The sequence below is a fragment of the Pithys albifrons genome, chromosome 6 (genome assembly GCF_047495875.1).
Source record: "Pithys albifrons albifrons isolate INPA30051 chromosome 6, PitAlb_v1, whole genome shotgun sequence".
Lineage (NCBI taxonomy): Eukaryota > Metazoa > Chordata > Aves > Passeriformes > Thamnophilidae > Pithys > Pithys albifrons.
This window is the reverse complement of record NC_092463.1, coordinates 17,850-86,466: the sequence shown is the minus strand read 5'-3', so window position 1 is coordinate 86,466 and position 68,617 is coordinate 17,850. Positions and strand designations below refer to the sequence as shown.

Here is a 68,617-nt window from a genome sequence, read left to right as displayed (position 1 = left end):
TCATCCATCAGCTGTGCCCTTGTGCCATGTGTCTGAAAGGAGGAGGACTTGTTCTTTGCACCCTTCTCTTCCTGCATCCCAAATGTAGCATTCTTGTGCAGTCCTTTTTCAGCTTGTATCAGAGTGTAGTAAAATACTATTATTTTGGTGGATGTCTGGCCTTGCTGCCTGCTAAGTTACAGAAAATCATAAATATAAATGAAGTACTTTTCATTTAGATGATCAATAGGGCATAGAAGGGTGAGAAAGTAGTTAAAACATGCTGAGAAACCAGGTACAGTATGGTACAAGGTGACTGCGTAGCACAAGATGTTCTGTATTGTCAAGGCTGTGTTCCTCTCCCAGGTTGGCTGCAGGCCTCAAGGTAGATACAAATACCCTGGAAACCCAATGGTTAGGGTTGTACAGGGGGTGAGGGAGCTAATGCTGGGAGGAGGAAAATGTGGGCAGGGGTTGTACGACCACTCTGCAACAGGTGAGCATGTGCAGACTGTTGCCACTTATGTAATTAACAGGCGGTGTTTGGCTGCCCCCCCGGGCATCACCTTATACTGCGTCCTGGCCCCACGTAGTATAATGGATGGCTGATCAATAAGGACACCAGGAGTGGGGCAGCTGAGCGACACCCATCCTTTCACCGAGCCCACGTTGGCTCCGCGGGGACGCCCGCTAAGCATGGGGGCCGTGCAGCTGCTGCCCATCCTGGTAGTCCTGGCCTGTCTGCTCCAGTGAGCATCAGGGATAGGAATTGACCTGAAACATCAACCGTTTTGTATCCTTATGTATTCCTTTCTTAAGTTTGAAGTATTTTATTCTTTTTATTCTCTTTTGTATTAGGTGTTAGGTATTTTATCCTGTTTATTGTCTTTTGCTAGTTGGTCTTGCAAACAATGCTGTTTGTGGTATTTTATGACTGTGCTTATCTTGATTCTGGACATCTGTCTAAAACAAACTGGTACAGTGGCATTGATGGGCTCTTCTTGTGCAAGGTCCTTTTCTTTGAGCCTGTTGGGAGGCTTCCTCAGAGCATTCTCAGCTCACTAATATGTAGGTCGCACTGTTCAACAGGGTTTCGGTTCTTGCAGTTGCTCTTCTCCCTGAGAGCTTTCTCTCATCATCACTCCGCATGTTTGTAGTGTAATGTCTCTGGTGTGCCTTTGTTTGGCCTGGAGCTGTTCTGCCCTGCTGTGCAGGCTGGAGGGAGCAGGTGGAGTAGCTAGAACAGTCTCCCGTTAACACATGTTTGGTACATTTAGGTGGTTAAGATGCACTTGGAGCAGCCGTGGGCAGTGTGAGTGCAGTTCCAAGAGCAGGGTTTGTGGGGATGATGGGAGCTGCATAGCAGGGACTTGAATTTGGGTGGTTGTTCTAAGGTGTCCTAATGTGGGCTGTAGTTGAACTCTGGATTTCCTGAGGGGAAATGAGAACTTTGCAAAGTTGAAGTTACCAGTGGGCATCTGGGTGACCATATTAATCCTGGTTTTGCTCAGAGGCAGGTGGCCAAGATATCCAGCAGACTCAGAGGAAGCTGGAGCAGCAGATCAGGAGGGTGGATCAGCACTCAATGTGGCAGGTAAGATGTTACTTTTGGGTCTGTGAGTACTTTAATCTTTGGCCTTTTTCTTCTTCTTGGGAAGGTGTTGAGCGATGGGTGCGTGGCATGGTTGTCTTGCATGGTCTTTAAAGGTAAGAACAGGAAAGAAACTGAAGGGTCTTGAGCCCAGGGTTCTGTTTTATTTTCTTTGAGAGAGGAAAATTGGAAATAATTTATCATTATTATGGTTTTTCCATCTTTAAAAGGAGCTCATGATTGCTTTTGCTTTCTCTTCCTACAATTTCCAATCCTGCTCCCCTGGAACAGGTGCCTCTGGTGCTGCCCCAGTCACTGGTGTGGTTTCTGTGGCTGTGAGAGGTTTCCTGAGGACCCTTCCACCTGTTGCTTATTCCTGAGTGCAAAGTTAGGCTTTTTTGGGCAGCCAGGGCACCTCAGATCCTGGGGCTTGTTTAAACCCTGCTCTCTGCTTTAGAAGTTTCTGGGGCAGGTAAACTATTTGTCTTGATATTGTAGTACAGAAAGAAATCAAGGAGGTTAAAAAGTATTGGCATTGAATTGGGAATATTCAAAGATCTTGGTGTGACAGTTCTTAGGGGTGGATCTTAAGCACATAAGTCTGTGTTATTGTAGTGTAGGACAGAACAAAGTGGTGTCTGAGGGACAGGGACTGATGGAATTTGGAGCCATTCCTGCCCAGGACAGCTGTATGACCTGACTCGCTGTGTGACTTGGGGCTTCTGCCTCCTTCTAGCCTCACAAAACTGTTTGGTTCTGGAGTGAGATGCATTTTTGGGCCTTTGGGAAAAAGGGTTTGCAAGTCCCCCATGCAGTGAAGCCACGTGTGCAAAGGGGAGCTTTGACATGGTGTGTTTTTGACAACTCCAGGTGCCTTTTGGTGAAATGGCTCGTGGGGCTCTGAGTGTTGAAGTGTCTCATCTCCGAACACACAGCCCTTGCTCGTTCAGCATCTCACAAGGCAGGGGAGTCAGTGTGCAAGGTGGCACAGGGCTGTGTGTTAGTGCAGGGTGGCCCTGGAGCTGCTGAGAGAAGAGGCTGCTGGCCTGTGCTGAATGTTCCAGCCCTCTGAGCTCTGGGGGCCCCTGGGCTGTGCAGGTGTGATGCTGGGGCAGGGGAAGGAAGGCCTGGTTGGGAGGGATGTAGGAGCAGAGAGACACTTTGTGCTGCCTGGAAGATCTATGGAAAAAGCAAACAAACAGTAAGTTGCACTGTTTGCTACTCGTGGAAGGAGAGAGATTTTTAAGTCATGATGTATTTCTGTTGTCCTGGTTTTTTTTCCACTAGAACCTTGGGGTTTTTTCCCTCCTTTTTCCATGTCTGCTGTATTGGGTGTCACAAGGAGGGCTTCCTTCTTCCCGCGGGCTCTTGGGAGTTGGTGGCAGTTGTGCTTTTTCTGAAGGTGTATCCAAGTGTGCTACTGAAAGGGATATTTTCTCTTGTGAAAGTATTTGATCTGGATTGACAGTACAGGTATTTCTTTAATCATGTAGCCAGCTGTGGTAAGAATTTTATTTAAAAAGTGATTCTGTTTAGAGACTTTTAGTCTTGTTGCACACAGGGTACAAAGCTGCTGGGAAAATGAACAGAGAAGGGAGCTCTTCTGCCCCTCTTTTGGGGAGCTGAGGGCAGTGGGCTGTCCTGGGGAAGGGGCTCTGTGTTTGGGGATGCCGGGAGGTCTGGCTGCTGGCAGTGAGCAGGGGGCAGGAGTGGGATCAGCAGGATGGGGGGGCCTGTGTGCAAACCAGTGGCCTCTCTGGCAGTTGGAATCCTGGAGCAGGCAGAGCAGCACTGGGCTGAGCCTGGTGGTGGGTGGATTGCCAGGATGCAGGAGGGGATAACACAGGGGTATCAAGTTCTCTGTCCCAGGACTACAGTGTGGTGCCTCTGAGCTTGTTGTCAGCAAGGCTAAAAATGGCACTAATTACTCACTGTGGACCAATACCCCAAAGTCATCTTTTTTTTCTCTCTCATTTGCTTTCTGACTCCTCATGCAGGATTTGAGATATCCAGTCTCAGCTGTGGCTTAGGCAGAGCATGGTGGGGTCCACTGGAACCTCAGCTCACAGAGTGGTGGGAGCAGCGTTGGAGCAACCCCGGAGTGTCCTGGGAGCCCTGGACATGCTGTTTCCTCTGCAGAGCCGGTGTTGTACCCCAGCTGGGTGCCTTCAGCCTGTGCTCCCTGAGCTGCAGCTCCCCTGGGGGTAACCCTAAAGTGAGATTGGCAGCTGAGGAAGAAGCAAGGCCGTGTGTGGGGAGCAGCATGTTGAGAGGGGGTATGAGGCATGCTGGGAATTTTTGGGGTTTTTCCTTGGTTTTCTGATTTCCTGTTTGGAAACAAATCAAACTGAAGGGACTTTGTGAATTGCTTTGTAGAGAACTGCCACCCTCATAAAATGCACAAATACTGACTTGGCTGCAGGCCACAAGATAGATACAGATACCCTGGAACCACAAGGGTGAAGATTGTACAGGAGGGTGAGAGAGGTAACGAGGGGAGGAAGATAATGCAGGCAGGGGTAATACGGCCACTCCCTGACAGGCAACATGTGCAGACTGTTGCCACTTATGTAATTAACAGGCGGTGTTTGGCTGCCCCCCGGGCATCACCTTATACTGCGTCCTGGCCCCACGTAGTATAATGGATGGCTGATCAATAAGGACACCAGGAGTGGGGCAGCTGAGCGACACCCATCCTTTCACCGAGCCCACGTTGGCTCCGCGGGGACGCCCGCTAAGCATGGGGGCCGTGCAGCTGCTGCCCATCCTGGTAGTCCTGGCCTGTCTGCTCCAGTGAGCATCAGGGATAGTGAGTAAGCCCTGAACCATCAACTGTTTTGCATCCTTATGTATCCTTTTATTAAGTTTTAAGTATTTTATTATTTTTGTTCTCTCTTGTGTTAAGTGTTTAGGTATTTTATCCTGTTTATTCTCCTTTGTTTGTTGGTATTGCAATAAATGCTATTTCTCTGACTGTGCTGACCTTGATTCCAGATGGAACTGATACACCATGTCTTGGGAGTAACATTCTATTGCAGAAGAGAGGGGATGTGGGATGGAGCTGTGGACCTTGGGCACCTGAGAAAAAATCCCCATTCTCTTTGGTTCCCCCCTTCTTTGTCCACCTGCATCTATCCCTTCTCCCCTCTGTCTTATGACTCCATCTTGGTACCCACCCTCCCTCTTCTTTTTCATGTTTGGGGTTGAGTCAAAAGTGTTATGGGGGGAGTCTGGGGCTGATAAGGTGATGAGCAGCGTCCCAATGTCTCTGGAGTGTGAGGATGGGGTGCAGGTGCATGAGGGATGAAGGGGGGTCCTGTGGGGTCCAGCAAAAAAGGGAGGCTACAGCCCCAATGCTTGAAAACGCAGGGGGGAGTTGTGTGTGTAAAACTAATAAGAAAAATAATGTTTCTCCTTTTCCTGTATGTTCAATTTCCATATCAATTTACACCGAAATGGAATTCAAAATAGAGCCCTATATCTCGGTATTATATACAGGGTTTGGGAATATGAGAAATTGGAAAGGGGGGATGTTGAAAATAGGAGTTTTGTATTTACAAATGAAACAAACTGAAGGGCTTGTCCGTGCGATAAATTGCGCTCGCTGTGCCGGTGCCAGCAGCTCCCGCTCTGTGTATCGGGTGTTCTCCCTGTGCCCTGTGCCATGCAATGCGCTCGCTGGGCCGGCAGCAGCAGCAGCTCCAGCTCTGTGTGTCCGGAGCTCTCTGCGTGCTCTGTGCCATGCAATGCGCTCGCTGTGCCGGCAGCAGCAGCAGCTCCCGCTCTGTGTATCGGGTGTTCTCTGTGTGCCCTGTGCCATGCAATGCGCTCGCTGTGCCGGCAGCAGCAGCAGCTCCCGCTCTGTGTATCGGGTGTTCTCCCTGTGCCCTGTGCCATGCAATGCGCTCGCTGTGCCGGCAGCAGCAGCAGCTCCCGCTCTGTGTGTCCGGAGCTCTCTGTGTGCCCTGTGCCATGCAATGCGCTCGCTGTGCCGGCAGCAGCTCCCGCTCTGTGTGTCCGGAGCTCTCTCTGTGTGCCCTGTGCCATGCAATGCGCTCGCTGGGCCGGCAGCAGCAGCAGCTCCAGCTCTGTGTGGCCGGAGCTCTCTCTCTGTGCCCTGTGCCATGCAATGCGCTCGCTGTGCCGGCAGCAGCAGCAGCTCCCGCTCTGTGTATCGGGTGTTCTCTGTGTGCCCTGTGCCATGCAATGCGCTCGCTGTGCCGGCAGCAGCAGCAGCTCCCGCTCTGTGTGTCCGGAGCTCTCTGTGTGCCCTGTGCCATGCAATGCGCTCGCTGTGCCGGCAGCAGCAGCAGCTCCCGCTCTGTGTATCGGGTGTTCTCTGTGTGCCCTGTGCCATGCAATGCGCTCGCTGTGCCGGCAGCAGCAGCAGCTCCCGCTCTGTGTATCGGGTGTTCTCTGTGTGCCCTGTGCCATGCAATGCGCTCGCTGTGCCGGCAGCAGCAGCAGCTCCCGCTCTGTGTATCGGGTGTTCTCTGTGTGCCCTGTGCCATGCAATGCGCTCGCTGTGCCGGCAGCAGCAGCAGCTCCCGCTCTGTGTATCGGGTGTTCTCTGTGTGCCCTGTGCCATGCAATGCGCTCGCTGTGCCGGCAGCAGCAGCAGCTCCCGCTCTGTGTGTCCGGAGCTCTCCCTGTGCCCTGTGCCATGCAATGCGCTCGCTGTGCCGGCAGCAGCAGCAGCAGCAGCTCCCGCTCTGTGTGTCCGGAGCTCTCTGTGTGCCCTGTGCCATGCAATGCGCTCGCTGTGCCGGCAGCAGCAGCAGCTCCCGCTCTGTGTATCGGGTGTTCTCTCTGTGCCCTGTCCGGGCCCAGCGCTGGCGGCACCGCAACCGGACCTTCGCGCATGCGCAGCGCCTCGCCCGCAGTGCCGTGTCACGTGGTACTGAAGGGCGGAATGGAAGCAGAGGGAGCAGCTTGGCAGGGTGTGCTTTGCTTGATCAAGTCTTGCCTCTTTTTCCCTTTTCTTAGCAGGGCTTATCTGCCTTGCCTCGGAAGGAAGGGAATGTCCCGCAACTGTTTTCTTTTTCTGCGCTTCTCTGGCGCTGAGTCTGTGCCTGGGCCGTGCCACCTCTGTGGGTGTTGTCAGCGCTCGGGCGAGGCTTAAAATGTCCCGTAATTCGGGGGGCGGTTGTGCCACACTCAAGATGGCGGCGGGGGGGCTGCAACTCTATTGTTCCGCTTTGCACTCTATGGCCTTGGAGGTCTGGGCCGTCACCTCCGGCCTGCACTCAAGATGGCCGCCCGGACTACAATCAAGCTGGCGTCCGTAGGCCCCCTCGGCTCTGATCGGCGGTTACCCGCCTGTCTGATCCCGAGCCTGCCCCCGCTCGCCGCGCCATCTCCCCGCGGGCTTCCCGCCCTGGGCCGGGACCGGGGGGGCTCGGCGGCGGCGGAGGATCGCGGCCGGCAGGCAGTCACCGGCGCCGGCAGCCCCGATCGGCGCCGCGGCGGGCACCGCCAGGACCCCGCGCCGGGAGCGCGCAGCTTCCGTTCGGCCCGGCCTGGGCCGCCGTGCACCCGCTGTCGGCCCTGCATTGCCGCGGTGTCCCCGCGAGCGGCACATGGCGACAGAGCCGGTCCCCCGCCAGAGCGGCACAGAGGCCGGGCGGGCCCTCGAGGAGGTCCCGGCAGCGACGGCAGGGGCGGGACCCGAGAAACAGTTTTGCTGCTCCTGGGAAGAGTCAGGTCCCGGGGAAGTAAATCCTGAGTTGCCTGTTGAGCCTGGCAGAGACGCGGGGGCCGGGACAGTGCGGGGAGGCGGCGCTGACTGCGGGGTCTGGAGGGAGAAGCGGCTGAAGCTGCGCGGGCTGTGCTTGTTCCCCGCCGTCCCCTCCGGCTCCCCGGGACTGCAGGGAATCCCCTTGGCTTCATGTTTGCTTTCCTTGCAGCCTGGAGTGTTGGGGGGATTCCTGAAGCTGATTGCCTTGAAAGCCAGTGATCCCCAAGGCTTTGACCTGCTAAACAGCATCATGAAGCATATGCCCCCGTGAGTATGAGCTCAAATTGCATTCAAAACTGACTTCTGTGGGCTTTGGTTCTGCAGTGTGCAGTCATGCCAAAGGTTAACACTTCAGGAGCAAAAATGTCACATTTATCAGTTAAAGAGATGGGAACAACTTTATCTGTGTTTTCTGTAAAGTGACAGCACCAGTCAAAGCCCACTGTGAACTGAATAACTGTTCTTTTAAATTTCCAGTGAATCAGTTGACTGGTACAGGAAACAGGTCTTCATTCTGCTATTCCAAAGACTTCCAAGTTCCAAACCAACAAAACTTATCAAAAGTAAGCTCCTTGCTCTGAAAAGCTCCAGTGTGACACGAGTGGTTCAGAGTGTGCAGTTGCACAGATCAGGCATCCTGTACATGGGTGGGACTCTGGTGGCTCCAGGGACTTGCTCCAAATGCTCTGGAGTCAAGGGGACATAAAGGGCAGTGGCCACAGCAGGTGACACTCCATGAAAACTGAGGGAATGGAACTAAAGGACTTGTGTAGTTCTCCTCCTTTCCTGGTGTGTGTGATGTCGTTACTTGTCTGAAAGTGTCTCCATTTAATCTCCAGCTAATAGCAACACACTTGCCCTGTCACACAGCACAGCCATTCTGACCACTGCTCTCTGCAGTTTGTGTTCATGCTGGGAAACATTCCATGCTTTTGTGTCATTTTGGCCTTCATGGGAATAAAGTTCTGAGGAAGGGTTTACGTTCCTCTGTCAAAGCTGTGACACATTGTTGAAATCATCCCCAGGCAGATGGCCATGCTGATGAAATTCGTGATGTTATCTCTACACAGATCACACAAGGTCTGTTATTAATCCTTTAAAATCTGCTTGATGCCTCCTGTAGAGGAGCAAGAATTACAGGGTTCTTCCAATGGTGTTCCACCAACCAAATGGAAGTGGTGCTTCCAGCGTTCCACGTTTCAGTGTTGTGGTGCCCGAGAAGATGAGCAGTTTTTAGGCAAACTTTGGAGCAGCAAGTTAATGCCCTTCAGTAAAAGGGAACATTTATGAAGGCTGCCCTTTCTGTCTCCTTCTTAGAATGCATTTTGCTGCTGACTCTAAAGCAATTCTCTTGTTTTCATCTGGAGTTTTACTTCATCCTTTTTCTCGTTGCTTTCTCCTCTTCATTAACTAGTATGGCACAGGAAATGGGGCATGAGCTCTGCAGGAAATACTTGGCAGCATACAGCCAAAGGGAGTGTGTTCTGTTGGCTTGGGTTGTATTTCAGGCTGCTGTGCAGTTTTTGCCTTTGAAGCAGGAAAGAGTTGTCTCTCTGGCTGAAATGGCAAAGGAGGTTTGGCGCTAATCTGACTGCCCGGGTGCCTCTCCTTTTGGGGTTCATTTCTGATTTTCTGCCCACAGTTCCTCACTGATAGTTCAAGTTACTGATCTCCTGAGCGGGTCATAAAAGGGAAGGATTGCTGTCTCCGGTTTTTATCCTTTGTAAAAAGTTTGTATGTGCAAACATCTATGTAAGAGGGCAGCAATTGTTAAGAAACAAATTGTCTTGTGTTCTCTGTTTCCTGGTGCTTTGTGTGGTTTCTGCTTTTCTTTGGTCACCATAGGGTGATAAATCGTTCTGATACTTTTTCTCTAACTGTCATACTAGGATGTTTGAAACGGGCTTGGAGAAAATGATGATTCCTGAAATCCAGAAAGAGTCTGGGACAAGTTGAAAAGCAGATCCGTGCTGTTGGCATCACCAAGACATTAACAGAATGTCCTCCCGTGATGGACACTGAGTACCCCAAGCTGTGGTAGGTGCCACACTTCTTCAGGGTCTGCTGGTGATGCTGTTGGAGGTCTGGAAAGTAGGAGCTTTCACCAGAATAGGCCCCTCCAATAAACTCCTTTGGCATTTCTTCAGGCCCACTGTTGTGGTGAGACTCAGCTTGAGGCTTTTCATACCTTTTCATCCTTCACTGCACAAAGGGAAGTGTGTTTTCAAAGCAAATGGCAGAGCTGGTTTGAGATGTGTTTGAGCCTGGATTTGGCTGAGTAGAGCTCCACTGAAGGGAATTAGGCTACTGTCAGCTTGCATTCCTTCTGGAAAGCTGGGCCCACTTTTGACTTGTAACTGTCATAGTCAGGAGGCCTGAGAATACTCACAACCTGGCAGGCTGTAGTGTCTTAGCCTGAAAGTGGAATCTGGGGGAAAGCTCTGGAGACTGAAAGGCAGTCCAGCAGTCTGGGGGCTCAGGTAGCCCAAATTGAATGACAGTAACCGGATCCAGGACTAGAACTCTTTTTGAATGTACTTAGAGAAAAGCTGTAATCTGGAAAAGAATTGCTATTCTTGGGTTTGTATCACAGCAATTTGAGCTGCTAAAAAATGAGGGCATTGCTGATGCTGTTAATATGAGCAGCTGCATTGTGCCTGGAAAGGACCCAGACCCACAGTCCTAGTGCAGCTTCCCTGGGACAGGGACGGTGCCAGGAGTTAAGCAAGTCCCTGCAAAGGGGTTCCAGGTAATCTGAGTGTTCTTGTGAAGCACAGGCTGTCCTCACCTGTTCACTGTTCCCCTCCCCTCTCCCCCCAGGATTCCTTTGCTGCAGGCCCTCCCTCCTTGGCTTGTTTGAGCTGCCTGAGGATGGCATGACACAACCCCTGACAAGGAGCACTTCATTGACACAGAGGATACTCCAGGCTGTGAGACTGCATTCTCCCAGCTGGCCTTTGCTGGGAAGGAAGAACATGATCCTGTGGGGCAAATGGTGAACAATCCCAGGATCCAGCTGGCCCAGTCTCTGCACAAACTGTTCACAGCGTGCCCAGGCAGGGTAGGTGGCTTGGGCTCTGCATCCCTGGGCTGCATTCAGCAGAGAAGAAATGCCTCTGTGAGAATGGTCTCTTGCTAAGGTTTGATAATCAGCAAAATGAAGTGTGTTGTAGGCAGAAGGCAAGATCTTGCTGTGTCTTCTTGTTCATTGGAACTTGGCTTTTGTAAGGTTTTCCTGGTAACCTCAGAAAGGCCTTATTTTTCACAGCACTTAGTTTAGCAATCAGCTCAAATATATGCTATTTAAAAGATGAAGATTTATCCACTTGATGGCCTATAACTAATGGTTGTCTCCTGTTCAGTTGCATGGACGTGGGAGATTCAGGCAGCTCATATAAAATTAGACATTTTGAGTGCACAGCTAACTCTTACCCCAGATAGTGTTTGTTTTGTTCAAGATTTGGGTAAGTAAAGATTGTCTGAGAGATGAGCTGTTTCTCCCTCCATAACTGCTGCTCTCAGAGTGTCTGAGCTTGTGCCCTGTGCATGAAGAGCCATGGCAGTGGCTGAGTGTCCCTGAGCCCTCAGCTGTGTCTACGCTGCAGGTTCTGTGCCTGCTGAGTGTCCCTGAGCCCTCTGCTGTGTCTGTGCTGCAGGTTCTGTGCCTGCTGAGTGTCCCTGAGCCCTCTGCTGTGTCTGTGCTGCAGGTTCTGTGCCTGCTGAGTGTCCCTGAGCCCTCTGCTGTGTCTGTGCTGCAGGTTCTGTGCATGCTGAGTGTCCCTGAGCCCTCTGCTGATTCTGTGCTGCTCTGTCTGTGCCTGCTGAGTGTCCCTGAGCCCTCTGCTGTGTCTGTGCTGCAGGTTCTGTGCCTGCTGAGTGTCCCTGAGCCCTCTGCTGTGTCTGTGCTGCAGGTTCTGTGCATGCTGAGTGTCCCTGAGCCCTCTGCTGTGTCTGTGCTGCTCTGTCTGTGCCTGCTGAGTGTCCCTGAGCCCTCAGCTGTGTCTGTGCTGCTCTGTCTGTGCCTGCTGAGTGTCCCTGAGCCCTCAGCTGTGTCTGTGCTGCAGTTTCTGTGCCTGCTGAGTGTCCCTGAGCCCTCTGCTGTGTCTACGCTGCAGGTTCTGTGCCTGCTGAGTGTCCCTGAGCCCTCTGCTGTGTCTGTGCTGCAGGTTCTGTGCATGCTGAGTGTCCCTGAGCCCTCTGCTGTGTCTGTGCTGCTCTGTCTGTGCCTGCTGAGTGTCCCTGAGCCCTCTGCTGTGTCTGTGCTCCTCTGTCTGTGCCTGCTGAGTGTCCCTGAGCCCTCTGCTGTGTCTGTGCTGCAGCTTCTGTGGATGCTGAGTGTCCCTGAGCCCTCTGTTGTGTCTGTGCTGCTCTGTCTGTGCATGCTGAGTGTCCCTGAGCCCTCAGCTGTGTCTGTGCTGCTCTGTCTGTGCCTGCTGAGTGTCCCTGAGCCCTCAGCTGTGTCTGTGCTGCAGGTTCTGTGCCTGCAAACTCTCCAAAAAAGGAGAAAAATTAATGTAAGTACAAAAAAATCAATTTAAAAAATCAAAATTTAAAAAGATAAAGCTAACAAGTGTGACAAAAGAGCAACCAAAAATGACATAAAATAAAAAATAAAATAAGAGCTTTCGCTATTGGGCGACGGTGGGAGTGGAAGGCGCGGCTGCAGAGAAAGAGCCGCTCCCCGGCCCGTGCAGCGCCTTCGCCGCTCGGGTCCCGGCGGGCATTCGTGGTGGTGGGGGCTGGACTGCGGTGCAGTTCCCGGCCGTGTCCGCCAGGCGGCGCCGGCGAGGCAGACGGGGGCGGCCGAGGGAGGGATTCGAACCGGCGATTGGGGAGAGAGAGCCGCGTCCCAGGCGGGCGCCTTGACCGCTCGGCCAGCGGGGCGGGGGCGTGGCCAGCAAGGCGGGGGCGTGCCCGCCCTGCACGGCCCGTAATGGTAAAAACGGAATAAAAGAAATAAAATTAAAAATAAAATTAAAAATTTGAGGAAACCGACATGACAAAGGAATGAGTCCCGGAAGCGTCGGTGGAACCCAGAAGGCTTTGCGGCGCCTCGTTTTATTTTGCAGGCTTTGTAAAATAAAAAATACAGGAAAGTGTGCAAACCAAATCCATAAAAAAAAGGAAGTCCCGGTAGATCCCGGGGGGTGTTTGGCGTCTCTGGTGTTCCTTCTGTGTCCACGAGTGTCCCAGAAGGCTTCCGGGAGATGGTGGGAGTCCCTGGGGGGTCTCCTGGGGGCATTGGGGGTCCTTGGGGGTTCCTGTAGGACCATGGAGGTACCTGGAAGTCTCGGAGTGGGACGGGGGCGGTGGGGCGGGGAGCGTTTTAAGTCCCTGGGAGAATCGTGGCGGTCCCCGGGAGGTACTCGGGGTCTCCACTTCTCCCGGGGCAGCCAGAGTCCAGCTGTGTTCTGCAGAGAAGAAATGGAGAGCTGGGGGAGGCCCGAGCAACTTGCAATGTTAAGCTGCCCCGAGGGGCTCCTTGGCTGGGCCCGCCGCCCGCAGCCCCCTCGTTCCCCGGAGCGCCGGGCCAGGGCCGCGCCGCGGAGGCTTCGGGCCCGCTCGGGCCGCGTGTGGCGGGGGGGCGGAGGGGCGGGGGTCGTGCCGGGAGCGAGCAGAGAGGGCAGAGCGGCGAAGCCGGAGGCGGCACAGCCCCCAGCTAGCTCCGCCTTCCCGCCGGCAGAACGGCACCCACCGGCGGGCGCGCCTGTCAGTCTCGTCGGATCCAGCCCTCTGCTCGCTCCCCCTCCCCGCCGGCGGCGCGGCACCCCACCGGGGGGACTCTTAGATTTTTCATGTAGTTTTCGTCATATTTTTTGAATGTTAAAGGGCGCGAAGCGCGGTGCCGACCCCCCGTGGCCGCGCCCATCCCGCACCGGCTGGACACGCCCCACCGTGACCACGCCCCCGCCCCGCTGGCCGAGCGGTCAAGGCGCCCGCCTGGGACGCGGCTCTCTCTCCCCAAACGCCGGTTCGAATCCCGCCCTCGGCCGCCCCCCGTCTGCCTCGCCGGCGCCGCCTGGCGGACACGACCGAGAACTGCAGCTCAGCCGAGCGCCTTCGTTCCCCCCCCCGCATGCCGCCCGGGGCCCGAGCGGGAAGTCGGTGGATCGACGGGCGCGGGGGGAACGGCGCTTTTTCTACAGCCGCGGCTTCCACTCCCGCCGTCGGCCACCAACAAAACCTCCTATTTGATTTATTATTTTATGTTATTTGTATTGGTTTCTTCGTTACCATTTTTAGGTTGATTTCGGCTCTTCTCACCTGGTCTCCAGGTTCCCGTGCCAAAGCTCCCACAAGCAGTGCCAGTCAGGAGCCGCCCGGCCTTTACCTCCCCCACACAGACTGTTTGCTGCCAGCACCAGCAGCTTTTTGGGCTGACATGTGGAAAGTCGGCCGGCACCCACGGAATTGCCTTTGCTCCCTTCCTAAAGGAACAAAGCTTCCCGAGTTGCAGCCCCAACAACTCCTTCACCAGATGAGTTTATTGAAACAACTTTTCAGAGCAGGCATTTCTGAGCGTACTCCATCAATCCCAAGAGTTCAGAAAAAACACTGTCCGCTGTCCAAAGGAACTGTGCATGTTACAAAGGGGATGTTTTTACATCCTCATTTATACCACCCCACAAACATAAATGGCACTCATTATGCAAATTGCTATAACTACCCTAAAAAAAGTAGGGCACACGTGGAAACAGCTCTTTACCCGAGGCTGCTACAGCTGCCCCATGCCTTGGACCCCAAGATCAAGTCACTAGTGTAAAGATGAACGAATCAACAGATTTGCTACAGTTTTCTTCTTTATTGACCTTGAAATTCCATGCTTTTTTGAAAACAATATTCTTACACGGTATTTAGTGGAGAGTGCAGCCTTTGACTATTTACTACAATATAAATGCTTCAAGATTCTTTTCGCCCTCATTGTTCTTGACATCTGTAGCCACGCTAATGTAAGGCATGACAGCAGAAAACCAACCAAAAAAACCTCAAAAAAGAACCCAGCAGAAAACCCTCTAAACCAAATCCCTACACAGAGTGGATTTAATCAACTAACAAAAGAAAAGAAGATCCAGAGTTCAGGGGGAAACCATTACTAGAAAATCGCAGGTATTTGGAAATTAGGAAGTGCTGCCATGAACACGTGCACCATCAGCACACGTTGTCATTGTAAAGAATTCAGCATTGAGTTTGGAGTTCCCTTTTGAAAAACAGTCTTCTGAGTTGATATTCTGAACGCAAACCACTTTTTACCTGCTCCACTTGGAGTGCAGCCCAGCTGCTTCTTAAAGGTCAGGTTCCATTCCAATGTGCGTACTCTTGAGCTCACAAAATTTTCACACAGTTGAATGTTTTACCAGTCCTTTGGAGCGAGATGATCATTTTATTGTCAAAATAAGTAACCTTGATGAAAGCCAATTGCAACAGTACATCTTTATACCCAGTGTCAAAGCAACGTGATGTTATAAATAATTGCATACAATGTATTACACAGAAGAAGTTATACACATTCCAGGTAACCATGGAGCAATTGACAGCAGTAGAGGACTACTGAGCATGGGCACAAAGTATTTTTCAGAACAGGATTTGTGGAAACTTAAAGGAAAAAGTAGCCTCTGGAAAGATGACAATCTTTGCATAACATTTTTGTTTTAAATGAAGTCAATGATTTTTATTTTTCAGATGCTGTTTATAAGAATACAATTTCTATTTAAACAAACATAAAGGCTCTAAACTTAAGACACTCTACATATGTACATAATTTACACATCAGGAATGGTTTTCTTATTTGCTTGAGTCTCTCAGTGCTCCACTTCTTCTCTGCAGAGCACAGCTGCACTCTGCCAGCCCCAGAGACCCGGGGACCGCCAGGAACTTACAGTGTCCTAGAGAAACCCCCAAGAAGCCCCAACATCCTCAGGGACCCAGTGACACAGAACAGGAGTCCAAGAGAAACCAAGGGACCAAGGCTACAGGTGGGCCACCGAGAGGCTTTGCTGCCTCCTCGGAAAGAAGGGCTGAGGCTAGCCTCTGCTCTCTGGCCAGCCTCGAAGCCCCTCCACAAGCCAGGCCAAGTCTGAGAGCATTGCCTTCTGCTGCTGTGCAGTACGGATGGCACCCCACAGCTTGCTACACAGAGCCCCTCTTTCCCTCCTGGGAAGCCTAAGCTACGCTACCTGCTTTTCTAGGGGGACAAAGGGACACGCTCGCTCTCTCACTCACACCGACAAAGACAAGACAGAGACACAAAGGGGCAACGTCCCAGGAGAGGGAGCAAGCTCTGAGCAGCAACCTGCGGCGAGCCATTCCTGACGCCCAGCAGCGGGAGAACACGGCCTCAGACTTGCCCTGGCCTGCCCAGACACCTCAAGCCCCTGACTACGCAGGGCGGCTTCAAGGCTGGACAACGAACACAGGCTGTGACATGCCCAGGCTACAGGGGGGTCACCGTGGCCAGCAGCCGCCACCAGGCTCAAGGTGCCAAGGCAAAGAAAAAAAAGCCCTGTTGTTTACACGGTGGGCTGCGGTCCGGAGAACTGCATTCGCCTATCAGGTGAGGCCAAGCGGACTCTCACCCTCCTTCCAAGGTCGCCCCCTCTCTATGGGCAGCCAAAGGAGAACCGTGGCAAAAGGCCAATAACACCAAACCCCGTTTACATGGAGAGTTGCCCAGAACAAAGCCACCCTGAAGGTGCCCACCGCACTCCTACGTGTATGCCTGTCCCGGTGATGGCCGGGAGAGTTTGTCAGGACAGCCTTTCTTGTACCCTCTTGACCTCGACGCTGCTGATCCTCTTCTGAACTCTTCTGCCTCACCGTCCCGCACTCCTGGCTCTGCTTTCTTCTCGGATGGCTTCCGTCAAGCAAAGAGAATAACACAGTTGAGTCCGAGAAGCTCCAACTCCTTCAAGTCAGTGAAACGGGCACCCAGAGCGAGCTCCCCAAGCCACCATCACCTGCCCACTCCCACCACACCCCCCCACGGCTCCACACAACGCTCCAACTTCCACTGGTGTCACCTCCGCGTTTTCCCACGTCAGCACTGCCGTCCGCACGATGCCTCCGCTCTCTTCTCCCATGGTTTCTGCAAAGGAAGGAGGACACAGGCAGGTGTGAGAAACACCAGCTCCTCCGTAGGAAGCAGACAGGGACCCTACATCCCCAGAGGGAGACCTCCAAGTCACTCCAAACCCACCCACAGAGCCCCCCTCTGACACAAACCTCTCCAAACCTCACCTTGAGTGGTCACGGCGACGCCCCGTCTGCTGCTGGGAGCCAGGCCCTCTGGGCAAAGGAAGCTGGGCATACAAAGCACTGGCCAACGAGGCTGCACCTCTGACTACAGAGGGCTCGAGACGCTGCTAGTCTGCAAAGTGCCCGGGACTCCAGGGCACTGGCCCAGACTTACGGGCGGCCCTGGGCCCACAGGCCTGCGGAGGCTCCTTCTCTCCGCCTCGAGGGCACCCAGACCCGCTCCCCGCTAACGGGGCGGTCGCCCCGCACAGCCTGCCAGCTGAGGGAGCACCGAGGCTCCCAGACCCAGACCCCGATTACGGGCGGGTGCACACCCAGGGAGCCACAGGACTCGGCTTCCCCCTGCACTAATAGCAATAAGATTCCAGTACCAGGAAAAACAGCTAACGGCCTAAGGCCTGGGGGCCTTCCTCCACGGACAGGGAGCTGCACACCTCCCGGCCCTGGACCTCGGAACGGCCAGGGCCAGGAATACCCACCTGATTACAGGGGCTCCCTCCAACCGCCCGCCGAGCACTGGGGTCGTACAAAGCCCCGCTTACAAGGCTGCCCCTTCTAGGCTCGGCACCCCCAACAATGCCCTCCACGGCCTAAGGTCGCGAGGACAGGGCCCCAGCCCTGAAGACAGGGCGGGCACATGCTGGCACGTCACCAGCAGCACTGGCACAGACCCAGGCCCTGGCTACAGGCGGGTCACCGAGAGGCTTTGCTGCCTCCTCGGAAAGAAGGGCCGAGGCTGGGCCGTGTCTCCGTTTCTGGGTTTTGAGGGCACGCCCCGGTTGTTGCACACAGCTCCTCTTTCCCTCCTGGGAAGCCTAAGCTACGCTACCTGCTTTTCTAGGGGGACCAAGGGACACGCTCGCTCTCTCACTCACACCGACAAAGACAAGACAGAGACACAAAGGGGCAACGTCCCAGGAGAGGGAGCAAGCTCTGAGCAGCAACCTGCGGCGAGCCATCCCTACTGCCCACAAGCAGGAGACAACGGCCTCAGACTCGCCCTGGCCTGCACAGAGGCCTCAAGGGCCTGACTACGCTCAAGGGCTTCACGGCTGGCCAAAGAACAGCGGCTGTGACGCGGCCCAGCTACAGGGGGTCACAGTGGCCAGCAGCCGTCAGCAGGCACAAAGGTGCCAAGGCAAAAAAAAAAGCCCTGCCCTGTTTAAAGGGTGGGCTGGGGTCAGGAGACCTGCATTCTCCTATCGGGTGTGGCCAAGGGGACTCTCCCTCTTCCTTACAGGGTTGTCCCCCTCTTTCTGGGCAGCCAAAGGAGAACCGTGGCAAAAGGCCAACACTACCAAAGGAAAGACCCAGCCCTGTTTACAGGGGGGGTCACCCAGCGCAAAGCCAGCGGGGGCACCCTGAAGATGCCCTCCGCACTCCTACGTGTATGCCTGACCCCGTGATGGCAAAGTGGTTCATTTACCAAGAAGGCCTTTCTTGTGCTCCCTCTTGACCTCGACGCTGCTGATCCTCTTCTGAACTCTTTTGCCTCGCCGTCCCACGCTCCTGGCTCTGCTTTCTTCTCGGATGGCTTCCGTCAAGCAAAGAGAATAACACAGTTGAGTCCGAGAAGCTCCAACTCCTTCAAGTCAGTGAAACGGGCACCCAGAGCGAGCTCCCCAAGCCACCACCACCTGCCCCCACTCCCACCACCCCCCCCCACGGCTCCACACAACGCTCCAACTTCCACTGGTGCCACCTCCGCGTTTTCCCACGTCAGCACTGCCGTCCGCACGATGCCGCCGCTCTCTTCTCCCATGGTTTCTGCAAAGGAAGGAGGACACAGGCAGGTGTGAGAAACACCAGCTCCTCTGTAGGAAGTAAACCGGGACCCTACATCCCCAGAGGGAGACCTCCAAGTCACTCCAAACCCACCCACAGAGCCCCCCACTGACACAAACCTCTCCAAACCTCACCTTGAGTGGTCACGGCGACGCCCCGTCTGCTGCTGGGAGCCAGGCCCTCTGGGCAAAGGAAGCTGGGCATACAAAGCACTGGCCAACGAGGCTGCACCTCTGACTACAGAGGGCTCGAGACGCTGCTAGTCTGCAAAGTGCCCGGGACTCCAGGGCACTGGCCCAGACTTACGGGCGGCCCTGGGCCCAAAGGCCTGCGGAGGCTCCTTCTCTCCGCCTCAGGGGCACCCAGACCCGCTCCCCGCTAACGGGGCGGTCGCCCCGCACAGCCTGCCAGCCGAGGGAGCACCGAGGCTCCCAGACCCAGACCCCGATTACGGGCGGGTGCACACCCAGGGAGCCACAGGACTCGGCTTCCCCCTGCACTAATAGCAATAAGATTCCAGTACCAGGAAAAACAGCTAACGGCCTAAGGCCTGGGGGCCTTCCTCCACGGACAGGGAGCTGCACACCTCCCGGCCCTGGACCTCGGAACGGCCAGGGCCAGGAATACCCACCTGATTACAGGGGCTCCCTCCAACCGCCCGCCGAGCACTGGGGTCGTACAAAGCCCCGCTTACAAGGCTGCCCCTTCTAGGCTCGGCACCCCCAACAATGCCCTCCACGGCCTAAGGTCGCGAGGACAGGGCCCCAGCCCTGAAGACAGGGCGGGCACATGCTGGCACGTCACCAGCAGCACTGGCACAGACCCAGGCCCTGGCTACAGGCGGGTCACCGAGAGGCTTTGCTGCCTCCTCGGAAAGAAGGGCCGAGGCTGGGCCGTGTCTCCGTTTGTGGGTTTTGAGGGCACGCCCCGGTTGTTGCACACAGCTCCTCTTTCCCTCCTGGGAAGCCTAAGCTACGCTACCTGCTTTTCTAGGGGGACCAAGGGACACGCTCGCTCTCTCACTCACACCGACAAAGACAAGACAGAGACACAAAGGGGCAACGTCCCAGGAGAGGGAGCAAGCTCTGAGCAGCAACCTGCGGCGAGCCATCCCTACTGCCCACAAGCAGGAGACAACGGCCTCAGACTCGCCCTGGCCTGCACAGAGGCCTCAAGGGCCTGACTACGCTCAAGGGCTTCACGGCTGGCCAAAGAACAGCGGCTGTGACGCGGCCCAGCTACAGGGGGTCACAGTGGCCAGCAGCCGTCAGCAGGCACAAAGGTGCCAAGGCAAAAAAAAAAGCCCTGCCCTGTTTAAAGGGTGGGCTGGGGTCAGGAGACCTGCATTCTCCTATCGGGTGTGGCCAAGGGGACTCTCCCTCTTCCTTACAGGGTTGTCCCCCTCTTTCTGGGCAGCCAAAGGAGAACCGTGGCAAAAGGCCAACACTACCAAAGGAAAGACCCAGCCCTGTTTACAGGGGGGGTCACCCAGCGCAAAGCCAGCGGGGGCACCCTGAAGATGCCCTCCGCACTCCTACGTGTATGCCTGACCCCGTGATGGCAAAGAGGTTCATTTGCCCAGAAGGCCTTTCTTGTGCTCCCTCTTGACCTCGACGCTGCTGATCCTCTTCTGAACTCTTTTGCCTCGCCGTCCCACGCTCCTGGCTCTGCTTTCTTCTCGGATGGCTTCCGTCAAGCAAAGAGAATAACACAGTTGAGTCCGAGAAGCTCCAACTCCTTCAAGTCAGTGAAACGGGCACCCAGAGCGAGCTCCCCAAGCCACCACCACCTGCCCCCACTCCCACCACCCCCCCCCACGGCTCCACACAACGCTCCAACTTCCACTGGTGCCACCTCCGCGTTTTCCCACGTCAGCACTGCCGTCCGCACGATGCCGCCGCTCTCTTCTCCCATGGTTTCTGCAAAGGAAGGAGGACACAGGCAGGTGTGAGAAACACCAGCTCCTCTGTAGGAAGTAAACCGGGACCCTACATCCCCAGAGGGAGACCTCCAAGTCACTCCAAACCCACCCACAGAGCCCCCCACTGACACAAACCTCTCCAAACCTCACCTTGAGTGGTCACGGCGACGCCCCGTCTGCTGCTGGGAGCCAGGCCCTCTGGGCAAAGGAAGCTGGGCATACAAAGCACTGGCCAACGAGGCTGCACCTCTGACTACAGAGGGCTCGAGACGCTGCTAGTCTGCAAAGTGCCCGGGACTCCAGGGCACTGGCCCAGACTTACGGGCGGCCCTGGGCCCAAAGGCCTGCGGAGGCTCCTTCTCTCCGCCTCAGGGGCACCCAGACCCGCTCCCCGCTAACGGGGCGGTCGCCCCGCACAGCCTGCCAGCCGAGGGAGCACCGAGGCTCCCAGACCCAGACCCCGATTACGGGCGGGTGCACACCCAGGGAGCCACAGGACTCGGCTTCCCCCTGCACTAATAGCAATAAGATTCCAGTATCAGGAAAAACAGCTAACGGCCTAAGGCCTGGGGGCCTTCCTCCACGGACAGGGAGCTGCACACCTCCCGGCCCTGGACCTCGGAACGGCCAGGGCCAGGAATACCCACCTGATTACAGGGGCTCCCTCCAACCGCCCGCCGAGCACTGGGGTCGTACAAAGCCCCGCTTACAAGGCTGCCCCTTCTAGGCTCGGCACCCCCAACAATGCCCTCCACGGCCTAAGGTCGCGAGGACAGGGCCCCAGCCCTGAAGACAGGGCGGGCACATGCTGGCACGTCACCAGCAGCACTGGCACAGACCCAGGCCCTGGCTACAGGCGGGTCACCGAGAGGCTTTGCTGCCTCCTCGGAAAGAAGGGCCGAGGCTGGGCCGTGTCTCCGTTTCTGGGTTTTGAGGGCACGCCCCGGTTGTTGCACACAGCTCCTCTTTCCCTCCTGGGAAGCCTACGCTACGCTACCTGCTTTTCTAGGGGGACCAAGGGACACGCTCGCTCTCTCACTCACACCGACAAAGACAAGACAGAGACACAAAGGGGCAGCGTCCCAGGAGAGGGAGCAAGCTCTGAGCAGCAACCTGCGGCGAGCCATCCCTACCGCCCACAAGCAGGAGACAACGGCCTCAGACTCGCCCTGGCCTGCACAGAGGCCTCAAGGGCCTGACTACGCTCAAGGGCTTCACGGCTGGCCAAAGAACAGCGGCTGTGACGCGGCCCAGCTACAGGGGGTCACAGTGGCCAGCAGCCGTCAGCAGGCACAAAGGAGCCAAGGCAAAAAAAAAAGCCCTGCCCCGTTTACAGGGTGGGCTGGGGTCGGGAGACCTGCATTCTCCTATCGGGTGTGGCCAAGGGGACTCTCCCTCTTCCTTACAGGGTTGTCCCCCTCTTTCTGGGCAGCCAAAGGAGAACCGTGGCAAAAGGCCAACACTACCAAAGGAAAGACCCAGCCCTGTTTACAGGGGGGGTCACCCAGCGCAAAGCCAGCGGGGGCACCCTGAAGATGCCCTCCGCACTCCTACGTGTATGCCTGACCCCGTGATGGCAAAGAGGTTCATTTGCCCAGAAGGCCTTTCTTGTGCTCCCTCTTGACCTCGACGCTGCTGATCCTCTTCTGAACTCTTTTGCCTCGCCGTCCCACGCTCCTGGCTCTGCTTTCTTCTCGGATGGCTTCCGTCAAGCAAAGAGAATAACACAGTTGAGTCCGAGAAGCTCCAACTCCTTCAAGTCAGTGAAACGGGCACACAGAGCGAGCTCCCCAAGCCACCACCACCTGCCCACTCCCACCACACCCCCCCACGGCTCCACACAACGCTCCAACTTCCACTGGTGCCACCTCCGCGTTTTCCCACGTCAGCACTGCCGTCCGCACGATGCCGCCGCTCTCTTCTCCCATGGTTTCTGCAAAGGAAGGAGGACACAGGCAGGTGTGAGAAACACCAGCTCCTCCGTAGGAAGTAAACCGGGACCCTACATCTCCAGAGGGAGACCTCCAAGTCACTCCAAACCCACCCACAGAGCTCCCCATTGCCACAAACCTCTCCAAACCTCACCTTGAGTGGTCACGGCGATGCCCCGTCTGCTGCTGGGAGCCAGGCCCTCTGGGCAAAGGAAGCTGGGCATACAAAGCACTGGCCAACGAGGCTGCACCTCTGACTACAGAGGGCTCGAGACGCTGCTAGTCTGCAAAGTGCCCGGGACTCCAGGGCACTGGCCCAGACTTACGGGCGGCCCTGGGCCCACAGGCCCGCGGAGGCTCCTTCTCTCCGCCTCGGGGGAACCCAGACACCCTCCCCCCTAACGGTGCTTCGTTGGCTGCTTGAAGAGAGAGGGCAACCCAGGAAGGAGGGTGAGAATCCCGTTCTTCACCCCCGATGGGAAAATGGAGCTCTCCCAACCCCAGCCCACCCTGAAAACAGGGCACGGCTTTCTTTATTGCCTTGCCACCTTTTGTGGCTGCTGGCGCCTGTCGTCCACTGTGACGCTTTGTAGCTGGGCCATGTCATGTCCTCTGCTCGTTGGCAGCTGTTAAGCCCCTCCACATTGCCAGGCCCTCGTGGCCTCTGCACAAGCCAGGCCATGTCTAAGGCGGCCACCTGCTGCTGTGCAGTACGGATGGCACCCCACAGCTTCCTACACAGAGCCCCTCTTTCCCTCCTGGGAAGCCTAAGCTACGCTACCTGCTTTTCTAGGGGGACCAAGGGACACGCTCGCTCTCTCACTCACACCGACAAAGACAAGACAGAGACACAAAGGGGCAACGTCCCAGGAGAGGGAGCAAGCTCTGAGCAGCAACCTGCGGCGAGCCATTCCTGACGCCCAGCAGCGGGAGAACACGGCCTCAGACTTGCCCTGGCCCGCCCAGACACCTCAAGCCCCTGACTACGCAGGGCGGCTTCAAGGCTGGACAACGAACACAGGCTGTGACATGCCCAGGCTACAGGGGGGTCACCGTGGCCAGCAGCCGCCACCAGGCACTAAGGCACCAAGGGAAACAAAGAAGCCCTGCTCCGCTGACACGGTGGCCTGCAGTCAGGATACCTCCATTTGCCCCTGGGATGTGGAGAAGGGCTCTCTCACTCTCCTTACAGTGTTTCCCGCTCTCCCTGGGCAGCCAAAGGAGAACCGTGGCAAAAGGCCAAAAACACCAAAGGAAAGACCCAGCCCTGTTTACGGGGGGTCGCCCAATGAAAGCCAGCGGGGCACCCTGAAGGTTCCTGCTGCACTTCAACATGTGTGTCTGTCCCGATGACGGCAGGGACAGTTGTTTGCCCAGAAGGCCTGTCTTGTGCTCCCTCTTGACCTCGATGCTGCTGATCCTCCTCTGCACTCTTTCCTCGATGTCCATCTCCATCTGTTTCTCGACAGCTTCTGCAAGATAAAGAGAAGAGGGTTAGCCCTGAGGTCTCTCTATTAACCTCTACTCCTGTACAAGGACTTAAGTCTTGGAGCAGTACTTGTTTTCATTATATATTGTCTCCTGAACCCACACCAAAATTTTAATGTGATTCATCCTCTTTTCTTTTGTTTTCCTCCCTTTTCAGCCTTCTAACCCGTTTGCTGCTTGAAAAATCTGTGGCTGGACTCGGCGTGAAGTACTTATTACCATTCTTTTTCTCTTCTTACAGGAAAATTACGTCCAAGATCCTTTGTTAAACTTTGACTCCATGATTGGAAAGAACGTAAAACAGTATTCCTAATTTATGGAGTCATTCCCTAGGATGGTGAATTTTTTTTTCAGAAAAATCTGTCTCCTTCACCCCATCAGCAAGTTTAGTTTCTACAACTAAAAGAACTGCACACATCCAGAATGCTAGTTTAGCACAGCCTGCTTAAATGTCCATTCTTTCTCCTACCTAAATTGTCTTGCCAACTTGCAGATGCCTGCTATGAAAATGCTACCAATGTCTTCCCTGAAGTACTTCTGATTTTGTCTTTAAATAGGATGGCCCCACGCTTATATCTCTCCAAGATGTTTATTCTGTCCCTAATAGTTATGCCAGATTGCTCTGAAAAATGTTTATTTTGTCCCCCATAGGCACCCTCTTTTTTTGCTTTTCCCTCAGAATTGTCACGAAACACCCTTCTGCGCTCTGATGCTGTAGTCCAACACTCCCTAGTCTCTAACAACCCAAAATTCGCCCCAGGGCGACTCTACAAGCTTTTATAGGAGCTTTTCAAAGCACCTTTCGCCTGCCCTGCCTCAGGGCTGAGGGGAGCGGCGGGGAAAGGGCACAGCTACGGCACGGCCGAGCCCCCCCCACCGCCCTCACGGCACCTGTCGCTGTCCGTGTAGCCCTCACAGCCCCTCAGGAGCATGGGGGACACCCCTTCTCCCTCTCGGAGCGGCGGGGACCCGCCTGTGCCTCCCGGAGCGGTGGACGGGACCCGCCTCTGCCCCCCGCCCCTGCCCCGAGCGGCGGGAGGAGTGGGGGCGGGAATCCGCGGCTCCCTCACGCACTCACCGGGGACGACTCTTAACACTTTACCTCGCCTTTTCCCCTCAAAACATGTCCCAGCTCTGCCCCCACGGTTCCCTTGGCTTTACATCGCTTTGAGGCTGTGCCATAGCTGACCTCTCCCCTCAGTAACGCCACAGACACCTCACTGCTCTCCGACACGACCGCTCTGCGCCCCGTGCCCCCCGCATCGGCGTAAAATGGCGCCTCGCCTCTCCTTTCCTTGAGCCCCTCACGGTGGGCGGGGCAGCGCGGCTGAGGGGAGGGGCGGGAAAAGCCCCTGCTGGAGAGGCGGGAAATACGTGACGGGGGGGGGGGGGCAGGGTCCCGTGCCAGGAGGCGGAACGTACGTGCGAGAGAAGCGGCGCGGCCGTGACAGACCCACCCTGGCTGACCCAGTCCGGCTGGTGCCGCCCCTCAGACCATGGCGGGACCAGCAGAGCCCTCCAGGGCTGCTGCCCCCTCCGCGGCGACACGCGGGGCACCACGCAGGGTGCTGGAGTGCGCTGCAGTTCCCGGCCGTGTCCGCCAGGCGGCGTCGGCGAGGGAGAGGGGGAGGCCGAGGGCGGGATTCGAACCGGCGTTTGGGCAGAGGAGGCTCGGTCGCTACTGCGCACGCGCGGAGGACGAAGCGCTGTCGCTACTGCGCACGCGCGGAGTACGGAAGTTCGTCGCTACTGCGCACGCGCGGAGTACAGAGCGCCGTCGCTACTGCGCACGCGCGGAGTACGAAGCGCTGTCGCTACTGCGCACGCGCGGAGTACGGAACTTTGTCGCTACTGCGCATGCGCGGAGTACGGAACTTTGTCGCTACTGCGCACGCGCGGAGTACAGATTGCAGTCGCTACTGCGCACGCGCGGAGTACAGAGCACCGTCGCTACTGCACACGCGCGGACTACAGTTCGTAGTCGCTACTGCGCACGCGCGGAGTACAGAGCGCCGTCGGTACTGCGCACGCGCGGAGTTCGGAACTGTGTCACTACTGCGCACGCGCGGAGTACAGAACTTTGTCGCTACTGCGCACGCGCGGAGTACAGCGGGCAGTCGCTACTGCGCACGCGCGGAGTACAGAGCGCCGTCGCTACTGCGCATGCGCGGAGTACGGCGCTCCGTCGCTACTGCGCACGCGCGGAGTTCGGAGCGTCGTAGCTACTGCGCACGCGCGGAGTACCCAGCTCCGTCGCTACCGCGCACGCGCGGAGTACGGAACTTTGTCGCTACTGCGCACGCGCGGAGTACAGCGCGTTTTCGCTACTGCGCATGCGCGGAGTACAGATCGCAGTCGCTTCTGCGCATGCGCGGAGTACGAAACGTTGTCGCCACTGCGCAGGCGCGGAGTACGAAGCGCTGTCGCCAGTGCTGCCTCTCCTGCTCGATGCCACATCCCGTGTTCGTTCATGGCGCTGTTTTCCCGCACCTGCCGCAGCCGGTGCCGCGGGAGCGCGCGGGGAACATCCCGCCGCCGGTGCGGCTGCTCCAGAGGCGTTCCTGGAGCGCGGCGCCGGCACCATCGCCCGCAGCGCCGCCGCCAAGATCGTGAGTGCCGGGGCCGCGGGGCAGGGGCTGGGCTGGGCCTCAGTGGCGCTCCATGCACGGACAAATACTCTGCATGCAGCTCGGTGGGTGCTTTCCCGTCCTGGGGGTGAGGTGAATCCTGGGCTCCTGTGCTTTTGTCAGCCGAGATGGAAAATTCCTGCACTTGGTTTTGGCAAGTGGCAGTTTCCCAGAATTTTCTTACCTTGTTTGCTTCCTGTGGAACATGTGGACCAGCAGAACTCTCAGGGCTTGTGTTCAGAACAGGCTTGAGGAGAGTGAGTGAGTGAGTGAGGGAGTGAATGAGTGAGTGGAGTGAGTGAGTGAGTGAGTGAGGGAGTGAGTGGAGTGAGTGAGGGAGTGAGTGAGTGAGGGAGTGAGTGGAGTGAGTGAGGGAGTGAGTGAGTGAGTGAGTGAGTGAGTGGAGTGAGTGAGGGAGTGAGTGAGTGAGTGAGTGAGTGAGTGAGTGGAGTGAGTGAGGGAGTGAGTGAGTGAGTGAGGGAGTGAGTGAGGGAGTGGAGGGAGTGAGTGAGTGAGTGGAGTGAGTGAGTGAGGGAGTGAGTGGAGTGAGTGAGGGAGTGAGTGAGTGAGTGAGGGAGTGAATGAGTGAGTGAGTGGAGTGAGTGAGTGGAGTGAGTGAGGGAGTGAGTGAGTGGACTGAGTGGAGTGGGTGAGTGAGTGAGTGAGGGAGTGAGTGGAGTGAGTGAGTGAGTGAATGAGTGAGTGAGTGAGTGAGTGAGTGAGGGAGGGAGTGAATGACTGAGTGGAGTGAGTGGAGTGAGTGAGGGAGTGAATGAGTGAGTGGAGTGAGTGAGTGAGTGGAGTGAGTGAGTGAGGGAGTGGAGTGAGTGAGTGAGTGAGGGAGTGAGTGAGAAGGAGCCACAACGTGTCTTCCTTGTCCTTCACTGCAGGATCAGAATCCTGGTTTAGGTTAGGGATGCTTTTGCACTGGTGTGTGTCTTCGATGGTCAGAGCCAACTTTCTGCTGGGCCACTTAGGAAGAACAGTTGCCTAGAGCTTCATGTTTGCTTTCCTTGCAGCCTGGAGTGTTCTGGAGTGTAGTTCTCCTCCTTTCCTGGTGTGTGTGATGTCGTTACTTGTCTGAAAGTGTCTCCATTTAATCTCCAGCTAATAGCAACACACTTGCCCTGCCACACAGCACAGCCATTCTGACCACTGCTCTCTGCAGTTTGTGTTCATGCTGGGAAACATTCCATGCTTTTGTGTCATTTTGGCCTTCATGGGAATAAAGTTCTGAGGAAGGGTTTACGTTCCTCTGTCAAAGCTGTGACACATTGTTGAAATCATCCCCAGGCAGATGGCCATGCTGATGAAATTCGTGATGTTATCTCTACACAGATCACACAAGGTCTGTTATTAATCCTTTAAAATCTGCTTGATGCCTCCTGTAGAGGAGCAAGAATTACAGGGTTCTTCCAGTGGTGTTCCACCAACCAAATGGAAGTGGTGCTTCCAGCGTTCCACGTTTCAGTGTTGTGGTGCCCGAGAAGATGAGCAGTTTTTAGGCAAACTTTGGAGCAGCAAGTTAATGCCCTTCAGTAAAAGGGAACATTTATGAAGGCTGCCCTTTCTGTCTCCTTCTTAGAATGCATTTTGCTGCTGACTCTAAAGCAATTCTCTTGTTTTCATCTGGAGTTTTACTTCATCCTTTTTCTCGTTGCTTTCTCCTCTTCATTAACTAGTATGGCACAGGAAATGGGGCATGAGCTCTGCAGGAAATACTTGGCAGCATACAGCCAAAGGGAGTGTGTTCTGTTGGCTTGGGTTGTATTTCAGGCTGCTGTGCAGTTTTTGCCTTTGAAGCAGGAAAGAGTTGTCTCTCTGGCTGAAATGGCAAAGGAGGTTTGGCGCTAATCTGACTGCCCGGGTGCCTCTCCTTTTGGGGTTCATTTCTGATTTTCTGCCCACAGTTCCTCACTGATAGTTCAAGTTACTGATCTCCTGAGCGGGTCATAAAAGGGAAGGATTGCTGTCTCTGGTTTTAATCCTTTGTAAAAAGTTTGTATGTGCAAACATCTATGTAAGAGGGCAGCAATTGTTAAGAAACAAATTGTCTTGTGTTCTCTGTTTCCTGGTGCTTTGTGTGGTTTCTGCTTTTCTTTGGTCACCATAGGGTGATAAATCGTTCTGATACTTTTTCTCTAACTGTCATACTAGGATGTTTGAAACGGGCTTGGAGAAAATGATGATTCCTGAAATCCAGAAAGAGTCTGGGACAAGTTGAAAAGCAGATCCGTGCTGTTGGCATCACCAAGACATTAACAGAATGTCCTCCCGTGATGGACACTGAGTACCCCAAGCCGTGGTAGGTGCCACACTTCTTCAGGGTCTGCTGGTGATGCTGTTGGAGGTCTGGAAAGTAGGAGCTTTCACCAGAATAGGCCCCTCCAATAAACTCCTTTGGCATTTCTTCAGGCCCACTGTTGTGGTGAGGCTGAGCTTGAGGCTTTTCATACCTTTTCATCCTTCACTGCACAAAGGGAAGTGTGTTTTCAAAGCAAATGGCAGAGCTGGTTTGAGATGTGTTTGAGCCTGGATTTGGCTGAGTAGAGCTCCACTGAAGGGAATTAGGCTACTGTCAGCTTGCATTCCTTCTGGAAAGCTGGGCCCACTTTTGACTTGTAACTGTCATAGTCAGGAGGCCTGAGAATACTCACAACCTGACAGGCTGTAGTGTCTTAGCCTGAAAGTGGAATCTGGGGGAAAGCTCTGGAGATTGAAAGGCAGTCCAGCAGTCTGGGGGCTCAGGTAGCCTGAACTGAATGACAGTAACCAGGTCCTGGACTAGAACTCTTTTTGAATGTACTTAGAGAAAAGCTGTAATCTGGAAAAGAATTGCTATTCTTGGGTTTGTATCACAGCAATTTGAGCTGCTAAAAAATGAGGGCATTGCTGATGCTGTTAATATGAGCAGCTGCATTGTGCCTGGAGAGGACCCAGACCCACAGTCCTAGTGCAGCTTCCCTGGGACAGGGACAGTGCCAGGAGTTAAGCAAGTCCCTGCAAAGGGGTTCCAGGTAATCTGAGCGTTCTTGTGAAGCACAGGCTGTCCTCACCTGTTCACTGTTCCCCTCCCCTCTCCCCCCAGGATTCCTTTGCTGCAGGCCCTCCCTCCTTGGCTTGTTTGAGCTGCCTGAGGATGACACGACCCCTGACAAGGAGCACTTCATTGACACAGAGGATACTCCAGGCTATCAGACTGCATTCTCCCAGCTGGCCTTTGCTGGGAAGGAAGAACATGATCCTGTGGGGCAAATGGTGAACAATCCCAGGATCCAGCTGGCCCAGTCTCTGCACAAACTGTTCACAGCGTGCCCAGGCAGGGTAGGTGGCTTGGGCTCTGCATCCCTGGGCTGCATTCAGCAGAGAAGAAATGCCTCTGTGAGAATGGTCTCTTGCTAAGGTTTGTTAATCAGCAAAATGAAGTGTGTTGTAGGCAGAAGGCAAGATCTTGCTGTGTCTTCTTGTTCATTGGAACTTGGCTTTTGTAAGGTTTTCCTGGTAACCTCAGAAAGGCCTTATTTTTCACAGCACTTAGTTTAGCAATCAGCTCAAATATATGCTATTTAAAAGATGAAGATTTATCCCCTTGATGGCCTATAACTAATGGTTGTCTCCTGTTCAGTTGCATGGACGTGGGAGATTCAGGCAGCTCATATAAAATTAGACATTTTGAGTGCACAGCTAACTCTTACCCCATATAGTGTTTGTTTTGTTCAAGATTTGGGTAAGTAAAGATTGTCTGAGAGATGAGCTGTTTCTCCCTCCATAACTGCTGCTCTGAGAGTGTCTGAGCTTGTGCCCTGTGCATGAAGAGCCATGGCAGTGGCTGAGTGTCCCTGAGCCCTCTGCTCTGTCTGTGCTGCAGGTTCTGTGCATGCTGAGTGTCCCTGAGCCCTCTGCTGTGTCTGTGCTGCAGGTTCTGTGCCTGCTGAGTGTCCCTGAGCCCTCTGCTGTGTCTGTGCTGCAGGTTCTGTGGATGCTGAGTGTCCTTGAGCCCTCTGCTGTGTCTGTGCTGCAGGTTCTGTGCCTGCTGAGTGTCCCTGAGCCCTCTGCTGTGTCTGTGCTCCTTTGTCTGTGCCTGCTGAGTGTCCCTGAGCCCTCTGCTGTGTCGGTGCTGCAGGTTCTGTGGATGCTGAGTGTCCCTGAGCCCTCTGCTGTGTCTGTGCTGCAGGTTCTGTGCCTGCTGAGTGTCCCTGAGCCCTCAGCTGTGTCTGTGCTGCAGGTTCTGTGCCTGCTGAGTGTCCCTGAGCCCTCAGCTGTGTCTGTGCTGCTCTGTCTGTGCCTGCTGAGTGTCCCTGAGCCCTCTGCTGTGTCTGTGCTGCAGGTTCTGTGCATGCTGAGTGTCCCTGAGCCCTCTGCTGTGTCTGTGCTGCTCTGTCTGTGCCTGCTGAGTGTCCCTGAGCCCTCTGCTGTGTCTGTGCTGCAGGTTCTGTGGATGCTGAGTGTCCCTGAGCCCTCTGCTGTGTCTGTGCTGCAGGTTCTGTGCCTGCTGAGTGTCCCTGAGCCCTCAGCTGTGTCTGTGCTGCAGGCTCTGTGCCTGCAAACTCTCCAAAAAAGGAGAAAAATTAATGTAAGTACAAAAAATCAATTTAAAAAATCAAAATTTAAAAAGATAAAGCTAACAAGTGTGACAAAAGAGCAACCAAAAATGACATAAAATAAAAAATAAAATAAGAGCTTTCGCTCTTGGGCGACGGTGGGAGTGGAAGGCTCGGCTGCAGAGAAAGAGCCGCTCCCCGGCCCGTGCAGCGCCTTCGCCGCTCGGGTCCCGGCGGGCATTCGTGGTGGTGGGGGCTGGACTGCGGTGCAGTTCCCGGCCGTGTCCGCCAGGCGGCGCCGGCGAGGCAGACGGGGGCGGCCGAGGGAGGGATTCGAACCGGCGATTGGGGAGAGAGAGCCGCGTCCCAGGCGGGCGCCTTGACCGCTCGGCCAGCGGGGCGGGGGCGTGGCCAGCAAGGCGGGGGCGTGCCCGCCCTGCACGGCCCGTAATGGTAAAAACGGAATAAAAGAAATAAAATTAAAAATAAAATTAAAAATTTGAGGAAACCGACATGACAAAGGAATGAGTCCCGGAAGCGCCGGTGGAACCCAGAAGGCTTTGCGGCGCCTCGTTTTATTTTGCAGGCTTTGTAAAATAAAAAATACAGGAAAGTATGCAAACCAAATCCATAAAAAAAAGGAAGTCCCGGTAGATCCCGGGGGCTGTTTGGCGTCTCTGGTGTTCCTTCTGTGTCCACGAGTGTCCCAGAAGGCTTCCGGGAGATGGTGGGAGTCCCTGGGGGGTCTCCTGGGGGCGTTGGGGGTCCTTGGGGGTTCCTGTAGGACCATGGAGGTACCTGGAAGTCTCGGAGTGGGACGGGGGCGGTGGGGCGGGGAGCGTTTTAAGTCCCTGGGAGAATCGTGGCGGTCCCCGGGAGGTACTCGGGGTCTCCACTTCTCCCGGGGCAGCCAGAGTCCAGCTGTGTTCTGCAGAGAAGAAATGGAGAGCTGGGGGAGGCCCGAGCAACTTGCAATGTTAAGCTGCCCCGAGGGGCTCCTTGGCTGGGCCCGCCGCCCGCAGCCCCCTCGTTCCCCGGAGCGCCGGGCCAGGGCCGCGCCGCGGAGGCTTCGGGCCCGCTCGGGCCGCGTGTGGCGGGGGGGCGGAGGGGCGGGGGTCGTGCCGGGAGCGAGCAGAGAGGGCAGAGCGGCGAAGCCGGAGGCGGCACAGCCCCCAGCTAGCTCCGCCTTCCCGCCGGCAGAACGGCACCCACCGGCGGGCGCGCCTGTCAGTCTCGTCGGATCCAGCCCTCTGCTCGCTCCCCCTCCCCGCCGGCGGCGCGGCACCCCACCGGGGGGACTCTTAGATTTTTCATGTAGTTTTCGTCATATTTTTTGAATGTTAAAGGGCGCGAAGCGCGGTGCCGACCCCCCGTGGCCGCGCCCATCCCGCACCGGCTGGACACGCCCCACCGTGACCACGCCCCCCGCCCCGCTGGCCGAGCGGTCAAGGCGCCCGCCTGGGACGCGGCTCTCTCTCCCCAAACGCCGGTTCGAATCCCGCCCTCGGCCGCCCCCCGTCTGCCTCGCCGGCGCCGCCTGGCGGACACGACCGAGAACTGCAGCTCAGCCGAGCGCCTTCGTTCCCCCCCCCCGCATGCCGCCCGGGGCCCGAGCGGGAAGTCGGTGGATCGACGGGCGCGGGGGGAACGGCGCTTTTTCTACAGCCGCGGCTTCCACTCCCGCCGTCGGCCACCAACAAAACCTCCTATTTGATTTATTATTTTATGTTATTTGTATTGGTTTCTTCGTTACCATTTTTAGGTTGATTTCGGCTCTTCTCACCTGGTCTCCAGGTTCCCGTGCCAAAGCTCCCACAAGCAGTGCCAGTCAGGAGCCGCCCGGCCTTTACCTCCCCCACACAGACTGTTTGCTGCCAGCACCAGCAGCTTTTTGGGCTGACATGTGGAAAGTCGGCCGGCACCCACGGAATTGCCTTTGCTCCCTTCCTAAAGGAACAAAGCTTCCCGAGTTGCAGCCCCAACAACTCCTTCACCAGATGAGTTTATTGAAACAACTTTTCAGAGCAGGCATTTCTGAGCGTACTCCATCAATCCCAAGAGTTCAGAAAAAACACTGTCCGCTGTCCAAAGGAACTGTGCATGTTACAAAGGGGATGTTTTTACATCCTCATTTATACCACCCCACAAACATAAATGGCACTCATTATGCAAATTGCTATAACTACCCTAAAAAAAGTAGGGCACACGTGGAAACAGCTCTTTACCCGAGGCTGCTACAGCTGCCCCATGCCTTGGACCCCAAGATCAAGTCACTAGTGTAAAGATGAACGAATCAACAGATTTGCTACAGTTTTCTTCTTTATTGACCTTGAAATTCCATGCTTTTTTGAAAACAATATTCTTACACGGTATTTAGTGGAGAGTGCAGCCTTTGACTATTTACTACAATATAAATGCTTCAAGATTCTTTTCGCCCTCATTGTTCTTGACATCTGTAGCCACGCTAATGTAAGGCATGACAGCAGAAAACCAACCAAAAAAACCTCAAAAAAGAACCCAGCAGAAAACCCTCTAAACCAAATCCCTACACAGAGTGGATTTAATCAACTAACAAAAGAAAAGAAGATCCAGAGTTCAGGGGGAAACCATTACTAGAAAATCGCAGGTATTTGGAAATTAGGAAGTGCTGCCATGAACACGTGCACCATCAGCACACGTTGTCATTGTAAAGAATTCAGCATTGAGTTTGGAGTTCCCTTTTGAAAAACAGTCTTCTGAGTTGATATTCTGAACGCAAACCACTTTTTACCTGCTCCACTTGGAGTGCAGCCCAGCTGCTTCTTAAAGGTCAGGTTCCATTCCAATGTGCGTACTCTTGAGCTCACAAAATTTTCACACAGTTGAATGTTTTACCAGTTCCTTTGGAGCGAGATGATCATTTTATTGTCAAAATAAGTAACCTTGATGAAAGCCAATTGCAACAGTACATCTTTATACCCAGTGTCAAAGCAACGTGATGTTATAAATAATTGCATACAATGTATTACACAGAAGTTATACACATTCCAGGTAACCATGGAGCAATTGACAGCAGTAGAGGACTACTGAGCATGGGCACAAAGTATTTTTCAGAACAGGATTTGTGGAAACTTAAAGGAAAAAGTAGCCTCTGGAAAGATGACAATCTTTACATAACATTTTTGTTTTAAATGAAGTCAATGATTTTTATTTTTCAGATGCTCTTTATAAGAACACAATTTCTATTTAAACAAACATAAAGGCTCTAAACTTAAGACACTCTACATATGTACATAATTTACACATCAGGAATGGTTTTCTTATTTGCTTGAGTCTCTCAGTGCTCCACTTCTTCTCTGCAGAGCACAGCTGCACTCTGCCAGCCCCAGAGACCCGGGGACCGCCAGGAACTTACAGTGTCCTAGAGAAACCCCCAAGAAGCCCCAACATCCTCAGGGACCCAGTGACACAGAACAGGAGTCCAAGAGAAACCAAGGGACCAAGGCTACAGGTGGGCCACCGAGAGGCTTTGCTGCCTCCTCGGAAAGAAGGGCTGAGGCTAGCCTCTGCTCTCTGGCCAGCCTCGAAGCCCCTCCACAAGCCAGGCCAAGTCTGAGAGCATTGCCTTCTGCTGCTGTGCAGTACGGATGGCACCCCACAGCTTGCTACACAGAGCCCCTCTTTCCCTCCTGGGAAGCCTAAGCTACGCTACCTGCTTTTCTAGGGGGACAAAGGGACACGCTCGCTCTCTCACTCACACCGACAAAGACAAGACAGAGACACAAAGGGGCAACGTCCCAGGAGAGGGAGCAAGCTCTGAGCAGCAACCTGCGGCGAGCCATTCCTGACGCCCAGCAGCGGGAGAACACGGCCTCAGACTTGCCCTGGCCTGCCCAGACACCTCAAGCCCCTGACTACGCAGGGCGGCTTCAAGGCTGGACAACGAACACAGGCTGTGACATGCCCAGGCTACAGGGGGGTCACCGTGGCCAGCAGCCGCCACCAGGCTCAAGGTGCCAAGGCAAAGAAAAAAAAGCCCTGTTGTTTACACGGTGGGCTGCAGTCCGGAGAACTGCATTCGCCTATCAGGTGAGGCCAAGCGGACTCTCACCCTCCTTCCAAGGTCGCCCCCTCTCTATGGGCAGCCAAAGGAGAACCGTGGCAAAAGGCCAATAACACCAAACCCCGTTTACATGGAGAGTTGCCCAGCACAAAGCCACCCTGAAGGTGCCCACCGCACTCCTACGTGTATGCCTGTCCCGGTGATGGCCGGGAGAGTTTGTCAGGACAGCCTTTCTTGTACCCTCTTGACCTCGACGCTGCTGATCCTCTTCTGAACTCTTCTGCCTCACCGTCCCGCGCTCCTGGCTCTGCTTTCTTCTCGGATGGCTTCCGTCAAGCAAAGAGAATAACACAGTTGAGTCCGAGAAGCTCCAACTCCTTCAAGTCAGTGAAACGGGCACCCAGAGCGAGCTCCCCAAGCCACCATCACCTGCCCACTCCCACCACACCCCCCCACGGCTCCACACAACGCTCCAACTTCCACTGGTGTCACCTCCGCGTTTTCCCACGTCAGCACTGCCGTCCGCACGATGCCGCCGCTCTCTTCTCCCATGGTTTCTGCAAAGGAAGGAGGACACAGGCAGGTGTGAGAAACACCAGCTCCTCCGTAGGAAGCAGACAGGGACCCTACATCCCCAGAGGGAGACCTCCAAGTCACTCCAAACCCACCCACAGAGCCCCCCACTGACACAAACCTCTCCAAACCTCACCTTGAGTGGTCACAGCGACGCCCCGTCTGCTGCTGGGAGCCAGGCCCTCTGGGCAAAGGAAGCTGGGCATACAAAGCACTGGCCAACGAGGCTGCACCTCTGACTACAGAGGGCTCGAGACGCTGCTAGTCTGCAAAGTGCCCGGGACTCCAGGGCACTGGCCCAGACTTACGGGCGGTCCTGGGCCCACAGGCCTGCGGAGGCTCCTTCTCTCCGCCTCGAGGGCACCCAGACCCGCTCCCCGCTAACGGGGCGGTCGCCCCGCACAGCCTGCCAGCTGAGGGAGCACCGAGGCTCCCAGACCCGGACCCCGATTACGGGCGGGTGCACACCCAGGGAGCCACAGGACTCGGCTTCCCCCTGCACTAATAGCAATAAGATTCCAGTACCAGGAAAAACAGCTAACGGCCTAAGGCCTGGGGGCCTTCCTCCACGGACAGGGAGCTGCACACCTCCCGGCCCTGGACCTCGGAACGGCCAGGGCCAGGAATACCCACCTGATTACAGGGGCTCCCTCCAACCGCCCGCCGAGCACTGGGGTCGTACAAAGCCCCGCTTACAAGGCTGCCCCTTCTAGGCTCGGCACCCCCAACAATGCCCTCCACGGCCTAAGGTCGCGAGGACAGGGCCCCAGCCCTGAAGACAGGGCGGGCACATGCTGGCACGTCACCAGCAGCACTGGCACAGACCCAGGCCCTGGCTACAGGCAGGTCACCGAGAGGCTTTGCTGCCTCCTCGGAAAGAAGGGCCGAGGCTGGGCCGTGTTTCCGTCTGTGGGTTTTCAGGGCACGCCCCGGTTGTTGCACACAGCTCCTCTTTCCCTCCTGGGAAGCCTAAGCTACGCTACCTGCTTTTCTAGGGGGACCAAGGGACACGCTCGCTCTCTCACTCACACCGACAAAGACAAGACAGAGACACAAAGGGGCAGCGTCCCAGGAGAGGGAGCAAGCTCTGAGCAGCAACCTGCGGCGAGCCATCCCTACCGCCCACAAGCAGGAGACAACGGCCTCAGACTCGCCCTGGCCTGCACAGAGGCCTCAAGGGCCTGACTACGCTCAAGGGCTTCACGGCTGGCCAAAGAACAGCGGCTGTGACGCGGCCCAGCTACAGGGGGTCACAGTGGCCAGCAGCCGTCAGCAGGCACAAAGGAGCCAAGGCAAAAAACAAAAGCCCTGCCCTGTTTAAAGGGTGGGCTGGCATCGGGAGACCTGCATTCTCCTATCGGGTGTGGCCAAGGGGACTCTCCCTCTTCCTTACAGGGTTGTCCCCCTCTTTCTGGGCAGCCAAAGGAGAACCGTGGCAAAAGGCCAACACTACCAAAGGAAAGACCCAGCCCTGTTTACAGGGGGGGTCACCCAGCGCAAAGCCAGCGGGGGCACCCTGAAGATGCCCTCCGCACTCCTACGTGTATGCCTGACCCCGTGATGGCAAAGAGGTTCATTTGCCCAGAAGGCCTTTCTTGTGCTCCCTCTTGACCTCGACGCTGCTGATCCTCTTCTGAACTCTTTTGCCTCGCCGTCCCACGCTCCTGGCTCTGCTTTCTTCTCGGATGGCTTCCGTCAAGCAAAGAGAATAACACAGTTGAGTCCGAGAAGCTCCAACTCCTTCAAGTCAGTGAAACGGGCACCCAGAGCGAGCTCCCCAAGCCACCATCACCTGCCCACTCCCACCACACCCCCCCACGGCTCCACACAACGCTCCAACTTCCACTGGTGCCACCTCCGCGTTTTCCCACGTCAACACTGCCGTCCGCACGATGCCGCCGCTCTCTTCTCCCATGGTTTCTGCAAAGGAAGGAGGACACAGGCAGGTGTGAGAAACACCAGCTCCTCTGTAGGAAGTAAACCGGGACCCTACATCCCCAGAGGGAGACCTCCAAGTCACTCCAAACCCACCCACAGAGCCCCCCACTGACACAAACCTCTCCAAACCTCACCTTGAGTGGTCACGGCGACGCCCCGTCTGCTGCTGGGAGCCAGGCCCTCTGGGCAAAGGAAGCTGGGCATACAAAGCACTGGCCAACGAGGCTGCACCTCTGACTACAGAGGGCTCGAGACGCTGCTAGTCTGCAAAGTGCCCGGGACTCCAGGGCACTGGCCCAGACTTACGGGCGGCCCTGGGCCCAAAGGCCTGCGGAGGCTCCTTCTCTCCGCCTCAGGGGCACCCAGACCCGCTCCCCGCTAACGGGGCGGTCGCCCCGCACAGCCTGCCAGCCGAGGGAGCACCGAGGCTCCCAGACCCAGACCCCGATTACGGGCGGGTGCACACCCAGGGAGCCACAGGACTCGGCTTCCCCCTGCACTAATAGCAATAAGATTCCAGTACCAGGAAAAACAGCTAACGGCCTAAGGCCTGGGGGCCTTCCTCCACGGACAGGGAGCTGCACACCTCCCGGCCCTGGACCTCGGAACGGCCAGGGCCAGGAATACCCACCCGATTACAGGGGCTCCCTCCAACCGCCCGCCGAGCACTGGGGTCGTACAAAGCCCCGCTTACAAGGCTGCCCCTTCTAGGCTCGGCACCCCCAACAATGCCCTCCACGGCCTAAGGTCGCGAGGACAGGGCCCCAGCCCTGAAGACAGGGCGGGCACATGCTGGCACGTCACCAGCAGCACTGGCACAGACCCAGGCCCTGGCTACAGGCGGGTCACCGAGAGGCTTTGCTGCCTCCTCGGAAAGAAGGGCCGAGGCTGGGCCGTGTTTCCATCTGTGGGTTTTCAGGGCACGCCCCGGTTGTTGCACACAGCTCCTCTTTCCCTCCTGGGAAGCCTAAGCTACGCTACCTGCTTTTCTAGGGGGACCAAGGGACACGCTCGCTCTCTCACTCACACCGACAAAGACAAGACAGAGACACAAAGGGGCAGCGTCCCAGGAGAGGGAGCAAGCTCTGAGCAGCAACCTGCGGCGAGCCATCCCTACCGCCCACAAGCAGGAGACAACGGCCTCAGACTCGCCCTGGCCTGCACAGAGGCCTCAAGGGCCTGGCTACGCTCAAGGGCTTCACGGCTGGCCAAAGAACAGCGGCTGTGACGCGGCCCAGCTACAGGGGGTCACAGTGGCCAGCAGCCGTCAGCAGGCACAAAGGAGCCAAGGCAAAAAACAAAAGCCCTGCCCTGTTTAAAGGGTGGGCTGGCATCGGGAGACCTGCATTCTCCTATCGGGTGTGGCCAAGGGGACTCTCCCTCTTCCTTACAGGGTTGTCCCCCTCTTTCTGGGCAGCCAAAGGAGAACCGTGGCAAAAGGCCAACACTACCAAAGGAAAGACCCAGCCCTGTTTACAGGGGGGGTCACCCAGCGCAAAGCCAGCGGAGGCACCCTGAAGATGCCCTCCGCACTCCTACGTGTATGCCTGACCCCGTGATGGCAAAGAGGTTCATTTGCCCAGAAGGCCTTTCTTGTGCTCCCTCTTGACCTCGACGCTGCTGATCCTCTTCTGAACTCTTTTGCCTCGCCGTCCCACGCTCCTGGCTCTGCTTTCTTCTCGGATGGCTTCCGTCAAGCAAAGAGAATAACACAGTTGAGTCCGAGAAGCTCCAACTCCTTCAAGTCAGTGAAACGGGCACCCAGAGCGAGCTCCCCAAGCCACCATCACCTGCCCACTCCCACCACACCCCCCCACGGCTCCACACAACGCTCCAACTTCCACTGGTGCCACCTCCGCGTTTTCCCACGTCAGCACTGCCGTCCGCACGATGCCGCCGCTCTCTTCTCCCATGGTTTCTGCAAAGGAAGGAGGACACAGGCAGGTGTGAGAAACACCAGCTCCTCTGTAGGAAGTAAACCGGGACCCTACATCCCCAGAGGGAGACCTCCAAGTCACTCCAAACCCACCCACAGAGCCCCCCACTGACACAAACCTCTCCAAACCTCACCTTGAGTGGTCACGGCGACGCCCCGTCTGCTGCTGGGAGCCAGGCCCTCTGGGCAAAGGAAGCTGGGCATACAAAGCACTGGCCAACGAGGCTGCACCTCTGACTACAGAGGGCTCGAGACGCTGCTAGTCTGCAAAGTGCCCGGGACTCCAGGGCACTGGCCCAGACTTACGGGCGGCCCTGGGCCCAAAGGCCTGCGGAGGCTCCTTCTCTCCGCCTCAGGGGCACCCAGACCCGCTCCCCGCTAACGGGGCGGTCGCCCCGCACAGCCTGCCAGCCGAGGGAGCACCGAGGCTCCCAGACCCAGACCCCGATTACGGGCGGGTGCACACCCAGGGAGCCACAGGACTCGGCTTCCCCCTGCACTAATAGCAATAAGATTCCAGTACCAGGAAAAACAGCTAACGGCCTAAGGCCTGGGGGCCTTCCTCCACGGACAGGGAGCTGCACACCTCCCGGCCCTGGACCTCGGAACGGCCAGGGCCAGGAATACCCACCTGATTACAGGGGCTCCCTCCAACCGCCCGCCGAGCACTGGGGTCGTACAAAGCCCCGCTTACAAGGCTGCCCCTTCTAGGCTCGGCACCCCCAACAATGCCCTCCACGGCCTAAGGTCGCGAGGACAGGGCCCCAGCCCTGAAGACAGGGCGGGCACATGCTGGCACGTCACCAGCAGCACTGGCACAGACCCAGGCCCTGGCTACAGGCGGGTCACCGAGAGGCTTTGCTGCCTCCTCGGAAAGAAGGGCCGAGGCTGGGCCGTGTCTCCGTTTGTGGGTTTTGAGGGCACGCCCCGGTTGTTGCACACAGCTCCTCTTTCCCTCCTGGGAAGCCTAAGCTACGCTACCTGCTTTTCTAGGGGGACCAAGGGACACGCTCGCTCTCTCACTCACACCGACAAAGACAAGACAGAGACACAAAGGGGCAGCGTCCCAGGAGAGGGAGCAAGCTCTGAGCAGCAACCTGCGGCGAGCCATCCCTACCGCCCACAAGCAGGAGACAACGGCCTCAGACTCGCCCTGGCCTGCACAGAGGCCTCAAGGGCCTGACTACGCTCAAGGGCTTCACGGCTGGCCAAAGAACAGCGGCTGTGACGCGGCCCAGCTACAGGGGGTCACAGTGGCCAGCAGCCGTCAGCAGGCACAAAGGAGCCAAGGCAAAAAACAAAAGCCCTGCCCTGTTTAAAGGGTGGGCTGGGGTCAGGAGACCTGCATTCTCCTATCGGGTGTGGCCAAGGGGACTCTCCCTCTTCCTTACAGGGTTGTCCCCCTCTTTCTGGGCAGCCAAAGGAGAACCGTGGCAAAAGGCCAACACTACCAAAGGAAAGACCCAGCCCTGTTTACAGGGGGGGTCACCCAGCGCAAAGCCAGCGGGGGCACCCTGAAGATGCCCTCCGCACTCCTACGTGTATGCCTGACCCCGTGATGGCAAAGAGGTTCATTTGCCCAGAAGGCCTTTCTTGTGCTCCCTCTTGACCTCGACGCTGCTGATCCTCTTCTGAACTCTTCTGCCTCGCCGTCCCACGCTCCTGGCTCTGCTTTCTTCTCGGATGGCTTCCGTCAAGCAAAGAGAATAACACAGTTGAGTCCGAGAAGCTCCAACTCCTTCAAGTCAGTGAAACGGGCACCCAGAGCGAGCTCCCCAAGCCACCATCACCTGCCCACTCCCACCACACCCCCCCACGGCTCCACACAACGCTCCAACTTCCACTGGTGCCACCTCCGCGTTTTCCCACGTCAGCACTGCCGTCCGCACGATGCCGCCGCTCTCTTCTCCCATGGTTTCTGCAAAGGAAGGAGGACACAGGCAGGTGTGAGAAACACCAGCTCCTCCGTAGGAAGCAGACAGGGACCCTACATCCCCAGAGGGAGACCTCCAAGTCACTCCAAACCCACCCACAGAGCCCCCCACTGACACAAACCTCTCCAAACCTCACCTTGAGTGGTCACGGCGACGCCCCGTCTGCTGCTGGGAGCCAGGCCCTCTGGGCAAAGGAAGCTGGGCATACAAAGCACTGGCCAACGAGGCTGCACCTCTGACTACAGAGGGCTCGAGACGCTGCTAGTCTGCAAAGTGCCCGGGACTCCAGGGCACTGGCCCAGACTTACGGGCGGCCCTGGGCCCACAGGCCTGCGGAGGCTCCTTCTCTCCGCCTCGAGGGCACCCAGACCCGCTCCCCGCTAACGGGGCGGTCGCCCCGCACAGCCTGCCAGCTGAGGGAGCACCGAGGCTCCCAGACCCGGACCCCGATTGCGGGCGGGTGCACACCCAGGGAGCCACAGGACTCGGCTTCCCCCTGCACTAATAGCAATAAGATTCCAGTACCAGGAAAAACAGCTAACGGCCTAAGGCCTGGGGGCCTTCCTCCACGGACAGGGAGCTGCACACCTCCCGGCCCTGGACCTCGGAACGGCCAGGGCCAGGAATACCCACCTGATTACAGGGGCTCCCTCCAACCGCCCGCCGAGCACTGGGGTCGTACAAAGCCCCGCTTACAAGGCTGCCCCTTCTAGGCTCGGCACCCCCAACAATGCCCTCCACGGCCTAAGGTCGCGAGGACAGGGCCCCAGCCCTGAAGACAGGGCGGGCACATGCTGGCACGTCACCAGCAGCACTGGCACAGACCCAGGCCCTGGCTACAGGCGGGTCACCGAGAGGCTTTGCTGCCTCCTCGGAAAGAAGGGCCGAGGCTGGGCCGTGTTTCCGTCTGTGGGTTTTCAGAGCACGCCACGGTTGTTGCACACAGCTCCTCTTTCCCTCCTGGGAAGCCTAAGCTACGCTACCTGCTTTTCTAGGGGGACCAAGGGACACGCTCGCTCTCTCACTCACACCGACAAAGACAAGACAGAGACACAAAGGGGCAGCGTCCCAGGAGAGGGAGCAAGCTCTGAGCAGCAACCTGCGGCGAGCCATCCCTACCGCCCACAAGCAGGAGACAACGGCCTCAGACTCGCCCTGGCCTGCACAGAGGCCTCAAGGGCCTGACTACGCTCAAGGGCTTCACGGCTGGCCAAAGAACAGCGGCTGTGACGCGGCCCAGCTACAGGGGGTCACAGTGGCCAGCAGCCGTCAGCAGGCACAAAGGAGCCAAGGCAAAAAACAAAAGCCCTGCCCTGTTTAAAGGGTGGGCTGGCATCGGGAGACCTGCATTCTCCTATCGGGTGTGGCCAAGGGGACTCTCCCTCTTCCTTACAGGGTTGTCCCCCTCTTTCTGGGTAGCCAAAGGAGAACCGTGGCAAAAGGCCAACACTACCAAAGGAAAGACCCAGCCCTGTTTACAGGGGGGGTCACCCAGCGCAAAGCCAGCGGGGGCACCCTGAAGATGCCCTCCGCACTCCTACGTGTATGCCTGACCCCGTGATGGCAAAGAGGTTCATTTGCCCAGAAGGCCTTTCTTGTGCTCCCTCTTGACCTCGACGCTGCTGATCCTCTTCTGAACTCTTTTGCCTCGCCGTCCCACGCTCCTGGCTCTGCTTTCTTCTCGGATGGCTTCCGTCAAGCAAAGAGAATAACACAGTTGAGTCCGAGAAGCTCCAACTCCTTCAAGTCAGTGAAACGGGCACCCAGAGCGAGCTCCCCAAGCCACCATCACCTGCCCACTCCCACCACACCCCCCCACGGCTCCACACAACGCTCCAACTTCCACTGGTGCCACCTCCGCGTTTTCCCACGTCAACACTGCCGTCCGCACGATGCCGCCGCTCTCTTCTCCCATGGTTTCTGCAAAGGAAGGAGGACACAGGCAGGTGTGAGAAACACCAGCTCCTCTGTAGGAAGTAAACCGGGACCCTACATCCCCAGAGGGAGACCTCCAAGTCACTCCAAACCCACCCACAGAGCCCCCCACTGACACAAACCTCTCCAAACCTCACCTTGAGTGGTCACGGCGACGCCCCGTCTGCTGCTGGGAGCCAGGCCCTCTGGGCAAAGGAAGCTGGGCATACAAAGCACTGGCCAACGAGGCTGCACCTCTGACTACAGAGGGCTCGAGACGCTGCTAGTCTGCAAAGTGCCCGGGACTCCAGGGCACTGGCCCAGACTTACGGGCGGCCCTGGGCCCAAAGGCCTGCGGAGGCTCCTTCTCTCCGCCTCAGGGGCACCCAGACCCGCTCCCCGCTAACGGGGCGGTCGCCCCGCACAGCCTGCCAGCCGAGGGAGCACCGAGGCTCCCAGACCCAGACCCCGATTACGGGCGGGTGCACACCCAGGGAGCCACAGGACTCGGCTTCCCCCTGCACTAATAGCAATAAGATTCCAGTACCAGGAAAAACAGCTAACGGCCTAAGGCCTGGGGGCCTTCCTCCACGGACAGGGAGCTGCACACCTCCCGGCCCTGGACCTCGGAACGGCCAGGGCCAGGAATACCCACCTGATTACAGGGGCTCCCTCCAACCACCCGCCGAGCACTGGGGTCGTACAAAGCCCCGCTTACAAGGCTGCCCCTTCTAGGCTCGGCACCCCCAACAATGCCCTCCACGGCCTAAGGTCGCGAGGACAGGGCCCCAGCCCTGAAGACAGGGCGGGCACATGCTGGCACGTCACCAGCAGCACTGGCACAGACCCAGGCCCTGGCTACAGGCGGGTCACCGAGAGGCTTTGCTGCCTCCTCGGAAAGAAGGGCCGAGGCTGGGCCGTGTTTCCGTCTGTGGGTTTTCAGGGCACGCCCCGGTTGTTGCACACAGCTCCTCTTTCCCTCCTGGGAAGCCTAAGCTACGCTACCTGCTTTTCTAGGGGGACCAAGGGACACGCTCGCTCTCTCACTCACACCGACAAAGACAAGACAGAGACACAAAGGGGCAGCGTCCCAGGAGAGGGAGCAAGCTCTGAGCAGCAACCTGCGGCGAGCCATCCCTACCGCCCACAAGCAGGAGACAACGGCCTCAGACTCGCCCTGGCCTGCACAGAGGCCTCAAGGGCCTGACTACGCTCAAGGGCTTCACGGCTGGCCAAAGAACAGCGGCTGTGACGCGGCCCAGCTACAGGGGGTCACAGTGGCCAGCAGCCGTCAGCAGGCACAAAGGTGCCAAGGCAAAAAACAAAAGCCCTGCCCTGTTTAAAGGGTGGGCTGGCATCGGGAGACCTGCATTCTCCTATCGGGTGTGGCCAAGGGGACTCTCCCTCTTCCTTACAGGGTTGACCCCCTCTTTCTGGGCAGCCAAAGGAGAACCGTGGCAAAAGGCCAACACTACCAAAGGAAAGACCCAGCCCTTTTTACAGGGGGGGTCACCCAGCGCAAAGCCAGCGGGGGCACCCTGAAGATGCCCTCCGCACTCCTACGTGTATGCCTGACCCCGTGATGGCAAAGAGGTTCATTTGCCCAGAAGGCCTTTCTTGTGCTCCCTCTTGACCTCGACGCTGCTGATCCTCTTCTGAACTCTTTTGCCTCGCCGTCCCACGCTCCTGGCTCTGCTTTCTTCTCGGATGGCTTCCGTCAAGCAAAGAGAATAACACAGTTGAGTCCGAGAAGCTCCAACTCCTTCAAGTCAGTGAAACGGGCACCCAGAGCGAGCTCCCCAAGCCACCACCACCTGCCCCCACTCCCACCACCCCTCCACGGCTCCACACAACGCTCCAACTTTCACTGGTGCCACCTCCGCGTTTTCCCACGTCAGCACTGCCGTCCGCACGATGCCGCCGCTCTCTTCTCCCATGGTTTCTGCAAAGGAAGGAGGACACAGGCAGGTGTGAGAAACACCAGCTCCTCCGTAGGAAGCAGACAGGGACCCTACATCCCCAGAGGGAGACCTCCAAGTCACTCCAAACCCACCCACAGAGCCCCCCACTGACACAAACCTCTCCAAACCTCACCTTGAGTGGTCACGGCGACGCCCCGTCTGCTGCTGGGAGCCAGGCCCTCTGGGCAAAGGAAGCTGGGCATACAAAGCACTGGCCAGCGAGGCTGCACCTCTGACTACAGAGGGCTCGAGACGCTGCTAGTCTGCAAAGTGCCCGGGACTCCAGGGCACTGGCCCAGACTTACGGGCGGCCCTGGGCCCAAAGGCCTGCGGAGGCTCCTTCTCTCCGCCTCAGGGGCACCCAGACCCGCTCCCCGCTAACGGGGCGGTCGCCCCGCACAGCCTGCCAGCCGAGGGAGCACCGAGGCTCCCAGACCCAGACCCCGATTACGGGCGGGTGCACACCCAGGGAGCCACAGGACTCGGCTTCCCCCTGCACTAATAGCAATAAGATTCCAGTATCAGGAAAAACAGCTAACGGCCTAAGGCCTGGGGGCCTTCCTCCACGGACAGGGAGCTGCACACCTCCCGGCCCTGGACCTCGGAACGGCCAGGGCCAGGAATACCCACCTGATTACAGGGGCTCCCTCCAACCGCCCGCCGAGCACTGGGGTCGTACAAAGCCCCGCTTACAAGGCTGCCCCTTCTAGGCTCGGCACCCCCAACAATGCCCTCCACGGCCTAAGGTCGCGAGGACAGGGCCCCAGCCCTGAAGACAGGGCGGGCACATGCTGGCACGTCACCAGCAGCACTGGCACAGACCCAGGCCCTGGCTACAGGCGGGTCACCGAGAGGCTTTGCTGCCTCCTCGGAAAGAAGGGCCGAGGCTGGGCCGTGTCTCCGTTTGTGGGTTTTCAGGGCACGCCCCGGTTGTTGCACACAGCTCCTCTTTCCCTCCTGGGAAGCCTAAGCTACGCTACCTGCTTTTCTAGGGGGACCAAGGGACACGCTCGCTCTCTCACTCACACCGACAAAGACAAGACAGAGACACAAAGGGGCAACGTCCCAGGAGAGGGAGCAAGCTCTGAGCAGCAACCTGCGGCGAGCCATCCCTACCGCCCACAAGCAGGAGACAACGGCCTCAGACTCGCCCTGGCCTGCACAGAGGCCTCAAGGGCCTGACTACGCTCAAGGGCTTCACGGCTGGCCAAAGAACAGCGGCTGTGACGCGGCCCAGCTACAGGGGGTCACAGTGGCCAGCAGCCGTCAGCAGGCACAAAGGTGCCAAGGCAAAAAAAAAAGCCCTGCCCTGTTTAAAGGGTGGGCTGGCATCGGGAGACCTGCATTCTCCTATCGGGTGTGGCCAAGGGGACTCTCCCTCTTCCTTACAGGGTTGTCCCCCTCTTTCTGGGCAGCCAAAGGAGAACCGTGGCAAAAGGCCAACACTACCAAAGGAAAGACCCAGCCCTGTTTACAGGGGGGGTCACCCAGCGCAAAGCCAGCGGGGGCACCCTGAAGATGCCCTCCGCACTCCTACGTGTATGCCTGACCCCGTGATGGCAAAGAGGTTCATTTGCCCAGAAGGCCTTTCTTGTGCTCCCTCTTGACCTCGACGCTGCTGATCCTCTTCTGAACTCTTTTGCCTCGCCGTCCCACGCTCCTGGCTCTGCTTTCTTCTCGGATGGCTTCCGTCAAGCAAAGAGAATAACACAGTTGAGTCCGAGAAGCTCCAACTCCTTCAAGTCAGTGAAACGGGCACCCAGAGCGAGCTCCCCAAGCCACCACCACCTGCCCCCACTCCCACCACCCCCCCCCACGGCTCCACACAACGCTCCAACTTCCACTGGTGCCACCTCCGCGTTTTCCCACGTCAGCACTGCCGTCCGCACGATGCCGCCGCTCTCTTCTCCCATGGTTTCTGCAAAGGAAGGAGGACACAGGCAGGTGTGAGAAACACCAGCTCCTCTGTAGGAAGTAAACCGGGACCCTACATCCCCAGAGGGAGACCTCCAAGTCACTCCAAACCCACCCACAGAGCCCCCCACTGACACAAACCTCTCCAAACCTCACCTTGAGTGGTCACAGCGACGCCCCGTCTGCTGCTGGGAGCCAGGCCCTCTGGGCAAAGGAAGCTGGGCATACAAAGCACTGGCCAACGAGGCTGCACCTCTGACTACAGAGGGCTCGAGACGCTGCTAGTCTGCAAAGTGCCCGGGACTCCAGGGCACTGGCCCAGACTTACGGGCGGCCCTGGGCCCAAAGGCCTGCGGAGGCTCCTTCTCTCCGCCTCAGGGGCACCCAGACCCGCTCCCCGCTAACGGGGCGGTCGCCCCGCACAGCCTGCCAGCCGAGGGAGCACCGAGGCTCCCAGACCCAGACCCCGATTACGGGCGGGTGCACACCCAGGGAGCCACAGGACTCGGCTTCCCCCTGCACTAATAGCAATAAGATTCCAGTACCAGGAAAAACAGCTAACGGCCTAAGGCCTGGGGGCCTTCCTCCACGGACAGGGAGCTGCACACCTCCCGGCCCTGGACCTCGGAACGGCCAGGGCCAGGAATACCCACCTGATTACAGGGGCTCCCTCCAACCGCCCGCCGAGCACTGGGGTCGTACAAAGCCCCGCTTACAAGGCTGCCCCTTCTAGGCTCGGCACCCCCAACAATGCCCTCCACGGCCTAAGGTCGCGAGGACAGGGCCCCAGCCCTGAAGACAGGGCGGGCACATGCTGGCACGTCACCAGCAGCACTGGCACAGACCCAGGCCCTGGCTACAGGCGGGTCACCGAGAGGCTTTGCTGCCTCCTCGGAAAGAAGGGCCGAGGCTGGGCCGTGTCTCCGTTTGTGGGTTTTGAGGGCACGCCCCGGTTGTTGCACACAGCTCCTCTTTCCCTCCTGGGAAGCCTACGCTACGCTACCTGCTTTTCTAGGGGGACCAAGGGACACGCTCGCTCTCTCACTCACACCGACAAAGACAAGACAGAGACACAAAGGGGCAGCGTCCCAGGAGAGGGAGCAAGCTCTGAGCAGCAACCTGCGGCGAGCCATCCCTACCGCCCACAAGCAGGAGACAACGGCCTCAGACTCGCCCTGGCCTGCACAGAGGCCTCAAGGGCCTGACTACGCTCAAGGGCTTCACGGCTGGCCAAAGAACAGCGGCTGTGACGCGGCCCAGCTACAGGGGGTCACAGTGGCCAGCAGCCGTCAGCAGGCACAAAGGAGCCAAGGCAAAAAAAAAAGCCCTGCCCCGTTTACAGGGTGGGCTGGGGTCGGGAGACCTGCATTCTCCTATCGGGTGTGGCCAAGGGGACTCTCCCTCTTCCTTACAGGGTTGTCCCCCTCTTTCTGGGCAGCCAAAGGAGAACCGTGGCAAAAGGCCAACACTACCAAAGGAAAGACCCAGCCCTGTTTACAGGGGGAGTCACCCAGCGCAAAGCCAGCGGGGGCACCCTGAAGATGCCCTCCGCACTCCTACGTGTATGCCTGACCCCGTGATGGCAAAGAGGTTCATTTGCCCAGAAGGCCTTTCTTGTGCTCCCTCTTGACCTCGACGCTGCTGATCCTCTTCTGAACTCTTTTGCCTCGCCGTCCCACGCTCCTGGCTCTGCTTTCTTCTCGGATGGCTTCCGTCAAGCAAAGAGAATAACACAGTTGAGTCCGAGAAGCTCCAACTCCTTCAAGTCAGTGAAACGGGCACCCAGAGCGAGCTCCCCAAGCCACCACCACCTGCCCACTCCCACCACACCCCCCCACGGCTCCACACAACGCTCCAACTTCCACTGGTGCCACCTCCGCGTTTTCCCACGTCAGCACTGCCGTCCGCACGATGCCGCCGCTCTCTTCTCCCATGGTTTCTGCAAAGGAAGGAGGACACAGGCAGGTGTGAGAAACACCAGCTCCTCCGTAGGAAGTAAACCGGGACCCTACATCTCCAGAGGGAGACCTCCAAGTCACTCCAAACCCACCCACAGAGCTCCCCATTGCCACAAACCTCTCCAAACCTCACCTTGAGTGGTCACGGCGATGCCTCGTCTGCTGCTGGGAGCCAGGCCCTCTGGGCAAAGGAAGCTGGGCATACAAAGCACTGGCCAACGAGGCTGCACCTCTGACTACAGAGGGCTCGAGACGCTGCTAGTCTGCAAAGTGCCCGGGACTCCAGGGCACTGGCCCAGACTTACGGGCGGCCCTGGGCCCACAGGCCCGCGGAGGCTCCTTCTCTCCGCCTCGGGGGAACCCAGACACCCTCCCCCCTAACGGTGCTTCGTTGGCTGCTTGAAGAGAGAGGGCAACCCAGGAAGGAGGGTGAGAATCCCGTTCTTCACCCCCGATGGGAAAATGGAGCTCTCCCAACCCCAGCCCACCCTGAAAACAGGGCACGGCTTTCTTTATTGCCTTGCCACCTTTTGTGGCTGCTGGCGCCTGTCGTCCACTGTGACGCTTTGTAGCTGGGCCATGTCATGTCCTCTGCTCGTTGGCAGCTGTTAAGCCCCTCCACATTGCCAGGCCCTCGTGGCCTCTGCACAAGCCAGGCCATGTCTAAGGCGGCCACCTGCTGCTGTGCAGTACGGATGGCACCCCACAGCTTCCTACACAGAGCCCCTCTTTCCCTCCTGGGAAGCCTAAGCTACGCTACCTGCTTTTCTAGGGGGACCAAGGGACACGCTCGCTCTCTCACTCACACCGACAAAGACAAGACAGAGACACAAAGGGGCAACGTCCCAGGAGAGGGAGCAAGCTCTGAGCAGCAACCTGCGGCGAGCCATTCCTGACGCCCAGCAGCGGGAGAACACGGCCTCAGACTTGCCCTGGCCCGCCCAGACACCTCAAGCCCCTGACTACGCAGGGCGGCTTCAAGGCTGGACAACGAACACAGGCTGTGACATGCCCAGGCTACAGGGGGGTCACCGTGGCCAGCAGCCGCCACCAGGCACTAAGGCACCAAGGGAAACAAAGAAGCCCTGCTCCGCTGACACGGTGGCCTGCAGTCAGGATGCCTCCATTTGCCCCTGGGATGTGGAGAAGGGCTCTCTCACTCTCCTTACAGTGTTTCCCGCTCTCCCTGGGCAGCCAAAGGAGAACCGTGGCAAAAGGCCAAAAACACCAAAGGAAAGACCCAGCCCTGTTTACGGGGGGTCGCCCAATGAAAGCCAGCGGGGCACCCTGAAGGTTCCTGCTGCACTTCAACATGTGTGTCTGTCCCGATGACGGCAGGGACAGTTGTTTGCCCAGAAGGCCTGTCTTGTGCTCCCTCTTGACCTCGATGCTGCTGATCCTCCTCTGCACTCTTTCCTCGATGTCCATCTCCATCTGTTTCTCGACAGCTTCTGCAAGATAAAGAGAAGAGGGTTAGCCCTGAGGTCTCTCTATTAACCTCTACTCCTGTACAAGGACTTAAGTCTTGGAGCAGTACTTGTTTTCATTATATATTGTCTCCTGAACCCACACCAAAATTTTAATGTGATTCATCCTCTTTTCTTTTGTTTTCCTCCCTTTTCAGCCTTCTAACCCGTTTGCTGCTTGAAAAATCTGTGGCTGGACTCGGCGTGAAGTACTTATTACCATTCTTTTTCTCTTCTTACAGGAAAATTACGTCCAAGATCCTTTGTTAAACTTTGACTCCATGATTGGAAAGAACGTAAAACAGTATTCCTAATTTATGGAGTCATTCCCTAGGATGGTGAATTTTTTTTTCAGAAAAATCTGTCTCCTTCACCCCATCAGCAAGTTTAGTTTCTACAACTAAAAGAACTGCACACATCCAGAATGCTAGTTTAGCACAGCCTGCTTAAATGTCCATTCTTTCTCCTACCTAAATTGGCTTGCCAACTTGCAGATGCCTGCTATGAAAATGCTACCAATGTCTTCCCTGAAGTACTTCTGATTTTGTCTTTAAATAGGATGGCCCCACGCTTATATCCCTCCAAGATGTTTATTCTGTCCCTAATAGTTATGCCAGATTGCTCTGAAAAATGTTTATTTTGTCCCCCATAGGCACCCTCTTTTTTTGCTTTTCCCTCAGAATTGTCACGAAACACCCTGCTGCGCTCTGATGCTGTAGTCCAACACTCCCTAGTCTCTAAAACCCAAAATTAGCCCCAGGGCGACTCTACAAGCTTTTATAGGAGCTTTTCAAAGCACCTTTCGCCTGCCCTGCCTCAGGGCTGAGGGGAGCGGCGGGGAAAGGGCACAGCTACGGCACGGCCGAGCACTCCCCCACCGCCCTCACGGCACCTGTCGCTGTCCGTGTAGCCCTCACAGCCCCCCAGGAGCGTGGGGGACACCCCTTCTCCCTCCCGGAGCGGCGGGGACCCGCCTGTGCCTCCCGGAGCGGCGGGCGGGACCCGCCTCTGCCCCCCGCCCCTGCCCCGAGCGGCGGGAGGGGTGGGGGCGGGAATCCGCGGCTCCCTCACGCACTCACCGGGGACGACTCTTAACACTTTACCTCGCCTTTTCCCCTCAAAACATGTCCCAGCTCTGCCCCCACGGTTCCCTTGGCTTTACATCGCTTTGAGGCTGTGCCATACCTGACCTCTCCCCTCAGTAACGCCACAGACACCTCACTGCTCTCCGACACGACCGCTCTGCGCCCCGTGCCCCCCGCATCAGCGTAAAATGGCGCCTCGCCTCTCCTTTCCTTGAGCCCCTCACGGTGGGCGGGGCAGCGCAGCTGAGGGGAGGGGCGGGAAAAGCCCCTGCTGGAGAGGCGGGAAATACGTGACGGAGGGGGGGGGGGGGGACAGGGTCCCGTGCCAGGAGGCGGAACGTACGTGCGAGAGAAGCGGCGCGGCCGTGACAGACCCACCCTGGCTGTCCCAGTCCGGCTGGTGCCGCCCCTCAGACCATGGCGGGACCAGCAGAGCCCTCCAGGGCTGCTGCCCCCTCCGCGGCGACACGCGGGGCACCACGCAGGGTGCTGGAGTGCGCTGCAGTTCCCGGCCGTGTCCGCCAGGCGGCGTAGGCGAGGGAGAGGGGGCGGCCGAGGGCGGGATTCGAACCGGCGCTTCGGCAGAGGGTGCTCGGTCGCTACTGCGCACGCGCGGAGTACAGAGCGCCGTCGCTACTGCGCACGCGCGGAGTACGGAACTTTGTCACTACTGCGCACGCGCGGAGTACAGAGCGCAGTCGCTACTGCGCACGCGCGGAGTACGGAGCGCTGTCGCTACTGCGCACGCGCGGAGTACGGAGCCTCGTCGCTACTGCGCACGCGCGGGGTACGGTGCTTCGTCGCTACTGCGCACGCGCGGAGTACAGAGCGCAGTCGCTACTGCGCAGGCGCGGAGTACGAAGCGCTGTCGCCAGTGCTGCCTCTCCTGCTCGATGCCACATCCCGTGTTCGTTCATGGCGCTGTTTTCCCGCACTTGCCGCAGCCGGTGCCGCGGGAGCGCGCGGGGAATATTCCGCCGCCGGTGCGGCTGCTCCAGAGGCGTTCCTGGAGCGCGGCGCCGGCACCATCGCCCGCAGCGCCGCCGCCAAGATCGTGAGTGCCGGGGCCGCGGGGCAGGGGCTGGGCTGGGCTGGGCCTCAGTGGCGCTCCATGCACGGACAAATACTCTGCGTGCAGCTCGGTGGGTGCTTTCCCGTCCTGGGGGTGAGGTGAATCCTGGGCTCCTGTGCTTTTGTCAGCCGAGATGGAAAATTCCTGCACTTGGTTTTGGCAAGTGGCAGTTTCCCAGAATTTTCTTGCCTTGTTTGCTTCCTGTGGAACATGCGGACCAGCAGAACTCTCAAGGCTTGTGTTCAGAACAGGCTTGAGGAGAGTGAGTGAGTGAGTGAGTGAGGGACTGAATGAGTGAGTGGAGTGAGTGAGTGAGTGGAGTGAGTGAGTGAGTGGAGTGAGTGAGTGAGTGGAGTGAGTGAGGGAGTGAATGAGTGAGTGAGTGAGGGAGTGAGTGAGTGAGGGAGTGAGTGGAGTGAGTGAGTGAGTGAGGGAGTGAGTGAGTGAGAAGGAGCCACAACGTGTCTTGTGAGTGAGTGAGTGAGTGAGTGAGTGAGTGAGTGAGAAGGAGCCACAACGTGTCTTCCTTGTCCTGCACTGCAGGATCAGAATCCTGGTTTAGGTTAGGGATGCTTTTGCACTGTTGCGTGTCTTCGATGGTCAGAGCCAACTTTCTGCTGGGCCACTTAGGAAGAACAGTTGCCTAGAGCTTCATGTTTGCTTTCCTTGCAGCCTGGAGTGTTGGGGGGATTCCAGAAGCTGATTGCCTTGAAAGCCAGTGATCCCCAAGGCTTTGACCTGCTAAACAGCATCATGGAGCATATGCCCCCGTGAGTATGAGCTCAAATTGCATTCAAAACTGACTTCTGTGGGCTTTGGTTCTGCAGTGTGCAGTCATGCCAAAGGTTAACACTTCAGGAGCAAAAATGTCACATTTATCAGTTAAAGAGATGGGAACAACTTTATCTGTGTTTTCTGTAAAGTGACAGCACCAGTCAAAGCCCACTGTGAACTGAATAACTGTTCTTTTAAATTTCCAGTGAATCAGTTGACTGGTACAGGAAACAGGTCTTCATTCTGCTATTCCAAAGACTTCCAAGTTCCAAACCAACAAAACTTATCAAAAGTAAGTTCCTTGCTCTGAAAAGCTCCAGTGTGACACGAGTGGTTCAGAGTGTGCAGTTGCACAGATCAGGCATCCTGTACATGGGTGGGACTCTGGTGGCTCCAGGGACTTGCTCCAAATGCTCTGGAGTCAAGGGGGCATAAAGGGCAGTGGCCACAGCAGGTGACACTCCATGAAAACTGAGGGAATGGAACTAAAGGACTTGTGTAGTTCTCCTCCTTTCCTGGTGTGTGTGATGTCGTTACTTGTCTGAAAGTGTCTCCATTTAATCTCCAGCTAATAGCAACACACTTGCCCTGTCACACAGCACAGCCATTCTGACCACTGCTCTCTGCAGTTTGTGTTCATGCTGGGAAACATTCCATGCTTTTGTGTCATTTTGGCCTTCATGGGAATAAAGTTCTGAGGAAGGGTTTACGTTCCTCTGTCAAAGCTGTGACACATTGTTGAAATCATCCCCAGGCAGATGGCCATGCTGATGAAATTCGTGATGTTATCTCTACACAGATCACACAAGGTCTGTTATTAATCCTTTAAAATCTGCTTGATGCCTCCTGTAGAGGAGCAAGAATTACAGGGTTCTTCCAATGGTGTTCCACCAACCAAATGGAAGTGGTGCTTCCAGCGTTCCACGTTTCAGTGTTGTGGTGCCCGAGAAGATGAGCAGTTTTTAGGCAAACTTTGGAGCAGCAAGTTAATGCCCTTCAGTAAAAGGGAACATTTATGAAGGCTGCCCTTTCTGTCTCCTTCTTAGAATGCATTTTGCTGCTGACTCTAAAGCAATTCTGAGCGTTCTTGTGAAGCACAGGCTGTCCTCACCTGTTCACTGTTCCCCTCCCCTCTCCCCCCAGGATTCGTTTGCTGCAGGCCCTTCCTCCTTGGCTTGTTTGAGCTGCTTGAGGATGACACGACCCCTGACAAGGAGCACTTCATTGACACAGAGGATACTCCAGGCTATCAGACTGCATTCTCCCAGCTGGCTTTTGCTGGGAAGAAAGAACATGATCCTGTGGGGCAAATGGTGAACAATCCCAGGATCCAGCTGGCCCAGTCTCTGCACAAACTGTCCACAGCGTGCCCAGGAGGGGGAAGGTGGCTTGGGCTCTGCATCCCTGGGCTGCATTCAGCAGAGAAGAAATGCCTCTGTGAGAATGGTCTCTTGCTAAGGTTTGATAATCAGCAAAATGAAGTGTGTTGTAGGCAGAAGGCAAGATCTTGCTGTGTCTTCTTGTTCATTGGAACTTGGCTTTTGTAAGGTTTTCCTGGTAACCTCAGAAAGGCCTTATTTTTCACAGCACTTAGTTTAGCAATAAGCTCAAATATATGCTATTTTAAAGATGAAGATTTATCCCCTTGATGGCCTATAACTAATGGTTGTCTCCTGTTCAGTTGCATGGACGTGGGAGATTCAGGCAGCTCATATAAAATTAGACATTTTGAGTGCACAGCTAACTCTTACCCCATATAGTGTTTGTTTTGTTCAAGATTTGGGTAAGTAAAGATTGTCTGAGAGATGAGCTGTTTCTCCCTCCATAACTGCTGCTCTGAGAGTGTCTGAGCTTGTGCCCTGTGCATGAAGAGCCATGGCAGTGGCTGAGTGTCCCTGAGCCCTCTGCTGTGTCTGTGCTGCAGGTTCTGTGCCTGCTGAGTGTCCCTGAGCCCTCAGCTGTGTCTGTGCTGCAGGTTCTGTGCATGCTGAGTGTCCCTGAGCCCTCTGCTGTGTCTGTGCTGCTCTGTCTGTGCCTGCTGAGTGTCCCTGAGCCCTCTGCTGTGTCTGTGCTGCAGGTTCTGTGCATGCTGAGTGTCCCTGAGCCCTCAGCTGTGTCTGTGCTGCAGGTTCTGTGCATGCTGAGTGTCCCTGAGCCCTCAGCTGTGTCTGTGCTGCAGGTTCTGTGGATGCTGAGTGTCCCTGAGCCCTCTGCTGTGTCTGTGCTGCTCTGTCTGTGCCTGCTGAGTGTCCCTGAGCCCTCTGCTGTGTCTGTGCTGCAGGTTCTGTGGATGCTGAGTGTCCCTGAGCCCTCTGCTGTGTCTGTGCTGCAGGTTCTGTGGATGCTGAGTGTCCCTGAGCCCTCTGCTGTGTCTGTGCTGCAGGTTCTGTGCCTGCTGAGTGTCCCTGAGCCCTCTGCTGTGTCTGTGCTGCAGGTTCTGTGCCTGCTGAGTGTCCCTGAGCCCTCTGCTCTGTCTGTGCTGCAGGTTCTGTGGATGCTGAGTGTCCCTGAGCCCTCTGCTGTGTCTGTGCTGCAGGTTCTGTGCATGCTGAGTGTCCCTGAGCCCTCTGCTGTGTCTGTGCTGCAGGTTCTGTGGATGCTGAGTGTCCCTGAGCCCTCTGCTGTGTCTGTGCTGCAGGTTCTGTGCATGCTGAGTGTCCCTGAGCCCTCAGCTGTGTCTGTGCTGCAGGTTCTGTGGATGCTGAGTGTCCCTGAGCCCTCTGCTGTGTCTGTGCTGCAGGTTCTGTGCATGCTGAGTGTCCCTGAGCCCTCTGCTGTGTCTGTGCTGTAGGGTCTGTGCATGCTGAGTGTCCCTGAGCCCTCTGCTGTGTCTGTGCTGCAGGTTCTGTGCATGCTGAGCACCAGCCTGAACGCAGTGACAATCTGGAAAAGAATTGCTTTTCTTGGGATTGTATCTCGGCAGTTTGACCTGCTAAAAAATGAGGGCATTGCTGATGCTGTTAATATGAGCAGCTGCATTGTGCCTGGAGAGGACCCAGACCCACAGTCCTAGTGCAGCTTCCCTGGGACAGGGACAGTGCCAGGAGTTAAGCAAGTCCCTGCAAAGGATGGGAGTAAATCTGCTCCTTGCATCTGTAAGGAAAGACTGAGTAGTAGGGAAGGGGAGCATTTATGTGCTGTATTGAGATTTCCATCTGCTCCCACGTGCAGCAGTGATGGGGTGGCTGGGTTTGGTCTGGGCCTGTGAGGATCAGCCCTAAACAACCCCACCTCACCAGAGGGCCCTGAACCCTCAAGGGAAATGTCCAGTAGGAACCAGACCAGTCGATAGTTATTGCAGAGGAAAAACCATGCGAAAGAAAAGGTACTTCTGTTCTTCGTGGCAATCCTGTAATGCCTTGTGCAGTCTCTGTGTGCTGTTCTTGGAGTGACCACCCAGTGTGTGTCTAACAAAACCTGTTAGAAAGGTAGTCAGGGATTGGAATTGGGGTCTGATCCCTACAGACTCTTGCAAAGCCTGAAGGACTGCAGTGATGAGTGTGCTCAGCAAAGGAGGTTTCTCAGTATCTGCTCAGATTTCCCTCAGCTCTGGGGGCCTGGTGGCCAGCTGGAGGTGGCGGGGACACACATGGGACCCCTTGAGCTTTGTGGGAGGAGCTGGGGGTTGGCACGGTGCTTTCTGGTTTCCTTTTTGAGCTCTGTGGTGCTAGGGAGAAAAATCTGGAAACAAATCAAACTGAAGGGATTTCCTGAGTTGCTTTGCAGAGAAGTGCCACCTTCAGAGGATGCACAAATCCACCAGGAAGTCAACGAAGGAGCTGTGGAAAGTGCAGCAGAGTGCAGGGAGCAGCCACTGTCCCAGCTCCCTGGTTTTGGGGGCATTAGTCCACCTACGGAAAGGAAAAAAGCCTCCCCGTCTTGTTTTCAGCCCTGCAGAGGAATGTCGTGTTCCAGAATTTCGGAGGGATTTGTGTGTGTCCTGTGCTGGCAGCTGCGTGTCTTGGGAGGCCATGGAGTGACATACATTGGGGGGACATGGGGGGACAAGGGGAGGACATGGGGGAGGACACGGGGAGGACATGGGGGGACATCAGGGGGACATGGGAGGACATCAGGGGGACAGGAGGGTACATCGAGGGGACATGGGGAGGACATGAGGGAGATGGGGTGGACATGGGGGACGCAGGGGACATGGAGGAAACATGGGGGGAACATTGGGGACATGGGAAGGCTATGGGGGAACATGCAGGGGACATGGGACGTCCAGGGAAGTCCGAGAGGGCCCAGGGGGGTCCAGAGGGGTCCAAAGTGTTTTGGGGGGTCCAGGAGAGTTCAAGTTGGTCCAGGAGGGTCCAGGGGTTTTCCCTGGGGGTATGAGGGGGTGGTCCATGGGGGCCCTAGGAGGATTCAAGGTGGTCCAGGAATGTTCAGGAGGGTCCAGGGGGTTTTAAGGGAGTGGAAGGGGGTTTCAGAGGGGTCCAAGGGGGTCCAGGAGAGATTTGGAGGGTCCAGGGGGTTTTGGGGGGGTCCAGGAGTGTCCAGGGGAGTCTCAGAGGTGTCCAGAAAGGTTCGAAGGGGTCCAGAAGGGTCTAAGGAGGGTCCAAGGGGTCCCAGGTAGGTTTGAGAGGGGTCCAGGGGGCTTCAGGGGGTTTGGAGGGGTCCAGGGGAGTCCAAGTGTGATTCAAGAGGGTCCAAGGTTTTTGAGAGTGTCAAGGGGGGCTGGGGGGTGGTGCAAGGTGGTCCAAGAGAGTTGAGGAAAGTCCAAGGGGGATTCAGGGGGGTCCAGGGGAGTTCAGGAGGGTCCAAAGGGATCCAGGAGAAGTCAGAGACGAATGAGGGGGGTCTCACAGTGGATGAAGGTGGTAAGGTGGGTCTCAGAGGAGTCACAGGGAGGTAAGGGGAGGTAAGAGTGGTCAGGGGGTGCCTGGGGAACTCAGGGACCCCCATTGCCCACAGCCCAGCAATGTCGGCCCTCGGGAACCTCCCTTGGGGACCCCGGGTGCCCGAAATGTCGTCCCTCGGGAACCCCCCCTTCGAGGAGCCCCAGCGCCCGAGGTGTCGCCCCTCGGCAACACCCCCTTGGGGAGCCCCGTCGCCCGAGGTGTCGCACCTCGGCCAGCACGCCCTTGGGGAGCCTCGGCGCCCCAGGTGTCGCCCCATGGACAACCTCCTTGGGGACCCCCAGAGACCCACCAGGGACCCCCCAGGGACCCCCAGAGACCCCAGAGATTCCCAGACACTCCCAGGGACCCCCAGAGACCCCCAGGAAGCTACAGAGATCTCCCAGAGAACCCCCAGTTTCCCCCAGAGACCCCCCAGAGACTGTCAGAGACCCCCAGACACCCCAGGGACCCCCCTAGACCCCCCCGACACCCCCAAGGGACTCCCAGACGCCCCCACGGACACCCAGGACCCCCCAGGGACCCCCCAGAGACCCTCAGAGACTCTCAGAGACCCCCCAAGGACCCCCAGAGAGCCCACTGGGACTCCCCAGGGACCCCCAGAGACTCCCCATAGATCACCAGGGACCGCCCAAGGAAACCCGCAGACCCCCAGACATCCCCAGAGACTCCCAGGGGCCCCCAGAAACTCCCGGAGACCCCTCAGGGACCCGCAGAGACCCCTGAGGGACCCCCAGACACTTCCAGACACCCGCCAGGAACCCTCAGATGCCCCCAGAGACCCCCAGAGATCCCCAGACCCCTCCAGGGACCCCCAGACACCCGCAGAGACCCGCAGGGACCCCCAGAGACTCTCAGAGACCTCCAGGGACTCCCAGACACACGCCGAGACCCCCCAGGGACACCCAGAGACCACCAGACACCCGCCAGGGACCCTCAGATGCCCCCAGAGACCCCCAGAGATCCCCAGAGACCCCTAGACCCCTCCAGGGACCCCCAGAGACCCCCAGAGATCCTCCAGAGACCCCCAGAGACTCTCAGAGATCCCCCAGAGACCCCACAGGGACCCCCAAGGACCCCCTAGGGACCCCCACAGATCCCCAGAGACCCCCACTGTGACCCCCAAAGAACTCCCCAGGGGATCTCCTGGGACGCCCAGAAACCCCCAGACACCCCCAGAGACTCCCAGAGACCCCCCAGGGACCCTCAGACACCCCCAGAGATTCCCAGAGACCCCCAGAGACTCTCAGAGATCCCCCAGGGACCCACAGGAACCCCTCAAAGATCCACCAGAGACCCCCCCTGTGATCCCCAAAGAACTCCCCTGGGGATCCCCTCGGACCCCCCAGAAATCCCCAGACACCCCCAGAGACTCCCAGAGAACCCCCAGGGACCCTCAGACACCCCCAGAGACTCCCAGAGACCCCCAGAGACCCTCAGGGACCCCCCAGGGACCCCCATAGACCGCCCAGAGATCACGAGATGCCCCCCAGGGACCTCCAGAGACCCCTCCAGAGATCACGAGAAACCCCTCCGAGACCGCCAGGGACCTCCAGAGAACCCCCAGGGACCCACCTTGGGACCCCCAGAGGACCCCAGGGACCCACAGGAACCCCTCATAGATCCACCAGAGACCCCCATAGATCCCACAGAGACCTCCAGAGAACCCCAGAGACCACCAGAGATGCTCCGGAGACACCCCAGAGACCCCCACAGAGATCCCCGGTGCCCGAAATGTCGTCCCTCGGTGAACCCCCTTCGGGGACTTCCGGCGCCCGAAATGTCGTCCCTTGGGGACCCCCCATTTGGGGACCCCCGGTGCCCAAAATGCCGTCCCTCGGCCAACCTCCTTGGGGACCCCAGAGACCCCCAGAGGACCCCCCCCCAGGGACTCCACAGGGACCCCCAGAGACCCCAGAGATCCCCAGACACTCCCAGGGACACCCAGGGACCCCCAGGACGCTACAGAGATCTCCCAGAGAACCCCCAGTTTCCCCCAGAGACACCCCCAGAAATTGTCAGAGACCCCCAGACACCCCCAGACACCCCAGGGACCCCCCTAGACCTCCAGACACCCCCCAGGGCCTCCCAGACGCCCCCACGGACCCCCATGGCCCCCCCAGGGACCCCCCAGAGACCCCCCAGGGACCCCCAGAGAGCCCATTGGGACTCCCCAGACACCCCCAGAGACTCCCAGGGGCCCCCAGAAACTCCCAGAGATCCCTCAGGGACCCGCAGAGACCCCTCAGGGACCCCCAGAGACTTCCAGACACCCCAGAGACTCCCAGAATCCCTCAGAGACCCCCCAGGGACCTCCAGAGACCCCAGAGACTCCAAGAGACCCCCAGAGACCCCCACGGACCCCCCAGGGACCACCAGAAAGCCCCAGAGACCCCCCAGAGACCCCCCAGGGACCACCAGAGACCCCCCAGAGATTCTCAGAGACCTCCAGGGACTCCCAGACACCCGCCGAAACCCCCCAGGGACCCCAAGAGACCCTCCATAGATCACCAGGGACCGCCTAAGGACCCCCACAGACCCCCCAGACACCCTCAGAGACTCCCAGGGGCCCCCAGAAACTCCCAGAGACCCCTCAGGGACCCGCAGAGACCCCTGAGGGACCCCCAGAGACTTCTAGACACCCGTCAGGAACCCTCAGATGCCCCCAGAGACCCCCAGAGATCCCCAGAGACCCCCAGACCCCTCCAGGGACCCCCAGACACCCGCAGAGACCCGCAGGGACCCCCAGGGAACCCAGAGACCCCCAGGGACTCTCAGAGACCTCCAGCGACTCCCAGACACACGCCGAGACCCCCCAGGGACACCCAGAGACCCCCAGACACCCGCCAGGGACCCTCAGATGCCCCCAGAGACCCCCAGAGATCCCCAGAGACCCCTAGACCCCTCCAGAGATCCCCAGAGACCCCCAGAGACCCCCAGAGACCTCCAGGGACCCTCAGAGACCCTCCAGAGACCCCCAGAGACTCTCAGAGATCCCCCAGAGACACCACAGGGACCCCCAAGGACCACCAAAGGGACCCCCATAGATCCCCAGAGACCCCCCCTGTGACCCCCAAAGAACTCCCCTGGGGATCCCCTCGGACCCCCCAGAAATCCCCAGACACCCCCAGAGACTCCCAGAGACCCCCCAGGGACCCTCAGACACCCCCAGAGACTCATAGAGACCCCCAGAGACTCTCAGAGATCCCCCAGGGACCCACAGGAACCCCTCAAAGATCCACCAGAGACCCCCCAGGGACCCCCAAAGAACTCCCCTGGGGATCCCCTCGGACCCCCCAGAAATCCCCAGAGACTCCCAGAGACCCCCCAGGGACCCTCAGACACCACCAGAGACTCCCAGAGACCCTCAGAGACCCTCAGGGACCCCGCAGAGACCACCATAGACCGCCCAGAGATCACGAGATGCCCCCAGGGACCTCCAGAGACCCCTCCAGAGATCACGAGAAACCCCTCCGAGACCCCCAGGGACCTCCAGAGACCCCTCAGGGACCCGCAGAGACCCCTGAGGGACCCCCAGAGACTCCCAGACACCCGCCAGGAACCCTCAGATGCCCCCAGAGACCCCCAGAGATCCCCAGAGACCCCCAGAACCCTCCAGGGACCCCCAGACACCCCCAGAGACCTCCAGAGACACTCAGAGATCCTCCAGAGACCCCACAGGGACCCCCAAGGACCCCCTAGGGACCCCCACAGATCCCCAGAGACCCCCCCTGTGACCCCCAAAGAACTCCCCTGGGGATCTCCTGGGACCCCCCAGAAACCCCCAGACACCCCCAGAGACTCCCAGAGACCCCCAGGGACCCTCAGACACCCCCAGAGACTCATAGAGACCCCCAGAGACCCCCAGAGACTCTCAGAGATCCCACAGGGACCCACAGGAACCCCTCAAAGATCCACCAGAGACCCTCAGGGCCCCCCCCAGGGACCCCCATAGACCGCCCAGAGATCACGAGATGCCCCCCAGGGACCTCCAGAGACCCCTCCAGAGATCACGAGAAACCCCTCCGAGACCCCCAGGGACCTCCAGAGAACCCCAGGGACCCACCTTGGGACCCCCAGAGGACCCCAGGGAACCACAGGAACCCCTCATAGATCCACCAGAGACCCCCATAGATCCCACAGAGACCTCCAGAGAACCCCAGAGACCACCAGAGATGCTCCGGAGACACCCCAGAGACCCCCACAGAGATCCCCGGTGCCCGAAATGTCGTCCCTCGGGGAACCCCCTTGGGGACCCCCGGTGCCCGAAATGTCGTCCCTCGGGGAACCCCCTTGGGGACCCCCGGTGCCCGAAATGCTGTCCCTCGGCCAACCTCCTTGGGGACCCCAGAGACCCCCAGAGGACCCCCCCAGGGACTCCACAGGGACCCCCAGAAACCCCAGAGATTCCCAGACACTCCCTGGGACACCCAGGAACCCCCCAGGGACCCCCAGGACACTACAGAGATCTCCCAGAGAACTCCCAGTTTCCCCCAGAGACCCCCCAGAAACTGTCAGAGACCCCCAGACACCCCCAGACACCCCAGGGACCCCCCTAGACCTCCAGACACCCCCCAAGGACTCCCAGACGCCCCCATGGACACCCAGGGCCCCCCAGGGACCCCCCAGAGACCCCCAGAGACTCTCAGAGACCCCCCAGGGACCCCCAGAGAGCCCACTGGGACTCCCCAGGGACCCCCAGAGACTCCCCATAGATCACCAGGGACCGCCCAAGGACCCCCGCAGACCCCCAGACACCCCCAGAGACTCCCAGGGGCCCCCAGAAACTCCCAGAGATCTCTAAGGGACCCGCAGAGACCCCTCAGGGACCCCCAGAGACTCCCAGACACCCCAGAGACTCCCAGAAACCCTCAGAGACCCCCCAGGGACCTCCAGAGACCCCAGAGACTCCAAGAGACCCCCAGAGACCCTCACGGACCCCCCAGGGACCACCAGAGACCCCCCCGAGATTCTCAGAGACCTCCAGGGACTCCCAGACACCCACCGAAACCCCCCAGGGACCCCCAGAGACCCTCCATAGATCACCAGGGACTGCCCAAGGACCCCCACAGACCCCCAGACACCCCCAGAGACTCCCAGGGGTCCCCAGAAACTCCCAGAGACCCCTCAGGGACCCGCAGAGACCCCTGAGGGACCCCCAGAGACTTCTAGACACCCGCCAGAAACCCTCAGATGCCCCCAGAGACCTCCAGAGATCCCCAGAGACCCCCAGACCCCTCCAGGGACCCCCAGACACCCGCAGAGACCCGCAGGGACCCCCAGAGACCCCCCAGAGACTCTCAGAGACCTCCAGGGACTCCTAGACACACGCCGAGACACCCCAGGGACACCCAGAGACCCCCAGACAACCGCCAGGGACCCTCAGATGCCCCCAGAGACCCCCAGAGAACCCCAGAGACCTCCAGACCCCTCCAGGGACCCCCAGAGACCCCCAGAGACCCCCAGAGACCCCCAGGGACCCCCAGAGACCCTCCAGAGACCCCCAGAGACTCTCAGAGATCCCCCAGAGACCCCACAGGGACCCCCAAGGACCCCCTAGGGACCCCCACAGATCCCCAGAGACCCCCACTGTGACCCCCAGAGAACTCCCCTGGGGATCTCCTGGGACCCCCCAGAAACCCCCAGACACCCCCAGAGACTCCCAGAGACCCCCCAGGGACCCTCAGACACCCCCAGAGACTCATAGAGACCCCCAGAGACTCTCAGAGATCCCCCAGGGACCCACAGGAACCCCTCAAAGATCCACCAGAGACCCCCAGAGACCCTCAGGGACCCCCCAGGGACCCCCATAGACCGCCCAGAGATCACGAGATGCCCCCCAGGGACCTCCAGAGACCCCTCCAGAGATCACGAGAAACCCCTCCGAGACCCCCAGGGACCTCCAGAGACCCCCAGGGACCCACCTTGGGACCCCCAGGAACCCCTCATAGATCCACCAGAGACCCCCATAGATCCCACAGAGACCTCCAGAGAACCCCAGAGACCACCAGAGATGCTCCGGAGACAACCCAGAGACCCGCACAGAGATCCCCGGTGCCCGAAATGTCGTCCCTCGGGGAACCCCCTTGGGGACCCCCGGTGCCCGAAATGTCGTCCCTCGGGGAACCCCCTTGCGGAGCCCCGGCGCCCGAGGTGTCGCCCCTCGGCAACCCCACCCTTCGGGGACTTCCGGCGCCCGAAATGTCGCCCCTTGGGGACCCCCCATTTGGGGAGCCCCGGTGCCCGAGGTGTCGCCCCTCGGCAACCACCCCGTGGGGAGCCCCGGTGCCCGAAATGCCGTCCCTCGGCCAACCTCCTTGGGGACCCCAGAGACCCCCAGAGGACCCCCCCAGGGACTCCACAGGGACCCCCAGAGACCCCAGAGATTCCCAGACACTCCCAGGGACACCCAGGGACCCCCAGGACGCTACAGAGATCTCCCAGAGAACCCTCAGTTTCCCCCAGAGACCCCCCAGAAACTGTCAGAGACCCCCAGACACCCCCAGACACCCCAGGGACCCCCCTAGACCTCCAGACACTCCCCAGGGACTCCCAGACGCCCCCACGGACCACCAGGGCCCCCCCAGGGACCCCCCAGATACCCCCAGAGACTCTCAGAGACCCCCCAAGACCCCCAGAGAGCCCACTGGGACTCCCCAGGGACCCCCAGAGACTCCCCATAGATCACCAGGGACCGCCCAAGGACCCCCGCAGACCCCCAGACACCCCCAGAGACTCCCAGGGGCCCCCAGAAACTCCCAGAGATCCCTCAGGGACCCGCAGAGACCCCTCAGGGACCCCCAGAGACTCCCAGACACCCCAGAGACTCCCAGAAACCCTCAGAGACCCCCCAGGGACCTCCAGAGACCCCAGAGACTCCAAGAGACCCCCAGAGACCCCCACGGACCCCCCAGGGACCACCAGAAAGTTCCAGAGACCACCCAGAGACCCCCCAGGGACTACCAGAGACCCCCCAGAGATTCTCAGAGACCTCCAGGGACTCCCAGACACCCGCCGAGACTCCCCAGGGACCACCAGAGACCCTCCATAGATCACCAGGGACTGCCCAAGGACACCCACAGACCCCCAGACACCCCCAGAGACTCCCAGGGGCCCCCAGAAACTCCCAGAGACCCCTCAGTGACCCGCAGTGACGCCTGAGGGACCCCCAGAGACTCCCAGACACCCGTCAGGAACCATCAGATGCCCCCAGAGACCCCCAGAGAACCCCAGAGACCCCCAGAACTCTCCAGGGACCCCCAGACACCCCCAGAGACCCCCAGAGACCCTCCAGAGACCCCCAGAGACACTCAGAGATCCTCCAGAGACCCCACAGGGACCCCCAAGGACCCCCTTGGGACCCCCACAGATCCCCAGAGACCCCCCCTGTGACCCCCAAAGAACTCCCCTGGGGATCTCCTGGGACCCCCCAGAAACCCCCAGACACCGCCAGAGACTCCCAGAGACCCCCCAGGGACCCTCAGACACCCCCAGAGACTCATAGAGACCCCCAGAGACCCTCAGAGACTCTCAGAGATCCCCCAGGGACCCACAGGAACCCCTCAAAGATCCACCAGAGACCCCCAGAGACCCTCAGGGACCCCCCAGGGACCCCCATAGACCGCCCAGAGATCACGAGATGCCCCCCAGGGACCTCCAGAGACCCCTCCAGAGATCACGAGAAACCCCTCCGAGACCCCCAGGGACCTCCAGAGACCCCCAGGGACCCACCTTGGGACCCCCAGAGGACCCCAGGGACCCACAGGAACCCCTCATAGATCCACCAGAGACCCCCATAGATCCCACAGAGACCTCCAGAGAACCCCAGAGACCACCAGAGATGCTCCGGAGACACCCCAGAGACCCCCACAGAGATCCCCTGTGCCCGAAATGCCGTCCCTCGGCCAACCTCCTTGGGGACCCCAGAGACCCCCAGAGGACCCCCCCAGGGACTCCACAGGGACCCCCAGAGACCCCAGAGATTCCCAGACACTCCCAGGGACACCCAGGGACCCCCCAGGGACCCCCAGGACGCTACAGAGATCTCCCAGAGAACCCCCAGTTTCCCCCAGAGACACCCCCAGAAACTGTCAGAGACCCCCAGACACCCCCAGACACCCCAGGGACCCCCCTAGACCTCCAGACACCCCCAGGGACTCCCAGACGCCCCCACGGACCACCAGGCCCCGCCCAGGGCCCCCTCAGAGACCCCCAGAGACTCTCAGAGACCCCCCAGGGACCCCCAGAGAGCCCACTGGGACTCCCCAGGGACCCCCAGAGACTCCCCATAGATCACCAGGGACCGCCCAAGGACCCCCGCAGACCCCCAGACACCCCCAGAGACTCCCAGGGGCCCCCAGAAACACCCAGAGATCCCTCAGGGACCCGCAGAGACCCCTCAGGGACCCCCAGAGACTCCCAGACACCCCAGAGACTCCCAGAATCCCTCAGAGACCCCCCAGGGACCTCCAGAGACCCCAGAGACTCCAAGAGACCCCCAGAGACCCCCACGGACCCCCCAGGGACCACCAGAGACCCCCCCGAGATTCTCAGAGACCTCCAGGGACTCCCAGACACCCGCCGAAACCCCCCAGGTACCCCAAGAGACCCTCCATAGATCACCAGGGACTGCCCAAGGACCCCCACAGACCCCCAGACACCCCCAGAGACTCCCAGGGGTCCCCAGAAACTCCCAGAGATCCCTCAGGGACCCGCAGAGACCCCTCAGGGACCCCCAGAGACTCCCAGACACCCCAGAGACTCCCAGAAACCCTCAGAGACCCCCCAGGGACCTCCAGAGACCCCAGAGACTCCAAGAAACCCCCAGAGATCCCCACGGACCCCCCAGGGATCACCAGAAAGCCCCAGAGACCACCCAGAGACCCCCCAGGGACCCCCAGAGACCCTCCATAGATCACCAGGGACCGCCCAAGGACCCCCACAGACCCCCAGACACCCCCAGAGACTCCCAGGGGCCCCCAGAAACTCCCAGAGACCCCTCAGGGACCCGCAGAGACCCCTGAGGGACCCCCAGAGACTCCCAGACACCCGCCAGGAACCCTCAGATGCCCCCAGAGACGCCCAGAGATCCCCAGAGACCCCCAGATCCCTCCAGGGACCCCCAGACACCCCCAGAGACCCGCAGGGACCCCCAGGGACCCCCCAGAGACTCTCAGAGACCTCCAGGGACTCCCAGACACGCGCCGAGACCCCCCAGGGACCCCCAGAGACCCCCAGACACCCGCCAGGGACCCTCAGATACCCCAAGAGACCCCCCAGAGATCCCCAGACCTCTCCAGGGACCCTCAGACACCCCCAGAGACCCCCAGAGACCCCCAGGGACCCCCAGGGACCCTCCAGAGACCCCCAGAGACGCTCAGAGATACCCCAGAGACCCCACAGGGACCCCCTAGGGACCCCCACAGATCCCCAGAGACCCCCCCTGTGACCCCCAAAGAACTCCCCTGGGGATCTCCTGGGACCCCCCAGAAACCCCCAGACACCCCCAGAGACTCCCAGAGACCCCCCAGGGACCCTCAGACACCCCCAGAGACTCATAGAGACCCCCAGAGACTCTCAGAGATCCCCCAGGGACCCACAGGAACCCCTCAAAGATCCACCAGAGACCCCCAGAGACCCTCAGGGACCCCCCAGGGACCCCCATAGACCGCCCAGAGATCACGAGATGCCCCCCAGGGACCTCCAGAGACCCCTCCAGAGATCACGAGAAACCCCTCCGAGACCCCCAGGGACCTCCAGAGACCCCCAGGGACCCACCTTGGGACCCCCAGAGGACCCCAGGGACCCACAGGAACCCCTCATAGATCCACCAGAGACCCCCATAGATCCCACAGAGACCTCCAGAGAACCCCAGAGACCACCAGAGATGCTCCGGAGACAACCCAGAGACCCGCACAGAGATCCCCGGTGCCCGAAATGTCGTCCCTCGGGGAACCCCCTTGGGGACCCCCGGTGCCCGAAATGTCGTCCCTCGGGGAACCCCCTTGCGGAGCCCCGGCGCCCGAGGTGTCGCCCCTCGGCAACCCCCCCCTTCGGGGACTTCCGGCGCCCGAAATGTCGCCCCTTGGGGACCCCCCATTTGGGGAGCCCCGGTGCCCGAGGTGTCGCCCCTCGGCAACCACCCCGTGGGGAGCCCCGGTGCCCGAAATGCCGTCCCTCGGCCAACCTCCTTGGGGACCCCAGAGACCCCCAGAGGACCCCCCCAGGGACTCCACAGGGACCCCCAGAGACCCCAGAGATTCCCAGACACTCCCAGGGACACCCAGGGATCCCCTAGAAGCTACAGAGATCTCCCAGAGAACCCCCATTTTTCCCC

The 68,617-nt window shown here is 58.3% G+C and overlaps 1 protein-coding gene and 4 long non-coding RNA genes across 10 annotated transcripts; 3 read left to right on the top strand and 2 right to left on the bottom strand.

The window, feature by feature from the left end:
• The first annotated feature begins 6,459 nt into the window (after positions 1-6,459).
• On the top strand, positions 6,460-10,797 carry LOC139673539 (uncharacterized). Of its 6 annotated transcripts, XR_011698137.1 has the most exons (5): positions 6,460-6,510; positions 7,477-7,574; positions 7,785-7,870; positions 9,197-9,344; positions 10,128-10,797. XR_011698137.1 is itself a non-coding variant. In XM_071559296.1 (3 exons), the coding sequence occupies exons 1-3, from the start codon at positions 7,150-7,152 to the stop codon at positions 10,304-10,306; spliced, it is 690 nt and encodes a 229-aa protein (XP_071415397.1). In that variant the 5' UTR covers positions 6,774-7,149; the 3' UTR covers positions 10,307-10,797. The 6 variants fall into 6 exon arrangements, 2 of the variants coding, with proteins under 2 accessions (XP_071415397.1, XP_071415398.1); XR_011698136.1 differs by lacking the exon at positions 6,460-6,510 and having other exon boundaries at positions 6,774-7,574; positions 9,219-9,344; XR_011698138.1 differs by lacking the exon at positions 6,460-6,510 and having other exon boundaries at positions 6,775-7,574.
• Positions 10,798-27,455: 16,658 nt separating this feature from the next.
• Positions 27,456-29,885, top strand: LOC139673537 (uncharacterized). Its single transcript, XR_011698135.1, has 2 exons — positions 27,456-28,616; positions 29,400-29,885. It is a non-coding gene; the product is annotated as an uncharacterized lncRNA (long non-coding RNA).
• Positions 29,886-36,654: 6,769 nt separating this feature from the next.
• On the bottom strand, positions 36,655-38,274 carry LOC139673536 (uncharacterized). Its single transcript, XR_011698134.1, has 3 exons — positions 37,540-38,274; positions 37,323-37,387; positions 36,655-37,156 (listed from the first exon to the last, which is right to left on the bottom strand). It is a non-coding gene; the product is annotated as an uncharacterized lncRNA (long non-coding RNA).
• A 4,497-nt stretch (positions 38,275-42,771) lies between these two features.
• LOC139673597 (uncharacterized) lies at positions 42,772-43,868 on the bottom strand. Its single transcript, XR_011698147.1, has 3 exons — positions 43,348-43,868; positions 43,131-43,195; positions 42,772-42,964 (listed from the first exon to the last, which is right to left on the bottom strand). It is a non-coding gene; the product is annotated as an uncharacterized lncRNA (long non-coding RNA).
• A 9,450-nt stretch (positions 43,869-53,318) lies between these two features.
• LOC139673535 (uncharacterized) lies at positions 53,319-55,336 on the top strand. The gene is made up of 3 exons (XR_011698133.1): positions 53,319-53,415; positions 53,626-53,711; positions 54,563-55,336. It is a non-coding gene; the product is annotated as an uncharacterized lncRNA (long non-coding RNA).
• Positions 55,337-68,617: the final 13,281 nt, after the last annotated feature.

Excerpts from the sequence above, each read along its gene's own strand:
- LOC139673539 (XM_071559296.1), top strand. The coding sequence starts at position 7,150 with ATGGCGACAGAGCCGGTCCCCCGCCAGAGCGGCACAGAGGCCGGGCGG. Across the intron at positions 7,575-7,784 it reads ATCATGAAGCATATGCCCCC|TGAATCAGTTGACTGGTACA; the intron begins GTGAGTATGAGC and ends TTAAATTTCCAG. Across the intron at positions 7,871-10,127 it reads ACCAACAAAACTTATCAAAA|GATTCCTTTGCTGCAGGCCC; the intron begins GTAAGCTCCTTG and ends CTCTCCCCCCAG.